The sequence below is a fragment of the Cibotium barometz genome, chromosome 4, assembly GCF_041138505.1.
Source record: "Cibotium barometz isolate CiBa-2024 chromosome 4, ASM4113850v1, whole genome shotgun sequence".
Taxonomy (NCBI): domain Eukaryota; kingdom Viridiplantae; phylum Streptophyta; class Polypodiopsida; order Cyatheales; family Cibotiaceae; genus Cibotium; species Cibotium barometz.
Window position 1 is genome coordinate 12,947,043 of NC_141049.1, and position 72,089 is coordinate 13,019,131.

General features: G+C 43.9%; 1 protein-coding gene across 1 annotated transcript; it reads left to right on the top strand.

Annotated features, from left to right (window-relative positions):
- Window positions 1-18,352: 18,352 nt before the first annotated feature.
- LOC147638926 (putative protein phosphatase 2C 4) lies at window positions 18,353-60,307 on the top strand. The gene is made up of 4 exons (XM_086785680.1): window positions 18,353-20,802; window positions 57,067-57,180; window positions 57,278-57,542; window positions 59,825-60,307. The coding sequence occupies exons 1-4, from the start codon at window positions 18,565-18,567 to the stop codon at window positions 59,938-59,940; spliced, it is 2,733 nt and encodes a 910-aa protein (XP_086641806.1). The 5' UTR covers window positions 18,353-18,564; the 3' UTR covers window positions 59,941-60,307.
- Window positions 60,308-72,089: the final 11,782 nt, after the last annotated feature.

The window sequence follows — 72,089 nt, forward strand, 5'->3', positions numbered from 1 at the left end:
TTCTTTGAAATGTCGCTGCACATTCTTTAGACCAAATGTCATCACATTGGAAGCAAATGCTCCCCATTCTATAACAAAAGTTGTTTCGTGATCATATGGGGCCATCAAAACTTAATTGTATCCACTCAAACCATCTAGGAAAGAATGCATCTCATGGCCCACAACAACATTTAACATAGAATCCATGAATGGGAGCGGAAAAGGATCTGTCTTTGTCATAGCATTGAGCTTCCACGGTAATCCACATAGACTTGAACGTTTTTGTTCTTTTTTGGCACAATTACGATCAATGACAGCCATGTCACCTTATCCACCGGATATATGAATCCCACTTTTAAAATTTTGTTAATTTCCTCCTTAACCTACTTTGCATAATTCGGATTCATTTGGTACCGTTGTTGCTTGACAAAAACGACATCCTCCTTGAGATTGATATGGTGTTGATAAAACTGAGGATCAAGTCCCTTCATATCTTTGTAGCTCTAGGAAAATACATCCACATATGATTTTAAAAAGTGCTTGAGTTTTGCTTTAAATTCTACATCCAGCTTAGTGTTGACACGAACTATCTTTGGATCCTTTGCATCACCCAAATTCATGTCTTCCAGCTCATTTGTTGTGATCCTGCAAGATTGTGCTTCATTGCTTTCTCATGATTTTCTTCTACCTAGATGAGAGCTTGAACTTTCTCTAGTACACCCGCATCATCTAGGACGGAGATCTCCAATGTAAAAGTCTAGACCAAATCCGAAGTTGGACTATAATGGGAAATAATCTTATCCACATCCACTTCAAACAATGATACTAAATCTAGATTTTGGTTAAGGATTTACTCCTCTTCATCCGCATCAACTCCTTCCAGCCAATTCAATCCTTGGGCGCATGGATTCTTGTAACATATCACGGGATACCACTTGTACATGAACTTTCTTCTTCCACTTCCAGATTGTAAACTGATCAGTTGCCCAATTGTGTAATCTTGGCTTGCCTTAACCATGGGGTAAGATTTATCCACGCCCTCCATCTTCAAAACAATGAAAGCAACTGGGAAGTCAAATCTTGCTATCTGGATTTCGAAGTTACAAAGTAGTCCAAGTGGCTTCACTCTTTGTTGATGTGCCATTCAGATAAGAAATTGAGCCGGTTCTAATTCTTTCTCCAGGATTCCGAGTTCCTAGTGGGTTTTATCCGTAATGATATCTTAGGGGGTGCACTACTAAGAAACCATATGTATCACGTGCATTCAAGGGGTATTTAAAAAACCCCTTACCTGTGAACTTCTCATAAATAAAATGATTCCTTTTTCTTTATAGACTTGCGGGTTTTTTTTTAATAAAATCGATTAAAAAATCCCCTTCTATAAATGTATTTTTGTAAATTTATCTTAAATTTTTGAATTAAAAAACCCCTTCATTTGAACTCACCATGGTATACTTACATGAGACTTACATATTTTTAGGTGAACCCTTGAGAATGATATTTACTCTAGATCTGCCCCATTGAGAACCACTCCCTTGATGGTCTTACCCTTTATCTGCACTATGACTTCCGGAACTACTTCGTCCCAATCCACGGTGGCTAGTTAGACTTTGAAAGCAGACTGATCCTCTTTATCTTCTAGAACATGGATCTAGGCCATCTTCTCCTACAAGTTTCCATATTAGTTGTGTCCCGTAATTGGGTACCAGCGTCAACAATTGATCTAGCTTCATATGTTTCAAATCCTCCGAAAGATCATACTCAAAAGCTACTGTCTTTTCACTTCCAAATTGTTTCTTCTGTCCAAAATTTCAGATAGTATCTTGGTGCTAAGACTGGCTTATCAACGAGGTCTGCTCCCCCATCTACCTAAAGCTTTCTACTTTCTCGGACTTGTAATCATGAAACTGGATGGTTTTCCCGCATCGGGCGTGCAAACTGGCACTTAATGGCCTTCCTCGTCCAACTTGACTTCTTTCACACATCCAATACACACTGGCACCTTTTGGCCCTTCATCCATTATCAATTCCTCATGGAGGTCGGATTCTTCCCAGGCCATCTGTAATTGCTTCTTACTTTGACCTTTGTCAAGCTCTCAAGAAGAAAAAATAGCAATCGTACCTTTCTTTTTGTGCTTCTCTATTGGCAAAGTTGACATACCACTAGAAACTACAACGACCTGCTAATCATTTCGAACCGCCCCTTGTGTGTCTTGCACCATCTTGGCAACCTAGTCATGGACATGATTTTGGTCCACCATGGCAGGTTTATCCTTTGCCCATGGCAAAGCATTCTTTTCTTTCATCTCAATGACTCTTGTGACTGTGTCATCGATACAGCTATTGGTGGACTTTCTTCCATCGGAATAGGATCAATCTACACCATATTAATTATCGGAGGCTGAGAAGTAAACCCCTTCACTTGATTTTATTGTAACTCCCCTTGATGGCGCTTTCAGACAGGACATTCAGACTTACGGTGGCCTAGAGCTTTACAATAATAAAAGTGAAAATTGCTTCCAGGTACTCCACCAGATCTTTTGCGTCCATAATAACGATATGATGATGTATTAACATTTGATGGGTTGATAGGCGCCACTTGCTGGCTGAAACATTGGGTTGTCCTGGACCTACGGCTCTTGGTGGTTGTTAAGCATGAATGTTGTATCGACAGGCTTCTATGATGTGTGTGGTGGTTGTGCAGATTGCACAATATGGAGTCAGCTTACAATCCTCCTTGGCGTGACCTTCATTGGAGCACTTGGTACACCAAAATCTAGGATGAAATTCGGATCCAGTCCCACCCGCACTTCCTCTGGTAAGCTTTGCCAATACTGCCAATAATCGTTCATCGACTTCCTTATCCGACTTCTAGCTTCGCTGCTTCCAATTTTAGTGCTTGGAATCTACATCCAAATCCAAATCTGAGTTTGCATCTGAAGTGTCCTCCGCATCCTAGTCATCATCCAAAGAATCCAAGTTGGACTTATGCTTTTCCTTCTTTGACATGCGACTTGACAAACTACACTCAGCACGTCAGGTGGCTTCCACCAATGCATCAAAGCCCCTAATCGTAAGGTCCACCGAAGTGACATCTGGTTTCAATGTCTTACGCAATCCCCGAACAAACCATTCCCCCATTAAAGCTTCAGTAGGCTAATCCAAGGCTAATCCACAGGATCCACCCGACTCCGAAGAGTACGGAAACAAACCGCATAATCCTCTACACTTAACCGCTTATGTTCCAGTCGCCACCGAGACGAAGCTTATCCATCATTTGAGAAGAGGTTTTATCCTTCCGGAACCGATGAAGGAAAGCATCCCGAAGGGCCTCAAAAGTAAGAAAACTATTGGGACCATATTGAGCATGCCAATTGGTTGCTTTGCCATCAAAAGTGCCGCTACAAGCATTGCGCTTAGTAACTATAGGAATAGTGGGTGGCATACCATTAGCGCGCCAAATATTTTTGAAATTGGCGACATGAGTATTCAACACGTCCTTTTTCTTGCCATTTAACTTTGGATACTTCAGGGACACCTGATGAGCCATTCTGACAAGTGGCAAAGCAGCAACACCAAGGACCAATGGGATCGAAGCAAGTGCCCGTGAGGAGGAGACCAGAGACTAATGAATTATGTGCACGAACAAAGGGCATCCGGGTGGTCAGGATCACTTCCAGATTCTTCATTGGTGGAATTCTCCTCCCAAGCATCTCTAGGATCCGAATTATATTGGCTGGAGTCGTCCTCCACCACGGGATTATCATCAGCCAATGCAATAATGCGAAGTCATTCGTGTGACGAGCGACGTAACATTGCGTCCGGTCGGTCATGCATGCCGTAGCGATCAAGAATCGTACCCTTGCTCGCCCTAGAGAGTTTCTAGATCTTCCAGTTCCTATTTAGCATCTGGATCAAAGAGCACATACATGCCACTCAGTAAAGGGAAAAACTGATAAAAATCATCAAACCACATGGCACGAGGAATACAATGTAAAAATTGATGGTAGTAATAACCTGACCCATTTGAAAAACGAATGGTTTTAAATTCACTCATCTACAACCATAATCCATACAAAAACAGGGCAGAACCCGACGACGCCACATTGCAACACAGGATGATTTTGACATTACCAGTTTCAAAAAGGCAAGACACAATTATCCGCTTCGCTGGGAGAGGTAATTGCTCAAACCCAGTGAGAAATCCATGCATGAAAAAGAACATGCGAATAAATAATCAGAACCAAGAGACTCAGAAGGAAATCGTATACAGTAGGATCGCCAAAGTATTGTCGAAAAAGCCAACGAATACAGTCACACATATTAAAGCATCATGGATACAGAACATTAAAGATAATAGTATAATCAATCAAAGCTTTATAAAAAGCTTCAAACTTTTCTCGTGTTGAGAGAGCTTTCATTGGGAGACCCCAAACTAACTGTTTGGCCTCGTATTACTTGGATAGATGAGGCATCCAATAGCCAACTGATAAAGTGATGCATCAAATGATTCACCTGCATTCTGGAGAGAATACACCTAGCACCTGTCTCTATTGGTGTAGTAACAAGCTTACATTCTTCAAGACCAAACCATGTAAGAAACATTCGTATGTACTTTGACTGCAACATCACAATCGTCATGCTTCATAAACTATATGCCCAAATAATAATGCAACTAGCCCAAATCCATCATCTCAAATGACACATGCAATTTAGCCTTGAAGGCGGCCTGTGGGGGCAGCATGTCATCAACGTATAAGCTGATGATGTCCAAAAGACAATCTTTACTCCTCTAGACATAGAGGGTACTCTCCGTTAGACTATCAACATGTCATCATCATATACGACGATGACCAAAAAACAATCTTATACTCCTCTTGACATAGAGGGTACTCTCAATAAGACTTGCAAAAACTATTTATAACCAAGTATGTATTTATCTCCTCATACCATTCTCTAGGAGCTTGCTTAAGGCTATATAAAGCTTTTCTTAACTTGCATACTTTAGATTCTTGCCCCTTCTCAACAAAACCATAAGGTTGAGATAGATAAACCTCCTCGTGGGAAGTCACCATTTAAGAAGGCAATCTTGATATCCAACTGAAGTACATTCCAACCATGATTGCCAATACAATAATACACCTGATTGTAATCTATGAGACATGAGTGTGCAAAGATATTGTCATAATATATGCCCTTCTCTTGAGCACCTTTGAAAACAACAAGCCTTGCCTTGTAGCGATCAAATTTATGCTTAAGCTTATAAACCCACATCGTGTGCCAATGGTCTTTTTACCGTAAGGCAAATTTGCTAAATACCAAGTGCCATTTTTTAAAGATTGAGTCGTACTCATCCTACATAGCTTGTATCTAATGATCATTTTCATGTGCTTCCTCTAAAAGGAAATAGGTTCCTTTTCATTGCATATACTGGCAATGGGAGCATAATCATGTCTAATTTTTGGCATACTCTTGGATGCCTGTATGGCTGCCCTATCCTCATCCATAGCATCATTCATAATTTTCTCATCAATAGGCTAATCTATGGGCTGAAATATGAGCTGATATTTAGCTACCATGGGTTGGTTTGTAGCACCATTTTGAGCATCATTTACTCTACATATGACTACCCGGCACTACACAAAGGTAGGAGTGTATCAAATATGTCCTATGAGCATACATTTTCCTTTTTTTTTTTTAACATAAAAGCATGGGCTAAACTAAGTTCTCAACAAAGACAACATCTCTACTCACCAAAATGTGCTTTGTGGCCAGATGTTGTGGCCAGATGGTAGAGTTTATACCCTTTGTTTTTTAAGCTATATCCCACAAAAACACATTTACCACCTTATTATCCAGCTTATTGTGTCATTGCTTAGGCACAAAAGCATAAGCAAGACAACCAAAAACATATGAATGAGCCACAGAGGGCTTCTTGCTATTCCAAGCTTCATAACTAGGGTATCTATTTAGCACATATAAGTGGCACATATAACTACCTCTAACCAAAAAACATATGGCAAATCCTGGCCTTTAACCAGGCAACGTGTCACCTCCATGAGAGACATGTTCAGCCACACCTTTATGCTAAGGTGTACAAGGTAGTGTGCATCGATGTTTTATGCCTCTTTTAGCCATATTTACGCGAAACTCCTTTGATATATACTCCCCCCTTGATCTCTATATAAAGGGTGCCAACTTTACATGTAGACACATTTTTTACCCTATAGACTAAGTGTCTAAAGCATGTAAAAACCTTTGACTTTGTCTTCAATGAATACACCCAGGTGTGCCTAGAGTAGTCATCAATACAAATCACAAAGTAGAGATATCCCCCAATCGATGGTGTCCTCATGGGACCACATACGTCACTATGTATAAGCTATAATTTCTAGATAGCCCTAAATGATCCATCTTTTAGGAATGATGCATGTTGCATCTTGCCCAAAATGCACCCCTCACATACATGTTTGACATGGGCCACTCTGACACCATCTCTTTCCTTTTAAGGTATGACAAACTACCAAAATTCAAGTGACCAAAGCATGCATGCCATAGCTCTATGTTGCATGTGTGGCAATAACTGAATTTCATTATGTGCTAATCTCTCATATCTATCCAACCTCCTATAAAGCCCATGGTTTAGAGTACCGGATACCACATTGATGTCTCTATTACTCCAGTCATGAAATGTACACATGTCATCAATAAATGTGACCACCACTAGGCCTACCCAAGCAATGGTAGTAGAGACTGACAGCAAGTTCCTTTTAATGCCTAGAACAAAGAAGACTTCTTCTGAGAGAGTGATTATCCCACCATTTGCAGTAGTGAGAACAACCTTACAAACTCCTTTTATTGGATATGAAGAGTTGTTTACACATGTAACTATGAGTTGTAATGTAGATATAAAACCCCAGTATGAATGCAATAGAGCTGTGAGAATAGTAGACACCAAAGAACTATCTGGATGGACCTCATTAATACATTCAAGCTTCTCCCTGTGAACTTTAATCCTCATGAGGAAACTCATCCATTAAATCTCCCTCATTCATATGCTTAGACTCTAACTGCTTATGCAAATAGGCCACCCGTACCTCGTTACACACTTGGTAAGGCGCAACAAGAGTATCCCAAGCATGCTTCATAGTTTCACATGAGCAAATATAAGGAATACTGCTCTTTTTCACCGAAAGTGCCACTAATGTTTGTGCTTGTACACATCCCTACCATACCACCTAGCTTGTTCTATTATAGGAGATGTGGAGGGTGGATGCCACAATTACATTAGAACTTGTATCACCATCCAAAGTACCTATACTATGCTATTATGTTGGCCAGACAGGGTGTGCCTCAATGCCAATGACAACATTCCAAAGTCCTTTGGTGGCGAGCAATACATAGCACATCATATAGGACCACAATGGGTAGTTGGTCTCGTCAAGCTTATCCTCAATGAAAAGCATCCCAAATACATCATTGCCTGCCATTTTAGCCTGCAAATAACTAACCTTTGACACAGAATGCCATACGCTTAGGGGGAAAACCCTCCTAAAGAGGGAAAACGTGCCCCAACCCATTATTAGCCTACATCCACTCATCACTACCATATAAATGGCTACACAAACTAGCCATGCCCAAGAAGAAATGGGCACCTAAAAAAACACCAACAAAGGCATATAAATGGCTACACAAACTAGCCATGCCCAAGAAGAAATGGGTACCTAAAAAGACCAACAAAGGCAAGGCAAAGCTATTGAGCGAGGAAGAGAGAGAACTACTCCAAAGACAAATTCAAGACCTCCCCTCAACCTCTAGCATGAAGGAGATTCCTCTAAGCCTAACAAAAGTGTTAGCACACAAGAAAACCTTGCCACAGAATAGCCCAAAGAGTGAAGTCCTTAATCCTTTATGCATGGGTAGAAACCTTGTTTGTAAAGACCCATCAAGCATGGGCACACAGAGAAAGCATACTATGCCATTATGCCATCTCTAGATTGCCACTAAACTTGTTCTTGAGGATGCGAACGCCACTAGGCTCCTATAGAAAGTAGGCCTCCTCAACTTCTTTAGGCTGCCACCTTGGGGAATGGACTTTCTCAGATGCTTCCAAGCAATGGCATCTTATGACCGCACAACTAAATCATTCTCATAAATTGCCACTAAACTTGTTCTTGAGGATGCGAATGCCACAAGGCTCCGATAGAAAGTCAACTTCTTCAGGCTGCCACCTTGGGGAATGGACTTTCTCAGATGCTTCCAAGCAATGGCATCTTATGGCCGCACAACTAAATCATTCATAGATTTAGTCTAAAGCCAAGGGGGGCAAAGAGTCATTTTAAGGCTGACAATGGAGTCAATGTAGAACTCGCTAAGATTGCCCAGAGTGAGCCACACCCAGATTAAGTATAATGCCATAGAGGTAGAAAGGATTTGTTTGGGCCTACAAAACTGACAAAGCCTCACTGGACTGAGCTACCATATCTAGTCACCCCGACCAAGGCAATATGTATTTACTTATCCTTTTACAAGTTAAATCGTTTCATAAAGGAGGTAGACACATGGGTTCTCCTCGTGAGCTTACAAGCGCAAGATGTAGAGGTAGTAGTACAAAATTTAACTAAGTTGGTGTATAGAGAGCTAGGAAAACTGCTAACTTTGGGAGGCCAATACCTGAGAGTAGGACTTCTTTTGACCAGGATCATCTATTTTCAAGGCTGGATGCATTTCAACAGCTATGCTCGCACCGATGAAAAGACTTGCATAAGGGTAAACATCCTCACAAGTCCCATAAAGGGATAAAGGAAACCAGAGACAGTCACTCCCCCACCAAAAAAGAAACTCAGAGTAGAGGACGCGACATAAACCACAACAGAGAAAACTCTAGAAACCAAAGCCTAAGGAAGAAGCTCAAGTTAAGAGGGATAGACTTGGTGATAACCTTGGAGTTTGGTATTGACATGGGGAGAACCCCTTCCCCAAGGCCACAAACTCAAGGAAAAGGTAAGGGCAAAGAAACTAAAGGCCCTCTACCAGCACCACCCAAGAAACCACCACTAGATAAGGCATGCAAGAGAGCACAATGCAAGACCAACAGAATTTGAAAAGAATGCATGCGTTGCCACAAATAATGGGACCACTATCTGTAGCTTGCTGAATGTAAGTGCTAGACTAACTATTGAGAGCCAAGCATTAACTGTAACTGGACAACTTGACATCCAAGCTAGATTTATCGAGTCAATCCAATGTTTTGTGGCTTAGCTTTCCCAAATTCACAATGTACAGGCACAAAGGGCCCCATAAACTGCACAACAAATCCCCATTTTGCAAGAGCAAATTAGATTATGGGAAGCCCATATTCATGAAACCCTTAAATCCAAAGATGAAATGCTTGTAACCATCAAGGAGATGGAGATAATGCATTCATAAGCACAATTTCAGCATGCTTAATCCTATCACAACCCAACTCTTGGTAAACCAAACAATATTGAACAAAAAAGACAAGGCCATCGGGACACTATAGTAGAAGGAGAAAAAGAGTGCCTTGTAAGCTTTCCATAAGCAACAGGTTGAGGTCAGCCACCTCTAAGCTTTCCATAAGAAACAGGTTGAGGTCAGCCACCTCTAAGCTAATAAAAGAACTACAAATGCGTTGTATGATGCAGCTGAAATGAGCAAAAAGGATGCTACCATAAGAAGTCTACAACAAGAGTTAGTTAAAGAAAGTGCCCAAGTGCCATTAAGTTGGATGGGGCCAATGTCAAAAAGGATCACTTAATCTTGGAGGTGGCAACCCATTTGCCTAATATAGTGTTGTAGCACCATAGTCCTAGCTACTAGGTAGTGTCTCTCATGTTTATATATGAGGGATATACCTTGGACCAGCCATTAAACCTACACATGTTGATTGATATGTAAATAAAGGTGCCAATAAAATACATGCATGTGGTGAACATGTGATGATCTTCAAAGGGGACATCTATTTGGAGCAAAATATCTATAATAAGAGGGCGCATCCCATGTTCTCCAACTATCATGCTTGGTGTGCTATTTTAAGAAATCTATGTGTAGAGGCTGATGTAGAGCCAATCATTCTAAATACAGATCAGTGCACACAATTCTGCCACACGGTCGATGAAATTATAGACCACGTGGAGACATGGATTCATGAAGAGGGCCTGACTGATAATGAGGACCACATATAAAGCATAACTACAACTAACCCTCTCATGGAGAGGTTAGTTGCTCATCATCGCTAGCAAAGATTACGATTAGCTTACAAATTGATGGTTGAAAAACTACGATGCAAGGAGTGGTTTGAGGACCAACTCAAGGACAATTGTTATAGAGGTAGGAGACATGGTGTATTGGGCTCAAGAGGGATTGTTGACAAAGAAAACCCAAAGTCATCATCTTTTGAGACCACCTTGGTTGTGACCTAATAATATTGTAGATGAGGTGATGATTTCAGCTAATAGTAGATAAGAGGTTCTACTTCACACTATAACAGTTTGACTAATGGGCCTCAGATCGTCGGCTTGTTTATACCCTAGTTTTTATTTTTTAAAGTGTAGCACGAAGCACGTGCATAGTTTGAAATGCACCATCTTGATGATAGGACATGTGAACATACATGGTATAATGTTACAAGTCATGAAAATCATGTGGTTAAACAAGTGTGGTCATTATCTAGGCCATTTATTATTTCTTAGTGAGTTGGACATGACTGCCCACAAGTTAATTCAAGCCGAAATGTCATATCCTATACTCTTTGGAGATGCAACTGATTTTGTTAAACGCTACGATGAATACCAAAGATTTTCCATAGCGTAAGAGAAGGATCGAATGTCCCTAACCTAGTAATCTCAGAGTAACCATTTGAGAAATGGGATTTAGACTTTGTGGGTCCTATTAGCGCAATAATTGTAAAAACCTCCCCTTTTGTTCTTGAAATTATTCCCCTTTATGAAATAGGAGAAAGATCTTGTTTTACCCTGTTTTGGCCTAGAGAGAGATAATCTAAAATTTAGATATCTTTGAATATAAAAATTCTCCTAGTGTCTAAAATGGATTCCCCTGAAACAGAAGTTCAAAATGAACTTTCCAATGTGCATTAGGAATTAATTGAAAATGGTATAAGAAACCTTAGCCTAAGGGTCTACATTTTCAGAAATTTAAGATTACGGTCCAATTAAGGTTCCAATGGGCCAATTGGATTAATCTAAGTGATGGGATGAGATAAATCCAAAGGATAAACAAAAATACCCAAAAATGAGTAAATGCTTACATAAGATGAAGAGTTGACTGAGTACAAGGTTTATTAGTTAAAAATTATGAGATATTACTAAAAAAATGAGATATTTTGAAATAATGATGCATTTTTGACACCTTGGTAAGGAGAGGGGGACTCTTGAGGTAGGTGCCTATTTCACATGTGTGGAAGGGTTTTTAATTCAAAAATTTTTTTATCTCTCCTCTCTCTTAGATCAAACCAAATAAAAAAGGGAGCCAAACTAGTCCAAATCTTGTCCAAGTTGAGTCAAATTGAACTTGGAAAACTCTAGAACCCAGTTGGACTTGGTTAGTGGCCTCCCTTACCTATAAATAGACCCTTAGTCTTTTGTAAAAATATATTCGGAGCTATACTATGCTAGTATTATATTAAAATAATCTAATTTTCTATTATCCTTTAAATTTTTCTCTCTCTTGGGAGCTTGGAGCTCTCTCTCTCTACAACAACTCTTGGAGTTGCTCTTCTCCTCTTGGTGGACCAATTGATTGGTCGGGGGCTTCACTGCTAATAGAGAATCAAGCCAAACTTGGAGGTAAAATCAATTTTTATGGTTTTTTCCAATTTATCTCAATGACTTTCTTCTTCTCAACCCCTCTCAAGCTTGAGAAGCTTTCTAAATAATTGTTTTAATTCAAATCAAGCTTTCCCTTAAAGTCTTAATGCTTAATTAAGAGAAAGTTAGTCTTTATGCTTATTTGTAATGCTTTCTTTAAGTAAATCTCTCTCTCTAAAAGAATAGCCATCTTTATGGCCAAATCCTTTGAAAAAGGATGCTTCTCAATGATAGTCTCTTAATTCAAAGCTAAACTCTAGGCTTGATAAGCTAGAGATTAAGAAAATGGTATTTTTATGATTTTGTGTTAACAAAATAATGGTTATTTCTTTTAGATTATTTATAAGTAGTCAAAAACTACTTTGATTGATTCTAAATGAGAAATAGATTATCATATCAATTTGGGAAAAGAGAAATAATGGAATTAGCTTAAGCTAGTGGGATAATCATAATTAAGTTTATGATTATGGTTAAAATTATGATTTAAATTCATAATTTGATTTTAAGCATAAAAGAGGAACTACTATCATATTTCCATTACAAGTTTATATTCTTTAGAAAAATTTGAGAATTATCAGTAATAGTAGCGAAGCTATGGTAAAATTTTCAGAAAATAATACATATCTTATTTTTATGCATAATGCTAAAAGAGGACTTCCTACCATATTCTAGGATTGGACATCCTATGCAAAAAGAATGATTTTCATCATATTCATGAGAAGTAATTCTTTTGTCATTATGCATAATTAATTGATTATGAGAAAAGTGTAAATTTTGGTAAATTTATTTTTATGCAAAAAGAGGAATTCCCATGATATTTGAGATCCAAGTAATTAAATGGTAAAAGAGAAATTTTTGGTAAATTTATTTTTATGCAAAAAGAGAAATTCCCATGATATTTGATATCCAAGTAATTAAATGGTAAAAGAGTAATTTTTGGCATAATTCAAATTATGAGTATTTATCAAAAGTGGAATTTTGAACATTATTAATTTTAAACATTATTAATTTTGAACATTATTAATTTTATTAGAAAATATGGATAGAATTAATTTTTATAAATCACATGAATCTTTTACTCAAAAGAAGAATATTGAATATATTTCACTTGAGAAATTTGAGAAAGAATATGAAAATATCCAACGAGAAAAAGTACCTTTAACTAGGCCAAGCAATCGGCAGAAACTTAGAAAAGTCCCATCGGTATCGAAAGTAGAAAACAGTACTAAAAGTGGATGTGATAAGATGTGATGTAGAGCCGAATGAATGTAAATGAATGTGACGGGATGTAAATAGATGCGATGTGGTTAGATGAGATGTGAATGTGATTAGATGAGATGTGAATGTGATAAGAGGAGATGCAAATGTGATGTGATAAGATGTAAATGTGATGTGATAAGATGTGAATGCGATGTGATAAGATGTGAGTGGATGTGATGAGATGTGATGTGATGTAAATGGATATGGATGTGAATGGGTGTGATGTGATGTAAATGGATGATGAAGTGATAGATGTGCATGTGAATGAATGGATGGATGTGGATAGATGTGAATGTGAATGAATGGATGGATGTGGATAGATGTGCATGTGAATGGATGGATGGATGTGGATAGATGTGCATACGAATGGATGGATGTGGATAGATGTGAATGTGAATGAATGGATGGATGTGGATGAATGTGATGAGATGTGAATGTGAATGAATGGATGGATGTGGATGAATGTGATGAGATGTGAATGGATGTGATGAGATATGGATAGATGTGGATGTGATGTAATGTGGATGGAATGAATGAGACGTGATGTGGATAGATGTGGACATGATGTAATGTGGATGGAATGAATGAGATGTGATGTGGATAGATGTGGACGCGATGTAATGTGGATGGAATGAATGTGATGTGATATGGATGGAATGAATGTGATGTGATAAGGATAGATGTGGATGGAATGTATGTGATGTGATGTGGATGCAATGAATGTGATGGATGTGAATGGGTGTGATGTGGATGTAATGAATGTGATAGATGTGATGAGATGTGAGTGGATGCGATGAGATGTGAGTGGATGCGATGAGATGTGAATGGATATGAATGTGATATGATGATATCTGAATGGATGTGATGTAATGTGAATGGATAGATGTGATGTGATGTGGATCTAGGTAGATGTGAATGGATGAGATGTGATGTGAATGGATATGATGTGATATGATGTGGATCGAGGTAGATGTGAATGGATGAGATATGATGTGGATATGGGTAGATGTGAATGGATGAGATGTGATGAGGATGGATGTGGCGTGATGTGATGAGGATTTGAATAGATGTAATTGGATGTGATGAGATGTGATGTGGATGAATGTGATGTGATGTGGATAGATGTGATGAGATGTAATATGATATGATTGGATGAGAATGGATGAAGGATGATGGGAATAGATATGATTGGATGTGGAATAAGCAAAGTGAATTGATTTGGAAGAATGTGGAATAACGAGAAATGATGTGGAATAAGCAAAGTGAATTGATTTGGAAGAATGTGGAATAATGAGAAATGATGTGGAATAATGTGGAAAGATGAGAGTTCGTTATTAGAAACTGTATTTATGACCTATTTTTAAACGACTGTTTTATGTCAAGAATGCTGGGGAAGCATTTTGACCATCTTGTGAATGAGGTCATGGAGACCTAAGTGATAAAGTTGCAACAGCTGACGACAGAGAGTCAACGGAGGACGTCTCACATAGCAAGGTCGGCCGAGGTCTTAACCAGCCTCGGTTTGATTTAAATGGTGAGCTTCCGGTATGGTGGATGAGGGACCAAGGAAGCGGCCTATGAGTGAAGCGCTAGGTGACTAGGAGCCTAGAGGGTGCTGACCATACGGTGCTCGGGCTTTGGGTCGCTGAAGATACCCACACATGTGTCGAGGAAGAAAAATGGAACAAGGTGTTGTTTTCTGAACTCAGGCATGGATTTAGTTGATTGTCCTTGCTGTTCTCAACGGATGAGTCCATGGCTCTTTTATACGGAGCATGGACACATATGGACAACCCTTTCCATCCCATTGGCATACATCTGGTCTCACATATATATAGCCCATCCCAGGTACACATATAGTCCATCACATTCACATGTAGCCCATCTTGCACACATACAACTTATACCACTCATATGCAACCTATCTGCTGCCCATATAGCCCCACACACATGAAACCAATACAAACATGTCCTATGGCCATCTCACACATATATAGTCCAACCCATGCACATATGTAGCATCACACTCACATGCAGCCTGTCGTGCACACGTACAACTCATACTAGTCACACGTAACATATATAGTGCAAATACAGTCCATCTCGCACGCATTTAGCCTATCCCACACACATACAATCCATCTTATGCCCATATAGCCCCTCCCACACACATTTAGCCCTTTTAGCTCACAAACAACCCATGTGATATCCACTCAACCCATCCCACACACATACAGCCCATCTAGATTGCAAACAACCCATCCCACATCCATACATCCCATCTTGCACACACGCAGCCTATTTGGTGCCCATGCAAGCCCTCTTGTATACATACAACCCATCCATCTCACAAACAACCCATCTCATGTACATACAACCAATCTAGAATCATAAACAACCCATCATGTCATCTACCATCTAGTTCACAAACCATGGATTCCTAAAATTAAGACTCAATTCTGTTAAGTTACGATAGTTGAAGTAAATCCCGGATAACCCTTATTCTATGGAAAAGAATCAATGGCTGTGCCTCTTGATGAGGAAAAAAGCGTTGGACTCTATGATCCGAGTGCAAGTCTTTTCCTTGATCTGACCATGTGACTTACGGGTTTGGTTGGATCAGTTTGGTTAGTGAAGGCTCTTGACTATGTTAGAATAAAAATATCATGGAGGAATTGCCTATGTTTGCTAGGCGAGGGAAGTTTTTCTAGGTTTAGTTTTGGAAGAACTGAGGGGGATTAGTCTCTTATCCGGATATTCATGGGCGAGGCCCCGAGTGAGAGGTTTTGCCCTGCGCAAGAAGTGCTACTTCCGCTGCGAGCACCCCCGGAATTCGTTGCACGGAGGGGGTAGGGATCTTTCAGGAACCTAGGTGCATTTCATTATCATCGTCCTACAAATTACTAGATGAAATAGGCCAAGGCCAAAGCTATGCAAAAAGATGACGCAAGATCTATCACCAAGCTCCTCTGAGAATGTGATTGCTTGTTTTGGTTGCCCACTAAAAATAGTGAGCAATCGCGGTACACATTTAATTAACAAAGTGGTGGAATTCCTGCTTAAAGAGTTATGTGTGGTGCACCAAAAATCAATACCGTACTACCCACAAGCGAACATCCAAGCCAAAGCACAAACAAGACGTTATGCACTATTCTCACCAAGATGGTAGAGGCACATCAAGGAGAGTGACTGGGAGCACAAGCTGTACTTTGCTTTATATCGTATGGCATACAAGGTGGTGGCTATTAACATCACACCTTTCTAGCTCACATTGGGGCTTGACGCAACCATGCCAATGGAATACTTGGTTCCATTGGCATGGTTAGAGCATTTGGTTCCAAGCCTATGAATTGGGCCAGACAATCTCTCTCATAGGAAACCCTCTCACGGAGAGGTTAGTTGTCTTAGAGTAGCTCGCTAGCAAAGATTGCGATTCGCTTACAAATTAATGGTTGAAAAACTATGATGCAAGGAGTGGTTTAATGAGACGACCAACTCAAGGACAAGCGTTATGGAGGTAGGAGACATGGTGCATTGGGCTCAAGAAGGATTGTTGATAAAGGAAACCCAAAGTCATCATCTTTTGTGATTAATGGGCATCACATCGCCGACTTGTTTGTACCTTAGTTTTTATCTTTAAAGCATAGCATGAAGCATATGCATAGTTTTAATTGCATCATCTTCATGATAGGACATGTGAACATACATGGCACAATGTTACAAGTCATGGCAATCATGTGGGTTGATGTGTATACACAAGTGTGGTCATTATCTAGGCCATCTTTTCTTTCTCAATGAGTTGGATCACTTTGCATACATGTAATAAGTCAAACATGAAGTGACACGAAGTTTACATGTAACACATGCATGGATGTTGGACTACGTGTGTAGGCATGCATCAGACCATTAAAACTTGACCCACCAAAATACATCAAGCCACATACTTGGGGAGCAATTATATTTGGATGGCTATAGATGGTTTGATGATATAAAGATACAAGGATACAAGGGTGTCGATTGGACGATTACATGGCATCTTCACATTGGTTGTACATTTGTATTGTATTAGGCCAATTTGCATAACCGACTTATCTAGTAGAGAGACATGTGTAGTTTGGAAGAAGACAAAGAATAACTAATTCTTATCTACTCCTTGAGGTATTCATTCACAAACATCTTTTTTATTTGAATAGTTGACTATTTGTTCTAGGCTAATAAAGAGACCATTAATAGTCACTACTTATCTATAGTAGAGACACATTGCATGTGTGTATAGTTTGGAAGAAGACAAAGAATAACTAATTCCTACTCCTTGAGGTATTCATTCACAAACATCTTTTTCATTTGCATAGTTTACTATTTGTTATAGGCTAATAAAGAGACCATTAATAGTCACTGTTGACTTGTGCTTGTGAGAAAAGCCTCTCAATACCTTTCTTTACACAATACCTTGCTTAAGCATTCTTTTCATGATAATTGTTGTCTAAATTCCCTAGGTTGAAGCCCCAACGGTAGTGCTAAAGTTTGAAGCTCGGAGGACATTAAGTCATCAGTGTAGGCTGGCCAATAAGGTGACCGGTGTGCAGGTAACGTAGACACTCATGCCTCATTGCTAAAGTTTAAGGAAAATGAAATATTAGTGGAATTTTGTCCATGTGCCTGGCCAATAAGGTGACCGGTGTGCAGGTAACGTAGACACTCATGCCTCATTGCTAAAGTTTAAGGAAAATGAAATATTAGTGGAATTTTGTCATCATAGGTGCTTCGTTGATAATTGCATATAACTGGTCACTTGTTTATCATAAAGTAGATTAATTAAAAGACTTTGTATAGTTCATTATAGAGACGTTTCAATGCATTGAGCTGAAAAGAATCATCATCCGAAACTAAGGCTTCACCCCTATGGGGGCCCTTCCCAAACTTTAAAGAAAACTAAGGTGGCCCTATACGGTATTGGCCAACTTTATTTTTCTCTTATTCAGCTTTATTTTTCTCTTACCCCCAACTTTAAAAGGCCGCCTTTAAGTGAATTTTACGAATTGGCTAGTTAGGTAGTGGGTTTGTAAAGCAGGTCAAGATTGTTGATATTCGTGGGCCCAAGAGGGGACATTAGTCAACCTTTTCAGTTGGAAAACATTATATACAAAATATCCGACGTGGATGTTGACGGCCACAGAAGTGGAGGACGCATGGCCTCCACGTAGGCTGACGGCCCTGTAGCCACCTCCCTCGCTTTATGTCCCTGCGCGACACACGCATACACTTTCTTCTTCTCTCTCTCCCCTTCAAAACCTCCGGCCTGAACGAAGGGCTGCCGTGCGTCGAAAGCGTAGGTGGCTTTCCAGCCTCGCAGCAGCAAGCTTGGAGCAGTTAGCTATGGCTCCTCCCCCCCGCTGTGCTATGCCCTTCTGGGCTTGCAAATGTGGCTGCTTTCACCGTCGATGACCTGCGATCACACGCCAGACGAAGCAAGGATGCGATGGGCGGCAACATGTCCCGCGTGGTAGGCTGCTTTGCACCGCATGATCACCAGGACAAGGTCGCCGTTTTCCTGTCGGAGCCCTTCGACGAGGGCTTGGGCCATTCGTTCTGCTACGTCCGGCCGGTTTCCGCCTCTTCCCCCCCGCATTCCGACACTGAACCCGAGCCTCCCAACAACAATGGAGCTCTCCGGCACAACAACGCTGACAACGGCAGCTGCAGCCATGAACCTCACCGGCAGAGGAACATGTCGGAGACCTCGTTCAAGGCTATTTCGGGCGCGTCCGTGAGCGCCAACACCTCTACTCCCCGCACCATCACCTCGCGTGAGCAGTTCAGCTCGTTTGCAAATGTGTCGTACGACCGAGCGGCTGCGTTCGAGGGCACAGCTTCCTTCAGCTCGCTTCCTCTGCAGCCGGTTCCGAGGGGGCTCTCCCAGTCCGGGCCCATCACCGGATCCCTCTCCGGGCAGCCTTCGGGCCCTCTGGACAGGGGCTTCCTTTCGGGCCCCATTGAGAGAGGGTTCATGTCCGGCCCCTTGGAACGAGGGTTTCTGTCCGGACCCTTGGAACGGGGCTGTGTTTCAGCTCCCATGGAGGCCACTGACCGCAGTCTCTTCTCTGCCCCCCTCTCGGGCTCCTACTACGCTGCCTACTTCAGGAGGCGAAGAAGGTCTCTAGCTCAACTGGTCAGGAACTTGGGCTACCCTGTGAAGAAAGCTCTGTCTAGAAGTCTGTCCAAAACAACTTCATCCTTCGTGCGGACTCAAAAGTCCCTCACTGCTCCTGTGAAACTTCTTTGGGGCCATGCCAAAGATACAGCTAGAGATGGGGTGAATCAGTATGACTACCCTTTGGATTCTGGTTATACTTCTTCCAGTTCTGACTCGAGAGAGAGTCGTAATCTGCAATGGGCACAGGGCAAGGCAGGCGAGGACCGAGTGCATGTAGTTTTATCTGAGGAACATGGATGGCTCTTCGTCGGGATTTATGATGGTTTCAATGGACCTGATGCACCAGATTTTCTCATGAGCAATCTGTATAAAGAAGTATACAAGGAATTGAGAGGTCTTTTATGGGACAGGAAGGAAACACCTGTAAGGAAAGAGGGTGAAATCACCCTTGGAACCCTAGAGGAAGGCAAATACTCAGAAGAACGCTTTCAAGATCTACAGAACACTTGTAACTTCAATAGGGGTTGTAATTTTCCAGCTGAAAACTTGCATGATGAAGATCATGCCATGCCTACCTATGAGACTAAGTGTGCACAGCTAGATGGCGGTTTGTATACAGTTCAGGGTGGTCACACCTGTGGCACATATGCTGGCTCTAAAGATTTTTCTTGTGAGAAGCTTTGCCACAGTAACAGTGATGTTTTGGAAACGATTCACCAATGTTCATCAAGTGGTGATGAACCCGACACACAAGGGGAGCTTTCTGATCTCAGTAGTTGTAAAAGGTACTCGATGGATGGTTCATCGAAGCAAATTGAGCCTGCAGGGCTAACCATACAATGCCAAGATTATGAGGCAATTATGATGAAGAATGGTGAGGAGCCCAACCTACATCGCCATGGAGACAATTCAACACCCAGAAAGCACAGGAAGATTTGGTCTGGGAGGTCCCTACTAGAGTTCAAGCTGAGGAAAACACGTCGTGAAGGGAAGGAACAAAACAGGAGGTTGTCTTTGTTAAATTCAGAATCAGAGCAGAATTCAAAAGGCAGAGGGAAAAAGTTGGAGGAGAGTCACAAGCTAGACACAGGTAAGTCGTGCAGAAGTGGCAATGCTGACCATTCTGCTGTCCTTAAAGCTCTAGCAAGTGCACTTGCATCTACCGAGACAGCGTATTTGCAGATGGCAGACCATTCGATGAAGGAGATGCCAGAGCTGGCACTGATGGGATCTTGTGTCTTGGTTATGCTCATGAAAGGTGAAGATGTTTATGTGATGAATGTGGGTGACAGCAGGGCCATATTAGCTCAAGTGAAGAGTGACTCTAAAGCTTACTCTTCAAGCTCAAGAGGCCCTACTTCATCGCAAGTCTATGACTCGGAAAAAATTGGAGCAAGGGATTCACAGCTACGGCAAGAGCTTGAGCGTATCATGGAGGAAACTCCTACTGAGTTGGAAACCTTTGAGTCTTCTCACACTTGTTCCAGTACTGGGCCACCTGCAATGAGTCTGCTATTAAGCGCACTGCAACTCTCAGCTGACCACAGCACCAATGTTGAAGAGGTAAGAGTTGTATGTATCAGTTCCTCTTTCAAAGTTTGGCAGCTATATATATTGTTGTGTGTTTGGGGGGGGGGTCGGGGGGTTCAAAGGACAACTTTTATTGTTAAATTATCCATACTAGATAGATATATAAATAGGAAGGAAAGGAGGGATGGTATGAGTGGGCAAGGAAGAGGGTGGGAGGGGAAGGGATAAAATGATACATTATACAGGGTTTTCTTCTCTCTTATTGTTTTTAGTCTTTTTTTTGTTGACTTTTGAGTATTAAAGATTTTGATGCAAATCTCAACCTTCCATGAATCATGATTGTACTTCAAAGAGGTTGGAAGCTTAATAGGACACAAAATGCTATTGAATTACCACGAGATTCAGGGCTGAGGGTTTGGGTGCCCTTTTAAGAGTCTTAATTTTCTGAGTTAAAAATTGGATTTAAGGAGGGGGTCAAAGAAAATGAAAGAATTAGTGGCTGATTTATCAACATAGTTAACACTTAATTGATGAAGATTTATCAAGATAATCTCAAGGCACAAGCATAGGTTTTCATTGCAATTTTATAGCTCCTCCTGGAAGCATGTAGATCCACTTCTCTCCATGATTCACTCCATCAAATCCCTTGAATCTCTCAATCTCCCAAAATTCCCTCAAATCGTTTGATTCTTTCCTAGAATATCTCACTTATTTCATGTGACTAGGAATCTACCTCAAATCATCAATCAAATAACCTTTGGACAATCAACCCTTGAACACACACCATACAAATATCCTTTTGATCTTAGGACCTTTAGACCTTCACATGTGCATACACTAATAAGGCTCGCCCTAGAGATCACCACAATTTCAAACACTCACATACCTTCATGGGCTTCCACAATGACGTCTTCATCGACTTACACTACATTGATTTCACCATCACCCTTGGCATCGCCATCAACAATAAACATCTCAAACATTTTGTACTTAATCATATAATTGAACGTTGTGGTTCCATCGAGATTCCCCATTGTTGAGAAGTTGTTATGTTTTGTGAATCCCCTCGGCCACCATAAGCCAAAAAAGGTTGTAATCATGTGCATTTCTAAGTATGGAGATCTAGTGTGGATTCTCAAACTCACCATGAGCAAGTAAGTGTGAAAGGGCATGGCTCTACCCTCTATTGTGTCTAGTCGCTTGGACTGCGCTAACCAATGAGAATGAAATATAGGGGCGAGCATTCACAAGTGCAAGGGAACTCCATCACCAACCGGGAACTCAAGGCTTTTATTTCATGTGTGAACATCCTCTTGAAAACAAGGGTTCTTATGCCCTTTTTAAATATAGCATGCGAACAAATGCTTACAACAAGGGCTCTCATAGGATGTGCAAAAGCTAACGTCCATAACCTTAATTTTAAAATGCTTCGGACACATTTATGTTCTGTAACCTTAAACCACGCAACATTGGAGGACCTTGAATTTGTGAACTTTGAAGGTGCGCCTCTGGTGAATGGAGGGGTGGAGCTTGTAGATGCAGCTGAGAGGATAACAATCATTGAGGGTGCATAAAAGATTCAGTAGGTTAATGGGCTTGTTGGCTCTTGGAGAAAATTGTGAGGCAGTTTTGATGAGAGTGTCATAAAGGTCTCACCGCCAACGGATGAGCTCGGCTACTTCAGTGTTTTTTTTTTCATCAAGCAACACAGATGGAAACCCTTGGATGTACATCTTAGACCAATTGTCTTCACAGTGGATCAGCTTCTCTTTCTAGTTATGTGCTTTGAGGCAGAGAAGATGATCAAACTAGGAACTTAGTTAGGTGGGGATGTGGGCTTTGCTGTGAGCTCAATGAAGGAATGGTGCATTAACTGCTCAAATTTACTCCATTTAGCCTCTCTAAGATGTAATCAATCCGAGGCATACGGAACTTGCTCTTTATTGTCAGCTTATTGAGTGCTCGATAATCTACACAAAGCCTCAGCTTGTTGAGCGCTCGATAATCTATGCAAAGCCGGGGGGATCCATCCTTGTTTTTTATGAAAAGGATTAGGGCTGCGACGAACGGAGATACACTAGAGTGTATGAAACCGGATTGCAGCGATTCTTCGAGTTGACGGTCCAACTCCGTCTCCGTGGCCTTGCTTAGGCGGTATGGAAACTTACTTGGGGGTTCAGAACTCGGGAGGAGCTCGATTTTATGGTCCTCCAATCTACATGGGGAAGTTTGGGAGGTAAGTTGTCTTGAAGAAAGATCTTCTGGAACCGGTCATGTAGGGCCTTGCACTTCTTCAAAGCACTCATCACTGTCTGGGTGGTATGAAAATAGATCACCACACACTGTGTGCCTTTCCGAATCTCTGTGGTCCCAGCCACTGTCTGGGGTGAACTTGTGAAATCACTCAATCCCTAAGATTATGTCCCCACCTACAAGAGGGGCAACCATGAAATCACGCACAAATTATGTGCCCTGAATGACTAATTCAGCACGACGAGCTTCAAACTTGATGCTCATTGTCATGCCCGTGCTAAATCCCTCCACTTTCTTATCTATCGAGGTTAACAAAAAACGGGTTCGCCAAGCGGCCTATTCCGTGACCCCGTCCTCTATAATGTCGTCAAACAAGACAACGACTCTCTGGCCACCTATGTAGCCAAAAGTCTTGAGTAATTCGTTTCGCTCGTACTTCAAGTCATGGCTGCCCTTTTGCTTATCTTTGAGCTCCCAGCGTCAACTGTAAGAGTGGGAGCTGGAGGACTAGCGACAACGTGGAGGGTCGGTGTGGGAGGTTGGCTCACCACGGAAGTTGTTGAGGCCGGGGTGGTGGTTTGAGCAAGAGTCTTGTTTGGGCAAACATTAGAAGCGTGTCCTTTTGTATGACAAAAGAAACGCCACCCCTCCTTGTATTATTCGTGCTCCTTAGGATTGAGCTTACCACTTGTCTCGTCGGCTAGAGCCTTTTGGTCTGGAGTAAGGCAAGGGTCGTTGTTCAAGTTCTTGGAGCTAGAGGCTTCTGGGGTAGACCTTGATTGGGTCTGGTTCTGGCCCTTGCTAGAGGCAAAGAGGAAGTGGTGGCTGCTTTGACTACTCTGGTCTGTGAGGTCTTTGGTTTTCCATTGTTGTACTTTATCTCCGCACTTTTTTGTCTCCGCACTTTGCACAAGCGAAAGTGCCCGATCAAAAGTCCCTAGTTTAAACATGCACACATCCCATTGGATTTGTGTGTCCAAACCGTAGAGGAGTTGACCTCTTTTGTTCGCACCCAATTTTTGTAATTGTGAAGCCAGGTGAGTGACTTTATTGGCAAATTGGAGGACAGGTAGCGTGTTTTGGCACAGTACCCGATACTCGTCCTCGAGTCGCTCAAGATAATGAGGTGGTAGAAACCGCTTCTTGAGTTCAGTGACAAATTGGCCCACTCGCAGGTAGCAACTCCATAATTGGAATTGACCTAGGCCCAATGAGTCCACCAAGAGATGGCGTCCCCTTCAATGTAGCAACTAGCTGACACTACCTTCTCTATATTTGACTTCCTACCAACAAAGTAGGCTTCAAACTAATGAATCTAGGAATATAGAGTTGTGGGATTGAGTTTACGGTTATACCTACTAAAATTCACCTTCTCGTGAAAGTGAGTCGAAGAAGTCCTAGGTACTGTCCTTGCATCGAGAGCTGCAAGGTATCATTCGTGCTCTAGTGCCTAGGGGCTGCCCAACAGCCTGTGCAGGCCTAGACAACAGCCCACAGGGTGGCCAGAACAGATCAGCAAGGCGGCCAGCCGGTGTCCAAGTATGAAAGCGTCGATTTAAGGCATTAAAAAGGCTTGGACCAGGTTGTGGGAATTTCAGAACAGGCCAACCCCTGTTTGGGCCAGCCGACTAGCATATTCCTATAAATAGGTAGAGCAGAATTCCATTCATTCATCTCATATTTCACAAAGGGTTGCTGCAGTCCAAGGGCCAAGACAGCCAAGGGGAGTGCTACAGCCAAGGTGAAAGGTGCAGGTCAAGAACATAACTTTGGATCTATAGATTTGCGTTATTGTACATCATTCTAATAAAGCAAATACACCATTCATGGTGGGGGCCCTATAGAGGGTATTCAAGACCCAATAGTGTGTCACCTCTCTCTCTCTCTCTCTCTCTCTCTCTCTCTATTTCTGCACATCTCTGTCTATGTTGTGCGTTATCTTCGTTGCGAACGATTGCTGATTTTTGAACGTTGAAGTTATTGATTCTTCCCCCAAGCTTCCACATGTTACATTGTTATCAGAGCCTTCTTCAAGTGTGAAGATTCAGCCAGAAAACCAGGAAAAAAAGGAATATATATTTTTTTCTTGCTTGTGTGGTTGGTATCTAGACTCCAGAGGACCACCCATTTTGGTGTGACTCTTGTCCCTAGAAGGACGGTTGGTTTTCAGCCTCCGGAAAGTCTCCCACACGCATAGTGGATGGTCAGATTGCGTTCCAGAAAGGAAGTGCATTTTCCCGTTATGGTGAGCTTCGACAAAGAGAGAGAGAACAAAGAACTTCGGAACAAAGAGCACCAGGCAGTCCTTCGAGGGTGACAGACATGAGTGTGCATGACATGTTTTGGATGATGATGCGAGCAATCGCAGACCAGAGCACCAAATTGGAAGAGCAAAAGGCGCATATCTTGGCCCTGGAAGAAAGAATTCGTTTTCCAGTCCCTTTTTCTCCCTCTCTTCCTCTTTCTCCTTATGTTTCGCAGATCCTCTACCGGATAACCCTTCTGAGAGGTTCGACTGCAGTCAAGTTCGACCCTTGAGTTGTAGATGCGAGCAATGGAGATTTGATTGATAGAAGACTGTGTGACAGCATCCTGTGCATCACAAGAAGACGCTAGGCAACGTGTGGAGCACAAAAGATTTCTTGCGGCTTTAGATGTGAGAGCGACACCAGTGGCTTTCTGGAGTCATCCTCCCGAGAGGATGAACTTCAGTAAGTATAATGGTAAACTCGCCCCCACAACCCTTTATTCCTGGTTGCATCAATTTGAAGCTTGTTTTGCTGTAGTTAGAAAGAATGATACTGACAGAGTGATCTTGGCTAGTTGGTATTTGGAAGAAGAGGCCATTCCATGGTGGACCCAATGGGCTCATGCCCACACCAGATAGGTGTGGGAGCGTATGTTTGGGATGAGTTTGTCCTCGATCTTTCTTAAGTGGCGGTTTCTACTGCCCCATAACCTTGAGCGACTTGAAGACGAGTTCAAGGAGGCGTGTCAAAACGTGCAACGGGTCTTGCAGTTTGCAAATAAAATTTTGAACTTACGTTTGCAATTGGGCATATCTGACAAGGACAAGAAATGGCAATCTATTGGAAAGTGCGTATGTTTCGGCCAACCACCTTCGAGGATGCACTCTCGCTTGTGCAGAGTGTTGAAATGAAATACGATGGCAGAAAGCCCAAGACTTCTCAGCCTTCCACTCCAAGATACTCGCCTTGGGGGGAAAAGGCCAGAACGAGACGGGGCCTTCCCCAGGGCAGAGCACGCGAACCTCTGGCTCCTAGAACTTGACCAGTGCGCCTAAGCTTACTCCAGACCAGAAAGCTCCGACAAGCAAGACTAGTGGGAAACTGAGTGTCGAAGAGAAGACTAAGGATTATCCAAAGAAGACTTACCACTCTGCAGACGACCACCCCAGCCTCCACGGCTTCCGTGGTGAGCCGAGCTCCCACACACAGTTCTTCGGATCTGAGTTCTTCGGTTGGTGCAATTGTTTGCCGGGAGTTTGAAGATAAGCAAAAGGGCGCCCAAGAACCAGGAGTGAGCGCAACGAATTGCTCAAGACCTTTGGCTACATAGGTGGCCAGAGAGTCGTCTTGTTTCACAGCGGTAGCACGGAGGATGTGGTCACGGAACAGGCCGCTCGGCGAGCCCGATTCTTGCTGACTTCGATAGACAAGAAGGTTAAGGGGTTTAGCATAGGAATGACAACGAGCATCAAGTTTGAAGCTCAAGGTGCTAAATTTGTGATTCATGGCATAGAGTTTGTGCGAGACTTTATGGTTGTCCCTCTTGTAGGAGCAGACATAATTTTGGAAATTCAATGGTTACACAAGTTCTAGCTAGACATTGATTGGGACAGGCACACTTTTTGGATTACCCGAAATGTGTCCAAAGCCCCGGTGACCATTAAATGTGAGCTTGGAATCCTGAACTTTCCTCTCATGAGCCACTTGCAGGCTAAACGAGAAATCAGGAAAGGCGCACAATGTGCGTGGCCAGTGCTTCCGAGAAGTACTAGGCTCTCCATGACAAGTTCCTAAAGATTTTTCTTTGGGACAATCTCCCTCCCCAGCTCCCCTTGTCTACATCGGAGTACCACAAGATAGACCTCCTCCCAGGCTCGGATTCCCCGAGCAAGTTTCCATACCGCTTGTCCAAGGCAATGGAATCGGAGTTGGACTGCCAACTCGAAGAACTATTGCAATTTGGCTTCATACGTCCTAGTGTGTCGCCATTTGCAGCCCCGATCTTGTTCATCAAGAAGAAAGACGGTTCTTTTCGATTTTGTGTCGATTATCGTGCACTCAATAAGTTGACTATCAAGAGTAAGTTCCCGATGCCTCAAATAGATTATATTCTTGAGAGGCTGAATGGGGCCAAGGTTTTCTCGAAACTACATTTGAAGATTGGGTACCACCAAGTTAGGATTTTTGAGGGGAACATTCCCAAGACAGCCTTCCGTACGGAACGAGCTTACTATGAATTTGTGGTCATGTCTTTTGGCTTGACGAACACCCCAGTCATATTCAATCGCATGATGATGTGGATCTTCTGGGACTTAATTGGACAGTGTGTGTTCATATTTTTGGACGACATAGTTGTATTTTCAGCTACGGTTGAGCAGCATGACATTGATGTGGAGAAAGTCCTGAAGTTGCTGGATAGCAAACGAGCTCTATGTCAATGAGAAGAAGTCAGAATTTTATTTGTTCAAGGTTCACTACCTTGGATACATAATTAGTGCTAAGAGCATCCGACTTGATCCGGCCAAGGTGGTCGAGATAGTCAATTGGGAGATACTAGAGACCGCTCACGACATCAAATCCTTTGTGGACATATGCCTAGCATATTCCACCCACATCGATAGATTCTCTGATCTCTCGGCGTATCTCACTGATCTACTTAAGGGTGTCAAGACCAGAAGGCACCAGATCCGAATGACTCCATGAGCGTTAGAGGCATTCAAGAACCTCAAGGTGACTTTGTCAGAAGGTCCTTGTCTAGCGCTTGCCTCATGGAACGAGCCGTTCCAAGTAAACATCTATGCGAGTAACATTGCGATTGGAGCTGTGTTACAATAGAATGGTCATCCAGTAGCTTACATGTCCTGCAAGTTACTGTCCGCAGAAAAGAATTACTTGGTCTACGATTGGGAACTCCTAGTAGTAATTCAGGTCCTGAAACATTGGAAGCATTTCCTTTATGGCCTTGAATTTGAGGTTCTCATTGACCATCAGGCATTGCGCTAGATTCAGACAATGCCAAGGGCACAATGGAGTGACCGTTAGCACCGCTGGAGCCAAATTTTCCAGCAATTTGGTGGTATGATTGAGTACTTTCCGCCAACCCAGTGGCCGATGCTTTGAGCAAGAAGGGAACAGTGACCTTGATTCAGAACATTAGACTCGACCTTGTTGGTATGGGACTAGATGACATGAAGCACACGTACACGGATTCCGAGGAATTCGGTACATAGTGGGAGCATGCATTGGATGCCACAGGACCATGTCGCTTTTTGATACGCGATGGTTGGCTTTTCTACAAAGGTCGATTTTGTGTCGTGACGTCATTCAGGGCAGCTCTTCTCCATTATACCCATGACGTCCATTATTGGTGGTCACAAGGGCATATAAATTCGAGTATGGAGAAGCTAGAATATTGGCCAACAATGAGGCGAGATGTGTTCACCTGTGTTTAACACTGTGACGTTTATCAGAAAGTGGAAGCTCCTCGTGGGAAGAAGATAGGGTTGCTACAATCTTTACCTATTCCTGAAGGGCCTTTCCAAGATATATCAATGGATTTTGTTACAAATCTGCCTTCCAGTCCAGGTAAGCGTAATACTCAGTGCTTAACTATTGTTGATAGATTTAGCAAATTATGTTTATTCCATGCATGTTAATGCGACTGCCGAAGATGTTACCAATTTGTTCATTCAGCCTTGGTATGACCATAGTGTTAGATCGAGATGCTAAGTTTACTAGTCATTTTTGGAGGGCATTATTTGATAATTCTGGTACTAAACTAAACTTTTCCAGTGCACTTCACCCATAGACTAAGGGCCAAGCAGAAATCTACAAACAGTTGGCCTTTGATGTGCTGAAGTGTTATGTCCACGATTAGCAAGGTAAGTGGGAATTATATTTGCCTTTAGTTCAAGGAGTTTTGAATGATTCATTTTCTTTAGCTATATTGGCAGGACTCCTTATGAAGTAGCGTTTGGAAGACCATTCGAGTTGCTATTGACTAGAACCTCGTCTTCATCATGACCTGAAGCGAACAAAATGACGGAGTCTTACCAAGAGATTTTGGAATCAGTTAAAGACAAGTTAGCTAAAGCGCAGGAGGCCTACACTCGACCAGCCAATAAAGACCGAAGGGATGTGAAGTTCTTGGAAGGAGATTGGGTTTATCTTCGGATTATGAAGTAAAGTCTGAAACACGTGGGCAAGCGACGCCCAAAGTTATTGTTTAGGAGATTCAGATAGTTTCTTATCCAGAGCAAGATCTACGAGGTGTCAATGAAGTTGAAGCTACCTCCGAGCTACACTATGCACGATGTGTTCCATGTCAGTTGGCTAAAACTATATGCAGGTCCAATCCCTTCAGAAGTCAAAGACGAAGCAGAATCAGACATAGTTGATGAAGCTGAAGTGATGGTTCCAGAACAGATCCTTTTGCACCGCTTCAAGCATGGCTCAAGTCGAAGACAAAGACAGTTCCTCACGAAGTTTCAAGATTGAGGAACTCACAAAGCGGCTTGGCTTGACAAAGACTTCTTGGAAGACTATCTAGCTTTATTGACGGACTATTCGGAGGCTATGCAGCTTCCATCAAGTCAAGCAAAAGGGGATATCACGTGCATTTGGCACTTGGATGCCACGTGTACATATCTGAACAGAAGGTGCAAGACCTGGAGTGGAAAATTGGTCCCATTTGAACCCTTTCTGGACAAGTCAACCAAGGTCCTTCTGCACATGAAGCAGTGCCAGTCCATACTATGAGTCTCCCTCTAGATGATGTCAGATGATCTGAGTGTTGGGTTTGCAACCGGACACTTGGCGTCTGTAGGAAGCATGTAGTTTGCATGTAGGATGGGGCCAGCCCTTAGGGCTAACCCAAGAAGGGGATGTTGCATCCCTAGAATGGGCAAGGGGTAGGCCTTGTGCTTGCCCAAGGGGCCAGGAAGGCCCTAGGCTTTGCCCACCAGCCCAAGGAAGGGCTGGGCAGGCTGTCGGCCAGCCCAAGGGGCTTGGCCAGGCAGCCGACAGGCTCTTGGGGCCTTGCCCAGCCAAGTGGCTAGTGCCTAGGGGCTGCCCAGCAGCCTGCACAGGCCTGGACAGCAGCCCACAGGGCGGCCAGAACAGATCAGCAAGGCAGCCAGCCGGTGTCCAGTATGAAAGCGTGGATTTAAGGCATCAAAAAGGGTTGGAGCAGGTCGTGGGAATTTCAGAACAGACCAACCCCTGTTTGGGCCAGCCGACTAGCATATTCAAGACCTATAAATAGGTAGAGAAGAATTCCATTCATTCATCTCATATTTCACAAAGGGTTACTGCAGTCCAAGGGCCATGACAGCCAAGGGGAGTGCTACAGCCAAGGTGAAAGGTGTAGGTCAAGAACAGATCTTTGGATCTACAGATTTAGGTTTCTTGAAGAGGTATCCTTTTCTCCAAGGCCTGTATAGAAGCCGTTCATGCCCGCATCTGTTCCCGTTGTTGTGCTATGATGTGCATAAATTCCTTGAACATGGCGTTTGTGTCATCATTTGATGACCTTGCTTTTGGAAGTAGTCGCTGTCAAAGAAACAATTTTTGCAGGGGTGTGGTGTTCTCTCTCATTGTTGGAATTCGCTATATATATATATATATATATACCTAGATGAATCCAAGAACATGCCCAAATTCATCTTTTAGGAACGTGCTGTCAGATTGGTGCATGCGGAAGTGTGAATACACGTAGAGAGAGAAGGAGAGAGAAGTTGACGCAAAGAGAGAGAGAGAGTAAAGTTGACGAACAGCTTTGATATTAGCAATGAATAGTTGAATTTACAATGGGTGGGCATGGGTATATATACCCTCACAAGTGAAATGGCCGACTCCTTTGATACGACTGAATCCACATGAGATACTATATTTTAACACCCTCTCTGTAGCTCATAGTGGGCATAGATGAAGAAACCAAGTCGATGCAGATGCAACCATGGACACCCTAGCGTGGCCTTTGCTAGGTACACCTCGGATAATGCACCAATCAACCTGTCTCCACAAGAAAATGCCATCTTGAGCTTTAGCTGCCACATAGAATAATGAATTGCAGACAACTCCACATTCATGATCCCCCATTCGTTGAACTGCGAACACATCACGTTCAAAAAATCCTCTGAACCTTGAACTGTCGACACATGACGCCCAAAATTCTCTGACAATGAACTAGGAACTCATCCCATCCATAGTTTGCTACCAATGAACTACGAACACATCACGTCCATAGATTTGTCAAGCTGTTCCATGCCAGATGCATGTGCCTTGAACTCCGACACACGGGTCCAAATCACCAAAACGGGAGCACAGACTGCCCCTCTCTGCCACTCACATGCCTCTCTGTCATGGCCCTGTGAAAATGGAGCAGGACAAGTGTGGGCATGGTGGTTGCAGAGTCAGAATATTTTATGATTCACATGGGGGGTGCCCGGACAATGTTTAAGATGTGTGGACATTCCTAGGTGTGAAGGGGGGAACTAGAAACATTAAGTTTTAATGTTTATTGGAGTTTGCCCCTAGGCCTTAGTGGCCCTAGGAACTTATTAAAGTTTGGGGCCCTAGGGATTAATTTGGGGAGGAGTTTTCTCTCTCTTCTATCTCTCTCTTCCCTTTTTGGGGAATCGTGTAGCAAAAGTGGGAGTTCCCTCATGCGCATGATATACTAGCGTGGAAAAGCTCAAGAGGAGGAAGGCGGCTGTTTTTCTGTGTGCTGCTGCTGATTTTCTGAGTGTAGATCAGCCGTACAGCACTGTACGGCCAGATCTGTGTAAGCACTCTCTTTCTCTCTCTAGTACAGGCGGCGGGTCTTCTTCTCTCTGCTGGATTCTCTGCGCACAGGGTCTGGACAGACTGTACCAGCAGGTACAACAGCCAGTACAACACTGTACGGCTGTCGTACAGTGTACGGACAGCCAGGTACAGCAAGTACAGTTGCTGCAGGCTGCTGCAGGTGGTGCAAACAGGTGCTGGACAGACTGTTTACTCTGATTCAGGCAGGTACAAGAGTGGACAGCCGGCTGTTTGTGCAAGTACAACTCCTGGCACGTATCCCGAGGCGGTACAGACGGGTACAATGCTGATTTTCAGATCTGTACTTTTCAAGGACAGCATAAGAGTGAGCATCAGGAGGAGGATACAGGCAAGTGCGAGCACACGTGTGAAGCAGGATTGTGGATTCAAGTGCCTGCAAGCACAGATTGGTGCGGTTGCTTCCTCCAGTGTTGTTTCACGAGCTGAACTTGGTAAGCTCTGTTTCTGTTCATCTATCTCTCTTTCTACTGCTTGATGTCTGTTGCAGATGTGTTATCTGGCCCCCTTGTGAGAGGAGGGGTATGGCAGATTGACAAGGGATTAAGACAGAGATTGGACAGCACATGTATGTTTGAGCTGAGAAGATGTATCATGCACTTGAGTTATGCCAGATGTATGCCCATGGCTGGCCTGCTTTGTGATTTTGGCTGATCAGAGGGAGGCACAGTGTGTTGCTTGAGGACACAGATCTGTGTGCATAGATCCTCTGTGCTGAGAAGGATTTGTGGGCCGTCAGATTGGACTTACAGGTGTAAACTCTTGGCTGGTCTGTGTTGTACTCAGCCATACATATTATTTTTAATTGAATAAAGAAATACCGCAAGGGGCGCCAAGCTTTGGGGCCAACAGGTGTCGCTGTGTTTTCAGATTTGGGCACTCTAGCTCCAATCTGTGTTTTGTTTCTCATCTAGACTACAAGTGGACGGGTGATTGCTCCTACCGCACTCTGGTTTTCTATCAGAGGCCGGTTTCAAGGTTCCGTTGCCGGGACTAATCATCAACTTTCTGAAGGGGGTGAGCTCGTGGTTGCTTTGGAGAAAGTCATCGCTGAAAATTCAGCAATCATGTCTGATACGGAGGAAGAGTACTTCTATCATGAAGATGAAGAGCAAGAGACTTCTCCTGAAAGAGATGTATCTGAGGATATTTTTGCAGGAGAACAGGCTGCAGATGTTGAGCCTTATGAGGATGTAACACAGCCAGAAGATGTGCGTGGTAAAGAGGATGATGATGCTTGGTTCAAAGATCGCTTGGCTAGTGTTATGGATACTTTTATGCAGCTCACACAGAGCGAGAGATTTGCTGAATTTTTGAGATCTCGCACAGAGCCCCAGAAAAAGAAGAAGAAGAAGGTTCGTTCGAAGAATCTTCCTCAGGGTCATAGTGGTGCCATCCCACAGGAACCATCTTTTGGCCAGTTTCCGAATATGCAGCATGCTTATGGTGCAAACTCTCAGAGTTCCTTCTATGGACAGCCACCTATTCCTCAGCAGAACATGCATCCAGGTTATTTTGGTGGTGGCTCGGTGTTCCAATCCATGACTGGGGGTTATCCTCAGGGAGGCATGGGTATGTATGGGCCTTTTGGAGCCAATTTTCAGCCTGGCATGCAGGGGAATATGTATGGTGGTATGCAGTCCGGTATGGCTGGAAATATGTTTGCAGGCATGCAACCTGGGATGCAAGGCAATATGTTTGGTGGCATGCAGCCAGGTATGCATAACGGAATGTTTGGAAACATGGCTGGGATGTATGGTATGCCTGGCATGGGAATGGGAAATGTTGACCCAATGATGGGTATGAATGTTGGGGGCAGCAATCTCACGAAACCACTTCCATATGATAATCTAACGCCTATGGGAAAGGCGAAGGATTACAAGGAAGGGGGAGCTGCAGTGAAGTTTGACACTTTCAGTGGGGCCAAGGATAAATTGAAGGCACTTACCTTTTTACAGCAGTTTGATGCTGCTTTTTCTGGTGGGAATTACACAGAGTCCTCGAAGGTGAGGAAAGCTGCCACTTTTCTCAAGGGCAATGCTTTGCAGTGGTGGTCTACTCTTCTTTTGCAGGGCATAGCACCCACCACATGGGTTCAATTCAAACAGGTTTTCTCTTCCGTATGGCTCACATCTACATTTGAGGTGGATGTTATGACCGCATGGCACAAGCTGGATGCTTCAAAGTGTGATAGTTTGGAGGATTATAACAAGAAGTTTTGGGAAGCTTTACTCCCAGTGACTTCTTATCGTGCCGTGCCATTATCTGAGCAGGTTGAGAAATATTGTTGTGGGCTGCCCAAAGAGGTACGAGATTATTGTATAAAGACAAGAGTAACGAACATGTCACAGATGATTGAAAATGCTATGACAGCTAATGCGTTACTCACAGGTGGTTCATCTGGATTTAAGGGCAGTAAGAAATTGAGCAAGAAAGCCGAAAAATTTGGGCATGCTTCTCGTGATGCTAAAGGGTCTACAGAGACAAAGTATAAGAAGTTGCCAATGCCCAAAAGGACTTCTGAGGAAAGACAGGCTTTGAGAGATGCTCAAAAGTGTTTTTACTGTACTGAAGAGGGGCATATGTCATTCAATTGTCCCAAAAGAACGTCCAAGAAGGACCCTGACAATAAAGGAGAGCCCAAGCCAAAGAAACCAAAGCCTTCTGCAGGCTTAGTTCCTGATCTTGTGGGGGAGGAGCTAGGTGGTGAAGCTACAGAGTTGTGCAGGGCATGGGGCAAAGTGAGAGATCAGAATGCTTTGATCTTCTTTGACACAGGTGCTAGAGCCAACTTCATTTCACCAGATTTGGCTGGCCGATTGGGGATTCGCGCAGAGGAGATGGGGCCGTTACATGAGGCAAATATGGCTTGTCCAGGGTATGCAGAACCCGTTACTCCTATCATTGGGAAGCTTCGGCTTCATTTGCAGGGTTATGTGGACAGCGAGGAGTTCTTCATCATGCCTTTGGATGGCTGTGATGTTTTGTTGGGGATGCCATGGTGCCACAGGGTACGTGCGGTGGTGGATACTTACAATAGGAAAATTACTCTGACTCATAGAGGGAAAGAGCATGTATTGGATGTAAAACTCAAAGGGGAATCTGTTCCTATTGTATCCGCTTCGGCGATTTCATCAGTAATGAAAAAGCATCTTTCCGCGTACTTGATTTATGTAAAGGATGCACAGGATGATGAGTCTAAGTCTAATTTGTCAATGTTAGATAAGGACAGGGCTGATTTCTTAAGTGGGTTTCAAGACTATTTTTCCGAGTCATTGCCAGGCGAATTACCTCCTGAGAGGCCAGAAGATCATGCCATAGATCTGATTCCTGGTAGTACTCCACCGAATAGACCGCCGTACCGTGTTAGTGCAGCCCAACAGGAAGAGATTATGAGTCAGGTGCAGGAGCTATTGAATAAGGGGTTGATTCAGCCTAGCTCATCACCCTTTTGCTCACCTGTGCTCTTAGTGCAGAAGAAGGATGGTTCTTGGCGCATGTGTATTGATTACAGGGCGCTGAATAAGAATACCATCAAGAATCGATTCCCCATACCGAGGATCGATGACATCTTGGACCGCTTACAGGGCTCCACAGTTTTCAGTCGTATTGACTTGAAAAGCGGGTATCATCAGATACGCATTAGACCCGAGGATGTGCATAAGACAGCATTCCGAACCACATTTGGGTTGTATGAGTTCTTGGTTATGCCCTTTGGTTTGACGAATGCGCCTGCCACATTTAACAGAATGATGGACAGGATTTTCAGGCCTCATAGAGAGTTTGTGGGCACATTCTTTGATGATATGATTGTGCATTCACAAACTGAGGAAGAGCATAGAAGGCATTTGGCCATTGTGTTTGCAGAACTCAGAAACCATAGATTGGTGGTTAATGGCAAGAAGAGTGAGTTTTTCTTGCACGATATACATTTCTTGGGGCATATTGTGTCTGGTCATGGAGTCCGTATGGATCCAGCAAAGGTGGAAGCAATACTTAATTGGCCAGCTTTGAGGACCGTGCATAATGTACGCAGCTTTCTAGGATTGTGTTCCTATTACAGGCGTTACATACGGCACTTTGCTGAAATTGCTTCGCCTCTTCATGCTTTGACGAAGAAAGCAACAGATGGGCTGATCGGGAAATTACAGCATTCAAAAAGCTCAAAGAAAAGCTTACTTCGGACCCAGTATTGGTGTTACCGGACCTCCGAAAGGCTTTTGTTGTCCAGTGTGATGCATGTGGAAGTAGCATTGGTGCAGTTCTCATGCAAGAGGGACATGTTATAGCCTATGAGAGTAGAATTTTGCAAGATGCTGAGAAGCATTTACAGGTGTATGAGAAAGAGATGTTGGCTGTAATTCACGCTCTTTCTACTTGGAAACACTACTTGCTTGGGGCTGATTTTACGGTGCAGACAGATCATCAGACCTTGCGATATTTCCTCACGCAGACTAAGCTTTCAGAGAAGCATATGCGTTGGGCAAACTTTTTGTCAATGTTTCACTTCCAGATTGTGCATGTGGAAGGCAAAAAGAATGTAGTGGCAGATGCTTTGTCACGCAAACCACAAGTCTCTGCAGTTTCACTTGCTTATCATCATGAGCTTGATGAAATGAAAGAGCAGTATGCCCATGATGAGGATTTTGAAAGGTTGTATGATCAGATGTCTGAGGGTCAGCGGCATGAGCATTATACTCTCAGAGATGGGTTTTTATTGATGCATGGCAGACTGTGTGTTACTAGGCCATTGCGACTCAAGGTTATGATTGAAAGTCATGCTCCACCGTATGCAGGTCATAGAGGTATTGACGCCACGGTCAAAGCAGTGGAGACTTTCTTTTATTGGCCAACCTTGAGAAGAGATGTTGATGCCTTTGTGAGGCAATGCATCGTATGTCAGAAGGTAAAGTTTGACCGTCAGAAGACACCAGGGTTATTACAGCCTTTACCTATTCCGGATAGACCTTGGGAGAGCATTGCCATGGATTTTGTATTTGATCTTCCACGGACACAATCGGGAAATGATGGCATCTGGACTATCATATGCAGGTTCAGTAAGCAGGCTCATTTCATTCCCGTGAGGAAGACAATTAAAGTGGATCATATGGTGAAGTTGTTCATGGCGAACATCTTCAAGTATCATGGCATGCCTACGTCTATCATTAGTGACCGTGATCCACGGATGACGAGTTTGTTTTGGAGAGGGTTGTTTGACAACATGAGTACAACTCTCAAGTTTTCATCGTCTTTTCATCCACAGACAGATGGTCAGTCAGAAGAGGCTAACTCTACAGTGTTGGATCTTCTCAAGTGTTATGTGTCAGAGCACAAGCAACAATGGGAAAAGTATCTTCCTCTAGTGGAGTTTGCATATAACAACACTGTACATAGCTCGACAGGCAAGGCGCCTTTTGAGATTGTAGAAGGAGGGAAGAAGGTACCGCCCATTTTGCATACAAAGGATAAGATCTTTGAGGCTGATTAGTATGTGGAGAGCTTGGATGAAGCTTATCGGAGAGTTAAGTTGGCCCTCCAGAAAACTGAGCAGAAGCAAAAGAAAGCCGCAGACCGTCACAGACGTGATTTACAGTTTGCATTGGGTGATTGGGTTCTTTTGCGTTTTGAAAAGGCTAGACTCAAGAAGATGAAGGGTAAAGAGCGCTTATTCCCTAAGTTGAGTATGCGATACTATGGGCCTTTTCAGGTTTTGGAAAAGATTGGTGAGGTAACCTATCGTTTGAAGTTACCAGATCACTGGAGGATTCACAATGCTTTTCACGTGAGTCTTCTTAGACCTTTCCGTGGGGATGTGCCTGAGGATGTATCAGATGAGGCTCAGCCGGAAGTTGAGGAACTTGATGAGGTTCTGATTCCAGAGCAGATATTGGCACATAAAGAAAGGAAGGTACGAGGTAAAGTTTCCCGTCGCTATCTTGTGAAGTTCAAGAACTATTCACCGATGGATGCGAAGTGGATGGAGGAAGGTGACTTAACAGATTCACCTCAGGTTTTGCAGCTTTATCTCGATGCCTTTGAGTTAGAGCCGACTCTTATTGTGGCTCATTCAGGTTCAGCAGAGCATGGGTCTGGAGCATTACCTGATGCTCAAGAGGGGGGTAGCACCTCCACTCCCTTGATACAGACAGGCTCAGATTACATCTAGAGGTCGCTTGGTGCAGTTTTTATCTCACCCGAAGGTACTGAGGCTGACAGTACATCTGTTTATGGGACTTCTATGATATATGTGTACTAGTCACATGGAGATTTTTGTGGATATGTATGGTTCACAGTGGTATACAACTTGGACTATTACTATGCCATTGGTTTGCAGTGAATGTTGATACATGTGTATGGCTCAGAGAGATTGGGACGCTGATCTTGCCATATTGTATATTTCACTTTGGATATTTTGATGCATCACCAGAATGCAATCGAGGACGCTTGCCATCTTTCAAGAGGGGGGTATGTCATGGCCCTGTGAAAATGGAGCAGGACAAGTGTGGGCATGGTGGTTGCAGAGTCAGAATATTTTATGATTCACATGGGGGGTGCCCGGACAATGTTTAAGATGTGTGGACATTCCTAGGTGTGAAGGGGGGAACTAGAAACATTAAGTTTTAATGTTTATTGGAGTTTGCCCCTAGGCCTTAGTGGCCCTAGGAACTTATTAAAGTTTGGGGCCCTAGGGATTAATTTGGGGAGGAGTTTTCTCTCTCGTCTATCTCTCTCTTCCCTTTTTGGGGAATTGTGTAGCAAAAGTGGGAGTTCCCTCATGCGCATGATATACTAGCGTGGAAAAGCTCAAGAGGAGGAAGGCGGCTGTTTTTCTGTGTGCTGCTGCTGATTTTCTGAGTGTAGATCAGCCGTACAGCACTGTACGGCCAGATCTGTGTAAGCACTCTCTTTCTCTCTCTAGTACAGGCGGCGGGTCTTCTTCTCTCTGCTGGATTCTCTGCGCACAGGGTCTGGACAGACTGTACCAGCAGGTACAACAGCCAGTACAACACTGTACGGCTGCAGTACAGTGTATGGACAGCCAGGTACAGCAAGTACAGTTGCTGCAGGCTGCTGCAGGTGGTGCAAACAGGTGCTGGACAGACTGTTTACTCTGATTCAGGCAGGTACAAGAGTGGACAGCCGGCTGTTTGTGCAAGTACAACTCCTGGCACGTATCCCGAGGCGGTACAGACGGGTACAGTGCTGATTTTCAGATCTGTACTTTTCAAGGACAGCATAAGAGTGAGCATCAGGAGGAGGATACAGGCAAGTGCGAGCACACGTGTGAAGTAGGATTGTGGATTCAAGTGCCTGCAAGCACAGATTGGTGCGGTTGCTTCCTCCAGTGTTGTTTCACGAGCTGAACTTGGTAAGCTCTGTTTCTGTTCATCTATCTCTCTTTCTACTGCTTGATGTCTGTTGCAGATATGTGTTATCTGGCCCCCTTGTGAGAGGAGGGGTATGGCAGATTGACAAGGGATTAAGACAGAGATTGGACAGCACATGTATGTTTGAGCTGAGAAGATGTATCATGCACTTGAGTTATGCCAGATGTATGCCCATGGCTGGCCTGCTTTGTGATTTTGGCTGATCAGAGGGAGGCACAGTGTGTTGCTTGAGGACACAGATCTGTGTGCATAGATCCTCTGTGCTGAGAAGGATTTGTGGGCCGTCAGATTGGACTTACAAGTGTAAACTCTTGGCTGGTCTTTGTGTTGTACTCAGCCATACATATTATTTTTAATTGAATAAAGAAATACCGCAAGGGGCGCCAAGCTTTGGGGCCAACAGGTGTCGCTGTGTTTTCAGATTTGGGCACTCTAGCTCCAATCTGTGTTTTGTTTCTCATCTAGACTACAAGTGGACGGGTGATTGCTCCTACCGCACTCTGGTTTTCTATCAGAGGCCGGTTTCACTCTCTCTGGCTGAAGCACGTGGTAGCATCCATCCACCAAGCTAGAATGCTGGAGCATGTGCCAGTGTAGTCCTCGCCACACCGGCAGACGCCGTAGCATCCCTCTTAGAATCACTGTCACTGTCACTGTCATCCTCGTCAGCTTTGCCTTTGCCTTTGTCATTCGTCGAGCCTTGAGCTTTAGCTTTGGATTTGCAATCCCGAGCCAAATGCCCTCGCTTTCCGCACTTATAACAACGGCTCCTAGACTTCTTATTGGATTCCGATGCCGCATGTGCTGATTCTACATCCTTCGGAACCCGAATCTTGCCTTGGGAAATGAGCACTGCTTCCTCCTCAATGAGAAAAGAGCTGAGATCATCAAATTCCAGCTTTTCCTTCGTGACTTGTAAGCGTAATGCCCTCGAGACCATCTCGTACTCCTCAGGCAACTTTGTAAGAACCAAGGCAGCTAATTGGGTACTAGTGAATGCACTATTCATAGCCGATAACTGATCATGGATAACCTTTGCCTTCATTAGAAGTGACTGCATAGAGGTCCCGATTTCAAACGTGATGGAAAACAACTGGCCGAGAAGGGTTACTGCTCGCATTGTTGAGTCTCGATCAAACATTCCTGCAAGCTTTGACCACATTTCCTTGGCAGTCTTTAAAGTCTAAATGGCAGGGGAAATTTCCTTGGTGAGAGATTCTGCAATCGCCGACATCGCCTTCGCATTGTGAGCTTCCCAATCCACAAGAGATTTGAGAAACTCCTCCTCCTGAAGACGTGTGAACCGATTGCTATCCCTTCGGGGACGTTCCTCCGAGCCATCAACAATGTCCCATAAGCCTTTTCTGCTAAACCACAGCCTCATGATCAAATTCCAATGCGCATAGTTGTCGCCATTCAGTTTGTCGTCCTTGCTTGAACACGGGAGACCCATCTCATAAACTCCGTCCAAGATCTTCTCAGTCGATCCAAACCTCCCCTCCGTAGTCGACGCCCTCTTGTAACAGTCAACACAGTTGAAATCTCGTCCCGAGTCCTTGAGCACTTTGACCTGCAAGTCTTGGCCGCGTCCTGGATTCCACTCCCGAGACTCCACCCTTGCGTCACCGGTGCCCTCCTGGCCTGCTATGATGCTGTCCAAAGCAAAACCAGCCTCCAAAGTGCTCTAAAAAACTGGCCGACCAGCAACAAGGCAGGAAAACGCAAGGCCACAGCCAACCAGGAGAAAACGCAGCACTGAAGCTCTTGCTCGCTGCAGCCGCTTATGGTGTGCAACCTTGCGCCACCAAGCGCTACTGGAACAAAAGCGCAGCCTTTTCACAAGCGGCGCCTTATCTTCGCACAATGGGTTCCGGCAGGGGGGCCTGGCGGTGGAAGAGCTGCGCTACGTAAGCGTTGGTGAGACAAACCTCCTCCCCGATCTGCGTTTCCCGCTCCTCGCCTTCGCCTCTCTCTGCGCTTGTCCAAGGACCCTAGAGCCTGTGCTCTGATACCATGTCAGATTGGTGCATGCGGAAGTGTGAATACACGTAGAGAGAGAAGGAGAGAGAAGTTGACGCAAAGAGAGAGAGAGAGTAAAGTTGACGAACAGCTTTGATATTAGCAATGAATAGTTGAATTTACAATGGGTGGGCATGGGTATATATACCCTCACAAGTGAAATGGCCGACTCCTTTGATACGACTGAATCCACATGAGATACTATATTTTAACACGTGCATGTTATATACTCATGGTAGTCAACCCACAATACTATACAACTATCAACTCCATTATACATAGTATAGACTAGATACTACGACATCCCCACTAATGTCATCATTGCTGAATAGTGGGAGAGGTCAAGTTTTTTTCCTAACCGCATCAATAACATCCACTATGTATGTGGGAGACGATTCCGGTTGCTTCCGGAGGCTATAAACCAACCGTCTTTCGAGGGACAAGAGTCACAGTAGAATGAGAGTGCAATTGGTGTCTGAAAACCAACCACAAAGCAAAATTTTTTATTTTCTTCTTTTTTTCTTGGCTGAATCTCTTTACCAAAAGCAAAGCTCTGATACCACTATAACATGCGGAAGCTTATAGACAAGATTATCCTTTGATAACGAATATTCAACACCTTGGTTCTTGATGATTGCACAATGTAGCGGAGATGAGAGAGAGAGAGAAAGAAAGAAAGATGTATTAAGCGTCTACCAAAGACCCAATGGGCGTATGAGACCAAAGTGATACAATAATGTCCACGGCATATCTCATCATGGAATGGAAAATAAAACAGAAAGAAAACATAAATATAGCTATCTCACTGGGGTGATACAAAACTGTCCATGGAAACTCGTCATGGAATACTAAGAACATAAAAACATGGGAGCAACATCAGCTCCGAGTAGATGGTATACCACTCTCCAAAATGTCAAGCATGGGGCTGATGAATATGGCCGAGAGGTCTTCCTCAGCTATGTCATGTGGAAAGGTAGCTCGATGGCGGCAGAGCATGTCCTGGATCTGGAGTTGATGAGGTGATCATGGCCGACGGGGGGGGTCGAGGGCGTCGGGCACGCTGGAGTGCAGAGGCTCGGTCCGAGGTAACTCCTCTTGGGCGAGGTAGGTCCAGAGCAGCTTGTGGAGGGTCCACAAGATCCACACTGTCGGTGTCCTCCACCTCCTGGGTCGGGAAGAAACTGGTGATGGTTGGCTGGCGAGGGAGGGGGCGGGGTGGCTGGGGCCTGTGTCTCAAGAAGGTGTCCCTGTGTCTACGGAGCTCAAGCAGGAAGAGGCCCAGGCAACGCTGGTCCTGGAAGTCAATGATCTTGGAAAGTGGACCGAATCCCTCACGAAATAGACAGTGAAACTCCCGCGGATCTCATAGTATACTGGGTAGTGGCATATGTAATGCTCCTCCGTCTCAACCTCTGTGTGGCATAGTCGGTAGATCCTCTCCTCTCTGGGTGTCCGTATGAGCTTCCTGGCTCTGAAGATGCGCTCAGCTCTACCTGTCTCCACTCTGAGGCGGTGGGAAGAAACCCGTATGTGGCCAATCGCAATCTGCATGGCATGGGACGTGTGAACACTCAAGTAGCCCGGTTGCTGGACGAATCCATCCTCAGTGAGTGTGAGGAAGTGCTCTTTGTAAAAGTGCATCTTCGTGGGGAGCTTCGAGGGTGTGATCCATGTGCAATGTGTGTATAGGCTAAGAAGATCCGACCGGATAACCCGGTTGGTATCCTCGTGAGACAGCCGGAAAAAAGTGGAGTCCAAATTGTACTGAAGGGGGGGTAGGCGGTCCATGCAGAGCCCATATACTGAGAACCAAGTGGAAACTATTGCATACAATACTCTAGAGTGCCCCTCAAGTGCTAGTTGTCTGGAGGACTCCAGGGCAAGCCTCGGGTACCTGTGGGGATCAATGTGACTGATGCGATGGAGGTATGTGATTGTCTAGAAGAGTGCCTCCACTACCATCGGGGTTGCAGCAAACTCTGCTTGGATAATCTGGTGTGGGAGTGATGGTTTGCTACGGATCATACGGGAGAACATCATGACCTGGGGCCTCTCAACTCGTTGCCAATCCTCATCGGATAAATCTGGCCCCCAGAAAGCTGCTCCATACGTCAAGGCTGGTGTGACGAGGGTGTCGAAAAGCCAGCCCTTCGTTTTGGGCTCCTGGAAATGTGCCTGGAAGCACTACGGCTCAAGTAAGCTCAAGGCTCCATATCCCCGCGTCACTCTGGCATGTGCTACGGGAAGCATGGTAAAGCGTGGGCCACTGAAAGTGACACCAAGGTAGACATAGGATGAGACAATTTCCATAGGATCCCCTCTATATGTGAAGCGCAATCTGGATGTGACGGGGCGAGAGTTATTGAAGACCATTACCTTGGTCTTACCAAGGTTAACAGAGAGGTCCCGCTGAGTGCAAAAGTCATGTAAGGTATCCAATTGTCTCTGAAGCCCTTCGCTCGAGTCTGAGAGGAGGACGATGTCATCTGCATAAAGTAGTATGGGGATCAATATGCCTGCCAGTGTGGGACTAGCCCCGCCTAATCCATCAATGAAGCTCGAGATCTCATCAATGTAGAGGCCGAAAAGAGTGGGTGATAGAGGGCAGCCCTATTTCACCCCAATAGTGCTGGAAATCTCTTGTGATGTACCTCCTAGGGCTCTCACTCGTCCGGTGACGGACTCATAGAGGGCGATGATGCTCCAAACCATGTCAGATGGGACTCCGATCTCTTGTAGACGGTGTAAGAGGCGGGCTCGGGGTACATTATCAAAAGCTTTGCAGAAATCCACAAAGCAGCAGTAAATCCTCTGGTGTCGTGCTCTACCCTCCTCGATGATGGCACGGAGGGTGAAGATGTGGTCAAGGGTAGAGTAGCTCCTCCGAAAGCCAGCCTGTCCTGAGGCTCTGCATCCCTGGCTCTCTGCAAATGAATTGAGCTCCGCGTCTAGCACTGATCCATAGAGTTTGGCCAATGTGTGGCCAATCATGATCGTCCTGTAGTTATTAGGATCAAGTGGATCTCCGGCTTTGAGGATGGGGGTGATGGTGTTGGTGGACCAAGAGGGTGGCAAAGGGCTCTATTGAACATGTAGGCTCATTGCGTAGTCTACGAATGGCCTTGAGGACCGTGCCCTTTGTGAAGAAGGTGGAGGTGGTGGGGCAGGGGTCTGGTGGTGGGGGTAGGGGTGGCTGATGGGGGATATGATAGAGGGAGCGTGCATAGGAGTGCCATGTGTCCGGGCAGGTGATAGGTGTGGGAGGGCGATGTTCTCGGAGTTTCCTCCATGCCTCTTTGCAGTTCGGCCCTAAGAAAAGTCGGTATAACTCATCCTCTTTCCGAGCATAGAACTCCTGTTTCTTGCGTTGGGTGAGCCGTTGAGAAATCCGTTGCGCTTGGCGCTTCGTGATTTGCCCAATCCGTACCTCGTGCTTAAGACGGGAGTGTGTTCTGGGGCATGGAACTGCAAGGTGGCTTGGTAGTAGACCGTCGCATGAAGATGAAAGAAGCGGTGGCAGATGTGTGGAGTATGGTGGTGAGCCGTGATGTGAGGGTGGATAGGGGGACAGTAGGTTCCACATCCTGGAGTTGGCGGTAGATGTGGTTGGAGTAAACAAGGTCAAGCTCGTGATCAAAGAGGACTTGAGTGTAATGTGAGATGGGGGGGGGGGGAGGGAGGGACAGGTGGTGTGCAGGTAAGAGTGAAAAGAGAGGTAGGCATGGTCAGCTTCAAAAGGGGGTGGCAGAATGGAGAAGTCGGGGATAAGGTGTGCCAAAGCCGGAGATCCCATAAGGTAGTCCATAGTGCTAGTACCCTCCTGAGTGAGGGAAGGAGGTGAGGGCGCCGGAGGAGGGCCATCGGGAGCTCCTAGCTCTAAGAAATCTCTCCCGTACACTGTGACCTCCTCATGGTCCTGTGATGATCGCTGTAGCCCTGTGTCAGTGATGTCCAGCGCGTGTAGTCTGATAGGGTCATCTAGATCGAGTAGTGGGACCTGCAGACTTCCCGTCCTGGCGTTGAAATCCCCGAGCAGCAGGACTTCCCCCAACTGTGAGAACTCCATGATATCCTCATATAATGGTAAGTGCGGTGACTGGCCATGCTGTGCGGCGTAAGGGGAGTGGCGTGGTGGAAAATAACACACAGCAATGTGGATGACTCTGTCACTGCTAAGCTGTAGCCGCACCCAAAGATATCGTGCATCCTCGTCCTTCCGGACGATGCTTAGAATCTGTCAGAGATGGGATCTAAAAAGGACAGCTACCCCCCCCAGAGCCACGTTCTCCTCCTGATGTGCAGGTCTCGCCTCGAAAAGCTGACTCCCACTCATACCCGGCTATAAATGGTAAGCCCCTCTCAGGGCTCTGATGAGTCTCTGTATAAAAAATGACATCTCTGCCTGTGAGAATCTCGCTCAAGCCTCCTGGATTCGACCACAGCATGCCATTGCAGTTCCATACTGCCAACCCGAGGTGTTTGGTCTCATATACCCCACGTCCCTATTTGGGACGGCGCTCAGTGATAATGACTCTACCATCTCTGTAGATAGCCCACTTGCCTGCTCTGCGGGCCTCATGAACAATCACCATCGCCTCACACCGGTGTGCCACCTGTATTGGAGTGAGATCATCTCCCATGTACACTTGTGTGCCCTTGAGGGCAGCATGCCTGTCTAAGAAGGCCTGTCTGCTGGTGGCATCAGGGAATCTAATGATGAGGGGTCACTCTCTTGTCATATCCTTTCCTGCCCTCCGTGTATCTGCAAAGGGGGGGGCGATCCCGTCCACTCCTAGCATCTGGCAAAGTGTCATGGCATCCTCCTTTGGGGAAGCCCCCGCCTGTAGCCCTTGTACTCGTACATGGAGGGCCCTATCCTTCCTGCGTTTCTCCTCCTCGAGAGTCTCATGTATGATGCTCTGCGGGGGTTTGTGCTTCTTCACCACCTCCACCCAATCTTTCTTAGTGGTCTGCAGTTCTTCCCGCAGCTTATTGCTCGCAGCTTTCAACTGCTCCAAGTCAGTCCTTAAACCCTCCTGAATATTCAGTTCCCCTTCCTCCACTGTATGGTCCTTGACCGTAGCCTTTAGGGCTTCCATTTCTGCCCAGAGTTCCCCTATCATTGGGGCAGCTTCTGGCATTCCTGTTTGTTGCAGCTGGGTCTCTTTCAACATCTGAATCACCTCTTCCTGGTGGTTCACTTGGGCTGTCAATTCTTCAATCCTGTTGTTCTTCCCTGTATCTCCTTGCGGAGGCCTTCCAACTATTTTTCATGTTGGTTCAGAACCCTGTCCAGTACCTTCTTTTGTTCGCCCAATAATTTCTTGGTGTTGTCCTCCACTGTCTTGATGTATGTTTCCAGCTCCTGTAGGTTCATTGTGCTATTTCCCCCTAGTTGCTACCTTGGGGGCCTGAGCAAGGACGGGTGGGAAAAGACGGAAAAGGGAAGCAGACACACAATGTATGAACAGGCGCAGTCTGACAAGGGAGTCGGGGCAAGGGTGCCTGTGTACAGCAGGTGGGAAAAGGGAAGCAGACACACAGTGTATGAACAGGCGCAGCCTGACAAGGGAGGCGGGGCAAGGGAAGTAGACACTGTATGAACAGGCACAGCGTGACAAGGGAGGCGGCGCAAGGGCGCCTGTGTACAGTGGGTGGGAAAAGGGAAGCAGACACACAGTGTATGAACAGGCGCAGCCTGACAAGAGAGGCGGGGCAAGGGCGCCTGGTACAGCAGGGAAGCAGGGGCGCAGCGCGGCAAAGAGGCGGGCACGCATAGCACGGCAAAGGGCGCTTGCACCTGTACGCTGGAAACTGGGAGGCGGAAGCAAGGGCGCAGCCTGACAAGGGAGGCTGTGTACAGCAGGGAAGCAGAGGCGCAGCGCGGCAAAGAGGTGGGCACGCATAGCACGGCAAAGGGCGCCTGCGCCTGTGCGCTGGACTGGGAGGCAGAAGCAGGGCAACAAAGGCATTGCGCGCCTGTGCGCTAGAAACTGGGAAAAGGGAAGCAGAGACAGTGTATGAACAGGCCCAGCCTGACAAGGGAGGCGGGGCAAGGGCGCCTGTGTACAGCTTGTGGGAAAAGGGAAGTAGACACAGTGTATGAACAGGCGCAGCCTGACAAGGGAGGTGGGGCAAGGGAAGCAGACACACAGTGTATGAACAGGCGCAGCTTGACAAGGGAGGCGGGGCAAGGGTGCCTGTGTACAGCGGGTGGGAAAAGGGAAGCAGACACACAGTGTATGAACAGGCGCAGCCTGACAAGGGAGGCGGGGCAAGGGCGCTTGTGTACAGCAGGGAAGCAGGGGCGCAACGTGGCAAAGAGGCGGGCACGCGTAGCACGGCAAAGGGCGCCTGCGCCTGTGTGCTGGAAACTGGGAGGTGGAAGCAAGGGCGCCGCCTGACAAGGGAGGTGGGGCAAGGGCGCCTGTGTACAGCAGGGAAGCAGGGGTGCAACGCGGCAAAGAGGTGGGCACACACAGCACGGCAAAGGGTGCCTGCGCCTGTGCGCTGGAAACTGGGAGGCGGAAGCAGAGGCGGCAGAGAGAGAGAGAGAGAGAGAGAGAGAGAGAGAGAGAGAGAGAGAGAGAGAGAGAGAGCACCTGGTTGGGTCCCAAATACCCTTTGAAGGGCCCTCACCAAGGACTAGTGTATTTGCTTTATTGAATGATGAAAAAGAGGGACTTCTCGGAGATCTTCCTTGGCTGTAAACCTGCAGCCTAAAGATGACCTGATTCCTGACGAGAGAGAGAGAGAGAGAGAGAGAGAGAGAGAGAGAGAGAGAGAGAGAGAACACCCGGTTGGGTCCCAAATACCCTTTGAAGGGCCCTCACCAAGGACTAGTGTATTTGCTTTATTGAATGAAAAAGAGGGACTTCTTGGAGATCTTCCTTGTCTGTAAACCTGCAGCCTAAAGATGACCTGATTCCTGACCTTCAAGTTCACAGTTGTGTTAGGAATTCCCTTGGCTGTCCCAGCTCTTGAATACCTTTAGCACTTTGTGAATAATGAGATGAAATTAACTAGGTGCCTTTTTCCCATGTGCTGGCTGCCTTGGTTCTGCTGTGGGGCCGCCTTGCTGCTGGCCCTCCATGGCCTGGCTGCTTGGCTGTGAAGCCTCAAGGGCTGGCTGACTTGCTGTCTAGGACTTCGAGGCCTGGTTGACAGCAAGTCTATGCCTACTAGGGGCTGGCCGACTGGGCCCTTGCCTTCTAGAGGCTGGCCAACAAGGCCTATGCCCTTTAACGGCTGGCCGTTAGATGCTATGGGCTTTATGGGTCAAAGGTATGGCTCATGAGCTGTCCGTATGGCCCAAGTGTGGGTACCACCCTACAATCTATGCAAACCTACATGCCACTACATGCTTTCCTCAGGCACCTTGCATCTGGCTACAAGCCTAACCATGCTTGGAACACCTGTCATCATTCTAGAGGGTGACTCATAGTACGGACTGGCACTACTTCTTGTGCGGGACCTGCACACCCGATCAAGACCATGTATGGGACTTGTACACCTGATCTTGGACGCTTAGAGTGGAACCCTGTCTTACTCGTCCCGGACTGGGGCTCACATGAGACCAGTTTCCACTCCAGGTTATGCACATGTTGTATAGATATGTCCACATGGCATCCAAGTGCGGGATGCACGTGACATAGGTGGTCATCGGGGCATGAATAGCATGCTAGAAAAGCTCGAGCGGCATTTTATCGGCCAAGGATGCGGAGGGATTTGTTCACTTACGTGGCATAGTGTTTAATTTGCCTGTCTAGTTTGCGAGAAGGTGAGAGCCTCTCATGGCAAAAAGGATGGGTTGTTACCACCTTTGCCAATTCCAGACGGTCTTTTTTGATCACATATCGTGGACTTAGTCATGAACCACCCCCGTCCCCGCCCCGCCCCCTCTCCAAAGTACAAGGAGTAGGAACACTACGTGCTTGACTATAGTTGATGGCTTTAGCAATTTTATTATGTTGATTCCTTGCAAGGCCACTGCCACCGTTGAGGATGCTGCTCGATTGTTTTAAGGCATTGGTACCCAGTTTGTGGTTTGCCTAGGACCATTGTGTTGGATAGAGATGCTAAATTTACTTTGCATTTTTGGCATGCTTTGTTTGACAGCTTCGGTACTAAGCTTCATTTTTCTAGTGCATTCCACCCACAGACGGATAGTTAGATAAAGATTTACAACCAATTGGCGTTTGACATGCTATAGTGCTACTACGTGAACGACCAACAAGGTAAGTGGGAGGTCTTTTTGCTGTTCAACCAACTCTTATACTTTGGCTATGGGCAAGACATCTTACAAGGTGGCTTTTGGGAGGTGAGGCAGCTTTTGGGAGGCCTTTCCAATCTCTCTTTATGAGATCATTATCAAAGGTACCTCTGGCTTACAAGGTGACTGAGTCATATGCTGAAATTTTGGAGTCTATGTAAGTATGCTTGGCCAAGGTGCAAGAGGGGTACGCACGCCAGGCAAACAAGCATCAAAGAGACATGTCATTCAAGGAAGGAGATTAAGTATACCTTTTGATCACGAAGCAAAGTGGGCAAGCGAGTGGGCAAGCGTTGTCATTCAAGGAAGGAGATTAACTTTTAAGGCTCAAGCAAGTGGGCAAGCGTTGTCCAAAGTTGTCTTCTCAAAGTTTTGGCCCTACTTGTTCGCATCCGCGCGAGACGGTCTTGCATCTTCTCTGGGCTTGTCCTACTGCTCGAGATTTGCTGGCTCGTTTGACAACTCTTCTCCATGCCCGGTTTCCTAGCCTTTCCTCTGGCAGGCCCTTTTGGCTTTTTGGTAGATATCCCCCTACTCCCGATTATGCTCTCTTTTTTTCGTGGTGCCATTATTGGGCCTTATGGAGTTTATACCATGCCCGCAACACTCAGTTGTTTAGGCACACTTCGGTGGATGTCTTCGCCTTTTTCAGATTCTCCTTGCTCAAATCTCTCCAAGATGCCCACTTTCTTGGAGACCTTTCCACGGCCTAGTTGTAAGTGTTTTATCATTGTTTCTAGTTTTCCGTAGTAGTTGCTCCATGTTGAGGCAGCTATGAATGTACATTGCATTTATAATGAAACAATGGTTTTCACAAAAAAAGAAAGTGTGTGTAGCTGTAGCTGCAAACCCTAGCCCCAACAGGACATATGATGCACCCGACATCCCCTCTTGCTTAAGTTGATGGTGGGAGTTGGCTCCCATCAATGTTGGATCTTGCTTGAAGAAATCCTCGTCTAGCCACACTGCTTCATGTGTACCACGGTCCTTAAACTTTGTTAGGAATCAACACTTCTTGTGGCCAGTACCCCTTGAAATGGTGTAAAACCGTCTCCTTCGGTTCCAAAACCTCCATTTCGTCGAGAATGTTTGGTTGATCTTCATCAGTTACCTCCTCGAGAGTTAGTCCTTGAAACAACTTAAACCAACTAACATAAAACACATTATGCATCATCCAACTTGGTGGTACGTCATTAATCTTTTTGGTGATGGAAAAAGGACAAACTGAGGAGACAATACGTCGGGCAGCCAAAAGGACACCCACTGGAAGGGCCCCCACCAGACATTGCCACAGAAAGACCCGCTGCTTGAGGGGAAGGTTACTTTTCCATATATGATGAAGACATGTTTTCCACCACCCAAGCGGCCTATCCAAATGCCAGAAACGAGTGCCATGTTCCTGAATCCATGGTTGCAGAAGAAGAAGACGGTAGGCTTTTTTGGTAGACAGATCAGCAAAAGAGAAAGTGGAATAACCTGGTAGCCCCCGATCAAACGTCCAATCCAGCAGTGGAAGAGGAGAAAACAGGCGAGGCACTGGCTGGAAAGGCTGTAGCAACTCAGCGATAGCATGCCATATAGGCCAGTGATGCATCCCCAAATGAAACCGTGTCCGGGTCTATGGAGAGTGTGCAGCCACTGTCATCCACTACATCATCCACCAGAGAAATGCCCAAGCGATGCAGAAAATAAGCCTTACGAGGCTAAAAAAAGTACCAAAGGGGAATGAAAGACGCGACTCCAGTGTAGACTTTGCTGACGAAGCGAGTTTCCCGGATCCGGAGGGCAGCCAGACCAAGATAAATGTGCCAAGAGCTCGGAAATCAAACGGGTAGAAAAAGGACAGCCATGAATGCGGCCTTGGAAATGCCCGAAAATAACATCTGGGATAGCTGGTGTCCAGTGCCCAAATGCTGTTGTTCTGAGAGAGGCAAACAACTGAGAAAGCATGAGTGTCCAGGGTTGACGTTGTTCCAAGAAAGTAGGCAAGAGCATGGCCTTGCGAGCAAGCACATGAACATGTATGTTGAGGATGTTCAAGCTCCCATGCATCTTTGGCGTGCAAACATAACTGCATTTCAGAAGACGCACCGCCTTACGGTCAGTTTTGGTACGCCAAAGACATTCTATCGCTCTGGACATAAACTACTGAATGTCCGAAGAGGATGAATTAATGAGCGGCAAATGAAATTGCACATAAGCCATAATGATGGATTGGACAATCTGAAGGCGAACATGAAGTGGCCAAGTGGAAAGTTTCCAGTAGTCCAGCTTATGGTAAAGTTTTTGAAGCACCCACTGTCTCTCTCCTGTGCCAAGGAAATGTGCCAACCAATGGGGTACCCCAAATGCCGCACCACATGATCAGGAGGGAGCAAGAGGCCTGGCCACAAGAAACGATGTCAGTCACGCTCATGCAAAGGCAGGAGTTTTGATTTTGCAAAGTTAACTTTTAACCCTGCCGCCAAACCATATTGCATAAGCTGCTAAAGATCTGACTGAGAATTGCGCAAGAAGAAAAAGGAATCATCAGCATAAGCTTGGCTAACAAAAGGCGTCCCCTTAGGAACAACAATGCCATGTAAGCGTAAACCAAAGCATCCATGTATAGCAGTAACGGATGAGTGGCGATAGCATATAGCAAGGCACTGAGAGGATAGCCTTGCCGGACGGAGTGGTCCAATGTCCAAGAGGAAGAGAGAGCATCAACCAATAGGCACGGGGCAGAGCCATCCGCATAGAGCCAATGCACCACATGTTGCATGTGATGACCGAAGCCCAACTGGGTGAGAACAGCTGCAATGAAATCCCATCGAATGGTATCAAAAGCTTTCTCAATGTCTGCCTGCATGATAAGAAGATCCTGACCAGTGTATTTGGCATACTCTATCCCAATGTAGGTATTAGCAATATTATCAAGAATCTGCTTGCGAGGCACAAAACCATACTGGGCAGGGTGCAAACCAACACATAAAATGTGGGACAGCCGGAGAACCAGCATCGTAGAAACCAACTTATAAACCACTGGCATCAAAGTAATCGGACGCCAATCCGATAGACATTCACACAATGGTTTTTAGGGAGCAAACGTAGCAAACCCTTTTTCCATGAGAGGCATCACACCAGAAAGCCAGGCATCATTAACCATGCGCAGTAAAACAGGACTCAAATCATCCCAAAACTCAGCAAAGAACTCAATTGTAAGCCCATCCCATCCTGGGGATTTCAAGCGACCCAATCCGGCCAAGGCAGCTGTCAACTCCTCGTCAATAAATAGCATCTCTAACAAATTTGCCTCATCCGCGGAGAGAATAGGATGCACTCGGTGTAAGAATACATCACGTGCTGCAATTTCATCTGAGGTGGAGGATTCAGGAGCAGCAAACAAATCAGAAAAATACTGTTGGACAACACCATCAAGCTGCTGCTTATTGTCAGTCCAAGTCCCATCATGCCGCTGCACCCTATGAAGGGAATGCATACGTCGGGAAGTGTGGAGGCTTTTGAAAAAAGCCTTAGAGGAGCAGCCCTTATCCTGCAATGCTTTATGACGAGAACGGACTTCACACACACACACACACACACACACACATACAAGGAATTCAGTCATGAGAAGGAGAGAGAGAGAGAGAGAGAGAGAGGCTGTCATGTGAACACACATGGACATGGCTGATCCAAGCTAATCCTTGATTTGGAGCAGATAAACATTAGGTTTAGGGCACCAGTTAGGTTTAGGAAAAGCTTAGATTGGACACAGATGAAGTCGGCCAGGCATTGCAGAGGTTTACCTTAGGTTGGTAGCTTTTTGGGTTTTTTGTGTCGTGTCCACTGGAGCTGGCTGACAGCAGTCGGCCAGATGGCTTGGATGCCAAGGGCCTATAAAAGGCACATCATTGTTCATTGTGATTCATTTCTCTCCCAAATGGAGATTGGTCAAGAGATCGGAGTCGGGACTTTTTGGGGTTGCTAAAGGTAGCCAGACTATTGTATCTTTTCGTATCATATGAATATACTGAATACACAACTCTCTCTCTCTCTCTCTCTCTCTCTCTCTCTCTCTCTCTCTACTCTTTGTCTATGTTGATTGTTCTTGCATCAAGAGTTCCTATGGAGTATTTAGGGCTGAAAGAAGATTCCCAGAGCTTCCGCATGTATCAGTGGTATCAGAGCTTCAGGCTGATTATGAGGGAGTGTTGTTGCCCATGTCCGACCCACCCTTACTCCATCGTGCATGGATGAAATCATCACCCGTGTCTTGATCTTTTGGTAGTGTGGTGACCATGCAACATTGTATTAGCATCAGGCTAAGTTATGCCAAGTGCTATTGGTGTCCCAAAAGAAGTGCATAGGTCCAAGGAGAGTAACTTAGCATGTGTCAAGGCCCCTAGAAGCTGGTTGGTGTTAGGCAAACCCAAGTGGAGGGTTTCGTGAGAGTTGGTAGCCAGTTGGTGCCCAAGAAGGCTTTTATGCAGCACTCCAAGGGATGATGATCATCCAAGGGGGTGGAGCCAAGGGTGCCAGGATAGGTTTCAAGAAGGAGGATTTATGTTTGTGTTCAGTGATGGGGCAGAAGGCAAGGGGACAAAATGGAATAGATGCACAGATCTGTACATCAGATTTGGAGGGGAATCAGAGATAGGGCAAGGTTTTGAGTGAAAAGGTTGCTAGGAAGGGTAGGATGACAAGTTTGGGAGTCCATATGGAGACAAAGGGATGATGACAGTCATCCAAGGTCAAAGGTTGGAATCCCGTCATCAAGTTTAGCAAGTGGGGATGTCATGTGCCATGTCTCATAAACTCTTTGCATATATATGTTTGGATTGGCAGCATGTCTTTTTATCAATTTAAAAAAATCAGAACTGTTGTCTCTTAATGAAGCTCAATGGCATAGCATTCTATCTCTTGGGCAAATCATATCACCTACACAACATGTTAGACATTTGGGATATCCTATGGGATGGAATCTTTCATTTCGTGATGCTACAGATTGGGTGCTACAAAAAGTTATGATTAAATTGGAATATTGGAAATTCTCTACTTGGCCATTTCATGTCAGATCGAGAATAGTTCAATCAATTTTGATGGCATATATTCAGTTTTTTCTCCCTCTTTTGGCATGGTCTAAAAACCAGATCTCTTGTTTTATGACAAAAAACATTGAGCTCTTTTGGCAAAATTCTCAATATAAGAAGGCCTTGCGATTCTTTAAGTATGAGTTCATATGCTCGCCGAAAATGCATGGAGGGCTTAATATTCTGAATATCCATTATCATGTTTTGGCGTGCAAAGCCACTCTACTACCGACTTTTATTGCGTAGCAACAACCTTGGACACTTATGATTGCAATTCTTTGCTTTGATGCGAATACAGATGCATTTGGCAAATGGCAACTAACTCATTGGGAACTTTTATTTGGCTATGTGGAGGGTAAGATTGCTAGATGCTCTTATGTCTCTTGTTTCCTTGCAAATTGGAGGCTTGTTTTGCAATATATTCAGTGGTCGGGTAGACCTCTTGAGTTTGGCAAGACTTTGAGAGAAGAAAATATTTTTTGGAGACGTGCATTCCCTACGCCTTTGGCTCCCCATTCCCCTCGGTATGCTTACTTTCTTTTTACAAAAGGCATTCGGGTTTGCCGAGGTGTTGTAGATGCTGAAGGAAATGTTTTGTCCTTTCCTCAAGCTCAAAGCCATTGGCATTTGGGTATGCACTACATAACTTTATGGCGCATGTTACAAGAACAATTGCAGCGTATGGATGGTGAAAGAATGGAGGATTGGATTTTCCATAGGGCAGATCCTGGACCTTATCCTAGATTCTCTTTCCCTCAAGTTTCGGTTGCTTTGATCTATAGGTTGATTATTCTTGGGCCTTGGTTTGTCGATCGAGTTAATAAGATTTGGCTCCTCACTAAGACAACTCGTTGGTAGGAACAAATCTAAAGAAAATTTGGCATGGTAAATTGCCACTCAAATGTAGATTGTTCTTATGGAGACGCTTGTTGGGAGTGCTCCTGGTTGGAGAACTTCTTGAAAAAAGACACATAGCTGCACCGAAATGCCCTTCTTGCCCTTGCATAGAGGAAACAATGATGCATCTTCTTTGGTCTTGTCCACACAAACCAAAAGTTTCCTTTGCCAAATTTCACATTTTCTTGGAGTTAGATTTCTAGGGTATTCCTTCTCCATATTTTTTTGGCTCTTTGCAGGTGGCCTTCTACATTGGATCATGCACAACCCTTTCTAATGTGGATTAGATATTGGGCTTTATGGACAAAATGGCATGCAAGAAATGAGTTGGTTTTTCATTCCGTAAGGATTGAACGCTATCCCTACTTTCATCAATCCTTGCGTCGGTCTTTGTTTGATAGCATCCACTTGGATCAGATTGATGATGGCCAGTTGGCTTTGTCTTTTCAGTGTGTTTAGCTTTTTGATTGCTCTCTAAGAAGTTTGCCTCTTCTTTGAGGACTTCTTTCTTTGTACAATGAAGCAATAGAACATAGCCTTTTACCCAAAAAAAAACTGTATAGAAAGCTAGATATCATCTCACTGTACTTTGGTCCCTTGTCCCAATATAAGATCTGTTTGTTGGTGACATTCAAGATTTCCATCAATAGTATACAATATTGCGACTGAGTTGGTGATGAAATTTAGCCATGTGAATTCTGTGAGGTTGTTCTCAGGTCAAGCGGCTGGATGCATAGAAGTTTTCACTTTTATCTGTATATTCTCAAATTTTTATCATTTGTTTTGTTTTGGTTCTTTGAAATGAGCATCTTGCAAGGAAGAGCATATGTTGTAAGATGATATGCTACATAGCATGTAGTCTATGCTATGTATGATGGATCAAGTTATTGGAAGAATTGCGAGTAGACTGATTTTAGAAATGTAAGTCACATTTCTCACAACCTGAGGCCAAATTGCAAATGGGCCATTGTGATTTGCCCAACCAACTATTGTGATAAGTGCCTATCTTCATATACACACCTACCTACCAACCTACCGACGTATCTACCTGCATGCTACCTTCCTACCTACCTTCCTACCTACTTGCATACTACCTTCCTAACTACACCTACATAAAAACATACATTCTCACACATGCACACACATACATAGGTACATACATACACGCATACAACATACATCTATGCATGCATACAATGATACATCATGCATGCATAGAAACTTACATACATACATACATACATATATACAAAAGAAGCTAGTTTTGGTGTTTGTCCTCCATGTTTAACATTGTTAATTGTTAATTTGCTTGGCACATTTAGGAGGTTTTTCGGATTAAAGCAGAGCACCCTGATGACAAAAAATCCATCTCTAATGAACGTGTCAAAGGCAGATTGAAAGTTACACGGGCATTTGGTGCTGGGTTTTTGAAAATGGTAAGTACACACTGCTGCTTGGGTTTGTCAAACCATTATATATGTTTTAGATCCTTTGTTTGTGCAATCGTACTGAATCTGTTCTTGGAATATGCAGCCTAGGTGGAATAATGCTCTTCTCGAGATGTTCCGTGTCGATTATGTGGGCACAGCTCCATATGTCACATGCATACCTTGCCTTCACCATCATTCACTTGGGCCCAATGACCGATTCTTGGTGCTATCTTCTGATGGTTTGTATCAGTACTTAAGCAATGAAGAAGTTGTCTCTCAGGTGGAATGGTTCATGGAGAACTACCCGGATGGAGATCCAGCTCAGTATCTCATTGAAGAGCTTCTTTTTCGAGCTGCAAAAAAAGCTGGTATGCACATACTTAAAAGCAGTCAAATCTAATTTATTTCAACTTGAAATCGTTTTGTGTGTGTGTGTGTGTGCGCGCGCGTGTGTGTTGAACTCTGCATATGGTAATATTGGAACTCTGAGACCTCAAGGCAGTAAGTATAAATGCTTTTAAACATAGTGTTACAGCTTGGCATATGTCAGATTGCCATAGGCCCCTTTGATTCAAGATTTTGTGCTTGGAGGTGGATTTTATAATTTTGACAATGCATGTAAAAGAAGCTTTCCTGCTTGGTCAAGACTCAGCTTTTAGAGGAAAATGAACCAAAAACATCTGTCAGCACAGACAAACCACTGAAATGTAGCCAAGCATTCAAGATAGCCTCTCCAAGAAGTTAGTTGAATGCTCCAACATGTCTGAGGGCATGTCCTTTATAAGTACCCTTATCGGGCAAGGCTTAGTTTTATGTTAGCCTGTGATTCAATGCCAGATGCTCTTGAGAGAATTTAATTGAACCGAAAGAATGCAATCTAACAATGCATGCAGTAGGGTCGCCCCCCCCCCCCCCCCCCCCCCCCCCCCCCCCCCTCTTCCTTATCGTGGCCCTTGTGGCTACCTCCGGAACAGTATTTGCGTTACAGTGCTGAAAGTACAAGCCTACCTGGCTGAATTCTTGTTGAAACAGTTACATATCTGTGCTCCCAATACTTTACCAAGGCAGAAAAGCAGTCTTCTCCATGTGTAGGTCCACTTTGCTGAGTGATCACTTCAGGCCTGGAAGAAATTCTCCACTTTAATGCTGAATCTGGACAGATTCTGGAACTGGTTGGCTGCTCAAAAAGGGCTTAGGGTTGCAGGGTACTGAATGTTCAAATTAGGGGTAGGGGTTCCCTTTCATAGGCACTTCCCCCCACCCTCCTGATTGTCCTGCTGTAGTGTCTATAGGTGCCCCGTTTGCAGGGATGATTAAAGCAAATCACTTAACTCCATAAGAAAAAATCTTAAACAATGATTAACTCCAGAAAAAAGAAGAGGGATCTAACCATGAAATCACAGCAACCTATTCTTCACATTCACTCTCTTGAAATGAAAGCCTAAGTACATCAATGTATAACTCAAAAGGGCATTAATTGCACACGTTCTGTGAGCCTAGCACTAGCACTTTACATGTGGCCCCATAGCATTGTCCATGAACTATGAAATCTTTACCCCTCTCATCTATTCACCAACTTACATTCACTAATGAACCAAATAACCTTAGGTCTTTTAGACCTTTGCACACATGCAACAAACATCATTGTGCTCCATATCAAAATTATGCACACCAGTTTGCTTCATTTTTATCCTGGTACCTCAGAATTTTCTTCGATCTTGATCACTGGAAGTATGACTCAAACTTAATTCACACAGAAAACAAGTCTAAAGGTACGGAAAGCCATTTATGGCGAGCCTCTGAATGAAGCTGGTCTGGTTGAGGAATTGCCAAAAGGGAAGGCCAGATTGTCAATCTAGGACAACCCTGTGAGCTGGTGATCTTCTTTCTCTTGGCTCAAACTTCAGCTTGTGCACATCATGTCCTGTTGCTCCATCTGGGCCTTCTGTTGTTCCAGTTCACGTGGGTCTGTTATTCTGAGATGTGGCCCATCCTTCATCCAGGCGATGTTCCATCAGTCATCATCTGCACCATTATGTCTGGTGATGCCTGTGGGGGGCTTTGTATGGTGCACCAAAAATTTGGTTGGCTAAATCCTCTTCTAGGGCTCCCTCCCTTGTCCTCTTGATGAGAACTCTCATCTTCAAAATCAGATGTGTACAGCCATAAACTGCTAAAAAAGTCAAAATCCTTCCACCAACTGGAAAATTTTAGGTCTGAAAACTGCTGTTTGAAAGCTTGCCATGATACCAAAATCAGATGCAGGGATTAATCTTCAACTGCACAAGGAAAGTGAAGACATCACAAAGCATCAGACTCAGATATACAAACATGAGTTTGCTTTTGTGTTTCGAGCCGGGGTATAACATGGCTTCAGAGTGCTGCTCTTGGACTCTAACATGTCTTCAGAGTGCCACCCTTAGAAACAGAGAAATGCTTTTTCATTAGCTTCTTCGTCAATCTTGTTACCAAGAGCAGTTTCACTGCCCACCTTAAGGTATTCAATGTAGCTGCCTAGATCATAGGTTGCACTAGAGAACATTATTTGTCTGTTTCCACCTTTTTTTCCCCCTAGTATGGTTGGTTCTTGTATATGCTTTTTTTAAATCTGGACAAACATTAAGTCTGAAGCTGTGTTTGAACTTTGAAGGGATGGACTTTCATGAGTTGTTGGACATTCCACAAGGTGACCGCCGCAAGTACCATGACGATGTCTCAGTCATGGTCATCTCTTTAGAAGGAAGGATATGGCGGTCTTTTGGTTAAAGTTTAATTGCCTGCTGCCACATTTTGGGGTCAAGGCAGTGTATACATCTGCTACAGAATGTTATTCAATGGAGGTATGTCTTAGGCATCCTATCCAAATCTTGTGTATTTTTGGTCCAGTCATGCAGGTTATGAGCTCCCTTTGGGGTCATAGCTCCTTGCTTACACGTTATCAATACCGTATGTGCTGCTATGTATAGCATTTTTACCGAGGGGGGACCCTTCATACAAACTCAAGGGTGTAATCCAGGCTTGAATGTAGACTTTATATTTTAGTCCAACTTCACGACTCCTAACAATGCTCAGCGTGGAATATTGCTTCATAGCTTTCCTAACTGTGTCACTAAAAATATGAATTTCGTCGAAAGTGGAGCAGGATGTTTAGATTGAGAGGCTTATGTGGCAGACTGTGTTTTTGAATTGCGTAATGTGAATCCTAGGTAAATTGTGCATGTTAATCTTAAAAAAGAAATTCCTGTGTGTTGATTTATAACAGTAGGAGGCTTCCATCATTTGACAAGTATATTTTTCAACGAGATTAGTAGCTTTGTGGCTCTCCCCACCCAAGAATATCACCACTAGGAGTTGCTACCACAGCCTGCACTTGATACAAACACTCTAGAAGATACCACATTCATCTAGATAGGATACTAAAGCCGAAGGCTTCTTCCTTGGCATGCAGGCAACCACTCCACCAGGTGGAGCCACAAAAAGTGGAAATAGTTGACGTGCTTGGCCTCACTATTAACCCCTTATTCTGCAAGTGTAGAAAAAAGTACTTGTAAGCATAGTTGCAATCATATTTTGCTTACTTCAAATCTTTGGAAGTATGATAAGTATGAAAACATATGCATGTCAATCATGCTGAGCAAGATGAAGGAAACTCTTGGTATGCCAATCACCTTTATTTGTTTAGTATGATCAGCAAATGCAGTCGTTTGCGTCAGGTTAAAACCAGCCCTGACAGATACAGATGACAACCCGTGATCATTAATGGTGTATTGGAAATTGGAGAATATTATGTCCAATAAGCATAAAGATGTGATTGGTTTTAAGTGTGTTTTTGTTCTCCAAACATAATCTAAGAGTATGGTTGATTGTAGTCTCAATGCCATTAGTTTTGTGCCCCTCCTAATGTTTTAAATGTATGTTTAGGTTGACAATTGTGTGCGATATGAGGTGATTCCTTTAGTATCAAAAACTATATTCTTAAATGTGTCTTTATGCTCTATTATGCATATTCAACTAAGTTGTGAGAGGTGCATATATATTCACCTTAAATTGTGAGAGGTGCATTAATATAAATTGTGGTATGGCTTGCAAAGGTAGACATTGCAATAGTTGTGTGATTGACCTTCTTGACCTTACCTGCCCCATTTTTTTGTTCAAAAATGCTTGTGTTTAGCTTACATAGAAATTAAATGGCCCATGAGATTTGTAGTGCAACTTGAAAGATAAGTAAAAGAGCCTGACTTGGCCAATCAATCCTTTCATATGGCTTACTTCTACCATGGAAATTGAGTCGTCCATGAGTTTTACTACTAGTTTATAATGTCTTTAATGTATATCTATAAATTTATACTAGTAATTCATGACTACATAAACTTCTCAATATAAATATTTTATGCTCACAATAGAGCTGATTAATTAGTAGATAATATTCCAAAATATGTTTTATTTTTAAAAGGGTGCGTAGAGTTCTCTCTCTCTCTCTCTCTCTCTCTCTCTCTCTCTCTCTCTCACACACACACACACACACACACACATATGCAAGAAAAGCATGTTGAATGGCTCTGTGGATGGAATACACGGAGTTCTCTCTCTCTCTCTCTCTCTCTCTCTCACACACACACACACACACACACACACACACACAACCACATAGGTACAAAATGGATGGGGGTGGATTCATAGGGGAAGGCAAGTGGACAACACACACTCTCTCTCATGTGGATTAATAGGGGAAGGAAAGTGGACAAAACACATGCACTCTCTCTCATATGGGTTGTGAAGAGCCAGCTCAATATGGCTATGAAAGTGGCTACCTTGAGCCTTGGGTTTCTTGTATTACAGTACAAATCAATCACTTTGCAGGAAAGCTATATCCTACAGCCCAACCATGGCAGCTTTGTTCTTACCTACTCCAGTAGGATTCTCCCTGTGGTAATGTTGTGTGATAGGAAGCCGCAAGCCTAGTACCGCTATGCCCTGCACCACATGGGAGAAGGGTATACCTTTGCATCAATCCCAAATAACAATTTAAATGCTACACTTATTGGTCTACATGCTTGGGCTTGGGTGATTCTTTCTCTTGAGATTGCGTGTGCCACCACTATCAATCTCTCTTGAGATTGCGTGTGCCACCACTATGCATCTCCCTCTTGAGACACTATTATCCTTTTCTACGCGCACACAACAATGCATCATGCTGTCACATGCTCTACCCATCCACAACCCGCAAGCATATCAAACACTATGTCATCCTTCTTAGTGTATGTTGCCAACAACCACCTATCACAAAAGGGTCACAAAGACCTCTATTAAGTCTAAAGATCTACTTTTGATTCATTGTGCACAAGTAATGTGAAAACAAGGAAGCAAAGAGAACCTACTTGCAAAAGAAGGTTGACCGTTTAGCTCCACAAAATGGCGTGCATGGACTGCCAGTCCATGTTGGCTTTGCCTTACGAGGCAACTCCAAAATGAAGCCTTTGGCTGCAAGAAATGCTCGTGCATCGATCTTTCTCTTCTTCTTCTCTATTGAGCCATGGCCTTGGATATCCATGTTGATGAAAGAGACACATCACCAAAGTAGGCCCACATACATGGGCTTAAATGCATACATATAAGTCTACATACATGCACATATAAGCTCCCATGCGTACATATATAAGCTTACATACAAAGGCTCATGCATACATATAAGTCTAATATACATATAAGCTTACACACATACATACATAAATCTTTCTTACATATATATAAGCTTACAGACACACACGCACACACACAAAAGCTTACATACATACATACACACATATAAGCATGCATATAAGCAGCTTACATAGAAACTTAACATACGTATAAGATTAGTTACTTCTGTAAGCATACCTATACACATTGATTTCAACTTATATATGGGGGAAACTCCTTGCAATAATATCCAAGCTGCAATATCTTATACATATTGAATAAAGCAACATTTTGTCTATATGAATGATAGTAATGTGCAATGCAATTAATATAAGCATTGACAAATACACAAAATTAACACTTGGATTGACATACTTATTTGGTTGTTCAATCGAGGATGCCAATGATCCTGATGATACCACCATGGATAGTATGCACAAAAATAAAAAGTGCTTCAAGTTCTCCTACCATAGTAGTACATAATTGAGATAATTTTAGAATAAGCTAGCAATATACTTTCCAAGTAGACGTGAAAAAACAAATCATACATTCAATATTTTCTGTTTCCTTTCTCGTGTTCAAGCCTAATACAAAGAGCCTCCTCACTTTGATGCCTCTCATTGGGAGGGTGCTCAATCAACCATGGGCAATGCACACTGACAAACCATCCTCCTTCCATCATGCATGAGGATACATGCAAGCTGTGGACTCTCCTATGACAACCACTCATTTGGTTGTTGTGTGAGCTACCTTCTCTCCTATGAGATGTCACCTTTGAAACCCCACGAAATATACCATCGCATAAACGAATTCTTAGAGAATTGCAAGGATTGAATAAATTCTACACATTTCATAGAAGCATGCACTTCTTAAGCATACATGTACACCATTTTTTTTTTCAATTTTCGGCTATTTGTCCATCGGCTCTCCATTCTTCAGTGTAGGCTCCAAGTATATGAAGGATTTTTGGAAATGACACATCCTCATAATAAGCCTCTACACTCTCTTGGCAAGGGCTCACCACACCAATGTCTAGATCTTGGAAAGCCCTCGTCCAAGCATGGAACCAATATGTTTTTTTTCATGTGATTGTTGAAAGGTAGATTATCTATCAGCATATCTTAACTGTCTCACATTTGTTTTGGGGCCTCTAGGACCTCCTTCTTCCTATAAGGTTATCAGAGTTTTCTCTACATACTCTTCATATACAATGAACAAAGATATAAACAAAGACAAAGATGAAAGTGAAACTATGTGAACCTCTAGGACACATACCTGGTAGCATGAATTGTTGAAGCTATGATCCACAACAAGTTGTCCTTCTTCACCACCTTTTGACTACACAAGACTCGAAAGAAACCCAGGCTATTGTTTAGTTTAGTAATGAAAGCGATCTTATACGCCTTGTTTGATGAACCTTTGCAGGAAGCCATCCCCACCAAAGGCTCTTATCCATATTTCTTACATTATTTTGAAAGAAGAAACGCATGCCAAATACAGATAGAGAAGGAGAATCAGTATACCTTATACACTACTCTTAGAGCATTACTATACTCCTTTTCATATTCTTCATCTCCAAGCACTTGGGCGAGTCGCTTCTTCAACACATTCTTAAGCGCCTAGACATCTACAATGAGTGCTTACCAATTCACTCTACTGAGTGTAGTGTGAGTAGCAGCTTTATGTCTTGACCTAAGCTTCATACATACGAAATAGAGGATGGATTGTATACTTACCATTCTTAAAGCGTACATACAAAATTGAGTATTGATTGTATACTTACCATTCTTAAAGCGTACATATAACCAAGCTATTACATATTGGTAGTGGATTGTATACTCACCATTATGAATCCATACATGTAATCATATGCATATATAATCCATACATATAATCATATGCATATATAAATTAAGAGAGGATTGTACACTTACCATTCTTGCATCATATATATAGCCATGCATATTTTCTCTAGAAGTGGATTGTTCACTTACCCTCATTGATCTGGGGTAACCAGGCCTTGAGGTGATGATTACCATCCCACCCCACCCCACTCACCCTCATTGATCTGGGGTAACCATGCTTTGAGGTGATAATTACCATTCCACCCCAAAAACTTTATGTCTCTCAAAGCTGACCACTCATTGGTGAGCTCTTCTTTAAACATAGTGTACACCTACCCTCATTGATCTGGGGTAACCAGATCAATGAGGGTAAATAGGCTTTGAGGTGACGATTACCATGCCACAACAAAAACTTTATGCCTCTCAAATCTGACCACTCATCAGTGAGCTCTTCTTCAAATCTGACCACTCATCAGTGAGCTCTTCTTCAAACATAGTGTTGGCTCTTGTCCACATTGGGCCTCATTCTTGTGAAACTCATCAATCATTATAATAAAGTCTCCATTGACTTTTCAAGCTAACAAGAAATGGTGCACTTGCTTCAACATAGCCTGATCTGTCAAACATATCCACAAGGTCTGTCATATCCACTTGTGTAGTCTTGATAGCCTCATTCACCCAATAATTGTGACACAATGGAACTAGCGGTGGTTCTCTCTCCATCATAAACATAAAACTTTGACAAGTAGTCTTGGAGAAGTCCAAGATCCATTTATGTCATCCCAAGCCTTCGAGGTGCACCGACTAAATCCATCTGAGAAAGAATACATCTCATGACCTCCTACCACTATAAACAAGCATAGAATCTCTGTAAAGGGAAGGGGAAATGGTGACAACATTTAGTTTTCTATAATTTATGTATACTTTGAGCTTGCCATTCTTCTTGGGTACAATGACTATGGGTGAGATATAGCTAGCTAGTTGGATGGGTGAAACATTCAGCAACTTATCAGTTTCTTCTTTGACCTGGTTAGCATAGTTGGGATTCATCATCATGTTCCTATGATGTCTGATATGGATTGCGTCCTCTTTCATGTTGATCCTATGCGTTGGTGGCAAAAACTAGGGTCAATGTTATCCATATCAGTGTAGCTCAAAGTAAACACATCTTTATATTTCTACAACAGCTCTCTATTAGCTAATTTTTGGATGGTTACTTCCCAACTTTGCACAAAGTTTCATATGCTTTAGATCATCATCTACTCCTCCCAAATTTACCTCTTCTAGCTTATCTTCTTCCACTCTGACAACTATCTTGGCCGACTTCTTTAGCTGGATAACTAGACTCGTGTTTCTTCTTTTTCCTTGTTAGCTCCATGAGCTCTTTTTTCTTCCTGACTTTTGGCTACATGTTTAGCGTTGCTAGCGTATATTTGGAGACAATGCTAGCATGAATAGTGAAACTAATTTTGGATTTTCTCTTAGAATTCTTTTCTCTTCATCATCTTTTTCACCATGCATAAGGTTGCGACCATCAACGTACAATGGCTTGTCAGTTGGGTCTACTTGTACCTTGGGGCATACTTGGAGTTCGATCTTTTTCTTGGCCTTCCAGATGGTGATGGTGTCTTTCTCCCAATTATGATTAATCATTCCATGTCTGAGCCTTGGTCTTCTAAGCAACATGGGGTATGCATTCACATCACTGGTCATCCTCATGACCACTGGACTAACTTGTGTCTAACATCTTGCTATCTCATCTCAATTATTCTAAGAGGTCTTAATTGTCTTTGATCTTCCATTCTAATGTTGAATGGGGATGGTATTGGAAAATGTTTTTGCAATGATTTCACTCCAGATCCACTTTCCAACAACACATTAAACACTTTCTACCGTCTAATTACAAATGTGAGCTCAGGCACTCTAGTGTCTATGTCATGCACCATTGTCTTACAATCCACTTCTTCCCTTATAATCTCATTGTTAGTTCTATCCGACTACTATTAGTTCTATCTGATTATTGTCAACCTCTGACTGAGCCACTAATCTCTTTCAAAAGTTGTGTTCTATAGTTGGGAGCAAGCAATATAAATTGATCTAATGAGACATTCGGTTTCATGTCCTGTAGGATTCTTCCTTGCATGTCTATACCACTTGAGCCGAATCATCTAGCTCAAAGGCATCTTCAGGATCCTTGTTAATCGTATTACTTAACTGACTGATTGATGTTTCTTCTATCAGTTGTTTTGCTGACGATTCAATGGACACATCCATCTGGCTGGAGGGCTTATCTTGCTTTCTCCACATATTCTCTGGAGGCCTCACCTTCTTGGCCACCTTATTGACTAGCTGGCACTTCCTGTTCACATTTTGCCATTTGAAATTGTGAGTTGTGTGAGTGAAAGTTTGAAAGATGGCAAAAAGTGGGCGACAATGTGTTTCTATATTGTGAGTAGATGACTCCCTTCTTATATTCAGACTCATCAGAGGCTTGGGGGTCTTGGTGCTTCCATTGGCCAGCTTGGACATTGTGGCTTCTAGGTCCTTCATCTTTTTTTAGTAAGGCCTTTTCACTTGCCATCATCTCTTTCTTACCTTTGTTCTTCTAAAATCAAGCTTCTTAATGGCTTAGGTTCTATTTTTTTGAAGGTCCTTAACTCCACCTTTTCTCTTCACCTTGAAAAAACTTATTAAAAAAAAGGAGGGTGTGGACATACATGTATATAAGGATTTTTGCTATGGGAAAGAAATCCCAAACTCAACTTCCATACTCTCATAACATTTCTAAATTTTTGGGGATGATAATTCATAAAAAAGGGTTCAATTATTTTTAATTGATACAAATTTTCTCGCTCTAGAATTTCCAGATAGAAAGGTTTCTCGGCTTATCATTTGACCCCTTCTTCTTAAAATTCAAAGGGGATCCATAATACACAAGGGTTCTCAAGGAGGGATCTTATAAGGTTACACACAACAAACACAGTTGCCTGAATGTATGTAATTGGTATCTTGCAAATGGGACAAATCACCCAGCTTTGTTCATCATTTGCAAACCATGCTCATTGCTAATTTCTTATATGAACCCTTAAAAATATGCTATCATGACATCCTATGTTGGACGTGTGAGTGTTTTGCATATAGCATTTCGAGACATTGTGACTAATCCTCATAGTGCCGAAGGTTGACATCCCCAACATATGAAACAAGTCATAAATGGTACGAACCCCTCCAGGTCCTTTGCACACATGCAAATTATGGGTAAAAGAAATCCTCCATCGATGAGTGAAATTTCTCGTTCAAGCCTATAAATTCTGAAGGTACATGTATGACGGCTCTTATCTTAAGTCAACCTATGTAAAAGGTTATGTTGCCTCATTAGCACACAAAGTGATAAGCAAGTAGGTAGGGTCTACTAGGTTCTCTTTGTCCTAACACCCATTCATTTTATTTCACATCAAGAGGATGAGGACATTCTAAACGGTAAATGTTCATTTTATATTTCAATGGTAAATGGACCCTATTATTGAAACAACTTATCGCTAGTACGTTGGGCATCCCCCCCTTATCTAAAGGAGGATTAACTCAGTCCGAAAACGATCGAAACTCAGCAGGAAGCATCTCTGTGAGAGAGTGCAAAAAAATATGGCCAATGATGATATCAAAACATACGTTGTCCATGTTAAATACAAGAAGCTATTGAAGCTCAAATTTCCCATCAAGCAAGCATCCAAAAATATCATTGGCTTGGATTCATTGTCACCCTTAACCTATGCAAGCTAGAAATATATCGCAGTCGCATGTCAAAAATGGAATGCTACACCATTAGACAAATAAACCCATATCCAACACTACAATAGAATTCTCACTTGTCTTCATATTCCTCTCGAGTCCTCATAGAAGCAATTTTTTATAGCTCCATATACTAGCTAGAGATTCATTACAAAAAATAAAAGTCCACTGATTTGGACCACCTCAAAACAAGGCACATTCGACCTCAATACACTCTATACATGAATAGTCTATGAGAACTTTAAAAGAAACAAATCACGGACAAACAACCAAAACCCAAAACTTACTTCCATCCAACACCACTTTAGTCGATAGATTTTTACCCAAGTGTTCAAATTTTGCATTGAACTCCTTTGTCAACTTCTCCCTCCATCAAACTACCTTGCCGTCTTTATATTTAGGACATACACCGTTGGATTGAGCTTGGAGTGGTGTGGTGATTGCTCTGCTGATTGGAGGTTGAGCTTCCTCTCTCCAAAACAAAACCACTTGCATGAAGATCTTCAATCTCGACGGTGAGGCTTATCCTGGTGGCAGCTGGCCAAACGCCAAGAGCCGACCAGGTGGCCCCAAGACCTTGGATGTATCCACAGCATGAGTGTGTGTTGGTGGAGTTGCAGAACCATATAAAAGTCTCAACTGCACCACTAGGGTATCGAATGACCACAAAAATGAGGTATCACAGAGAGCATGGGAGTGTTTTCCTTTTTGCTAACACCAATGGTTATGTGTGCAAGGATGATTGTATTATGGGTCCAATATGAATGTATTCCATGCATGATGGCAAAAGCAAAATCTATGGAGTCTATATGTATATATACAATGCATGATGGCAAGCCATGGCCAATAGTGTTGCTTGCGCAATAATCATGGCCATGTATTGATTGTATTATGGGTACAATATGTGTGTATTCCATGCATGATGGCATAAGCAAAATCTATGAAGTCTATATGTATATATACTATGCATCAGCAAAATTACAATACCTTCCATGAACAGTATATTATCAAAGAAATTTACATGAGTCTCCAAAACGGAGAGCCTCAACGGGAAATCAGAAGCAAAAAGAAACTATTTCCAGGCATGACTGATGAAGATCTCCTTGGTGGCAAGCATCATAAACAGATTGCCGTAAGGAGCTTCTAAAATACTGATAAGATTGCAAAAACGGTTTCCCAAAATATCTCATGTTGTGATCCTGCCATATGGTCCAGAAAGCCCAATATCTGACGACCCAGTACAAAAGTAAAGAGTAATGAACCGTGGTTGTAGGGAGTATGCCAAAAAGCCAAAAGTGTTTCCCAAAAAAAGAGTTAGGGAAAGGAAGGCGAAGTAACATGGAAATTTTGCGGATGAAGGCCTTAGTGCTAGAGCACGTCCAAAACAAATGAGGCACCGTTTCAGAAGGGGCCATTCATCGAAGACAAGAAGCAGATGCAATCCTTCGTTTAGCAAGAGTGACCCCCACAGATAAGGAACCTGTAAGACAACGCCATAGGAAAAGCTTTTGCTTGAGAGGCAATTTACTCCTCCATAAATTGCGAAGATTCTTTCGCCACCAAAGCAAGTGATTTTGTCATATGCCAAAGAGAATTAGCATGTGAATGAATCCATGGTGATGGCTGGAGGAGAGAGTATGTCGTCCTAACCATTAGGTCAGAAAGAATAACAGGACGAGAATTTGAGCCCACCTGGTGTAACTACCAATCCTATAATCTGTCCCTGTTAGATAAAGGAGGGATGGGAAGAAAAGGCTGCAACAAGTCAGCAATTTTCCTCTAAATGAACCTGTGATGCATGGCTAGTGGATAGGAAGCCATAGCCTGAGGGAAGGAAAGCATTTGACCAGTAGCATCAACAACATCATTTATGCACCTAATCCCCAATTTGCTGAGATTGTATGCCCGAATTGGCTCTTGCAGGGCCAATGGAGAATCAAAAACAGCACTCCAGTAAATGCTTTCCTGCCAAAGGGAATTGGCATGAGATAAAAGGAAGGGTGCCCAATGAGCATGTGAAAGGACCTGTTTCCAATCGCAAATAAGTGAAGTGGCAAAAGGGCAGACCGGGATAGAACCTACAAATCTGCCCAAAATGACCTCCCAGTGATCAGTGATCCATGCACCATGTGCAGAAGTGCGTAAGGCCGTGCACATGGTTGCAAGCATATGAGTCCATGGCTGCGTCGTCTGACGAAAAAAGATGAGTAGGAGATGAATTTTCCTTGCCAAGACATGATGCGCAATATTCAGCACATTCAATCCGCCATGCATCCTCGGGGAACAAACTTTTGCCATCCGCATAAGTCTTAAAGCTTTAGCAGAAGACTTTGTTTTCCATAACAGCTCCATAGCCTGAGACATGAAAGCAGAAGTGTCCTGAGAGGTCCAATGTATCAAAGGCGAATAGTACTGAACATAGGCCATGATAATGGACTGGACAATCCGGAGCCTAACATGGAGTGGCCAGGTGGAGAGCTTCTAGTAGTGGAGCTTGGCATGAAGCTTGTCAAAAATCCACTTTAACTGTTGTTTCCTGGTGATGTACCAGCCAATAGGGTAACCAAGATGGCGGACCACATCATAGGGCTGCATAATGTGTCCGAGCCATAAAAGAACATGCCAATCATATAGATGCAGAGGTATGAGGCTGGATTTGTCAAAATTGACATGCAGGCCAGCAGCCATGCCATATATAGAGAGAGTGTCCATAAGAGTCTTCAATTGCTGTGGAGAATTATGCTGCATAAAGAAGGAGTCATCTGCATATGCCTGAGCCATAAAGGGAGGGGCTCTCGGAATCTGAAGACCAATGAGAAGGTCCTGCGCAGTAAGATGATCCAAGTATCTGAGGAGTGGGTGAGTGGCAATGGCATATAAGAGGGCACTGAGTGGACACCCTTGTCTGACCGAACGACCCAAGGACCAAGATTGAGAAAGATGATTGCCAAGGATGCATTGGGCTGTAGAGTCAGCATGCAAGCAGTAGATGACATTAGCCATTTTTGGCCCGAATCCCATCTGAGCCATTGTCTGTGAGATAAAATCCCAGTTGACTGTGTCAAAAGCTTTAGCAAAGTCCACTTGCATAATAAAAACATCCTGGTCAGAATATTTTGCATATTCAATAGCCATGAGAGCATTGCCAATATTATCATGTATCTACCGCCTAGGAACAAAGCCATATTGCAAGGGATGCAGCCCCTCATAAAGCAGTTGGTGAAGATGGTGCACCAGCATTTTAGCAAAGAGTTTGTAAACAACAGGCATCAATGTGATGGGCCTCCAATCCATGAGATGCTCACACAAATTCCGCTTGGGGATGAGTTTAACTATGCCATGCTTCCATGATTGGGGGAGTACTCCTGTATGCCAAGCCTCATTAATCATTTGCAAGATAACACCTTTAAGGTCTTCCCAAAAGTGTAAGAAAAATTCCACCGTGAGGCCATCATACCGTGGTGCCTTACCAGTGCTGAGATGGGACAAGGCATCATCAAGCTCCACATCAGTGAAAGGCATATCAAGTTTGAGAGCTTCGTGTGGGTTGAGAAAGGGAAGAACATGCTGTAAAAGAGTATCCCGAGCTTGTAATTCTTGCAA

Bases quoted from the DNA above. Each gene is read 5' to 3' on its own strand.
- LOC147638926 (XM_086785680.1), top strand. From the start codon at position 18,565: ATGGGCGGCAACATGTCCCGCGTGGTAGGCTGCTTTGCACCGCATGAT. The intron at 57,181-57,277 runs GTAAGTACACAC...TGGAATATGCAG, and splicing joins GTGCTGGGTTTTTGAAAATG to CCTAGGTGGAATAATGCTCT. The intron at 57,543-59,824 runs GTATGCACATAC...TGAACTTTGAAG, and splicing joins TCGAGCTGCAAAAAAAGCTG to GGATGGACTTTCATGAGTTG.